The 70,583-nt window shown below is 52.3% G+C and overlaps 1 protein-coding gene across 1 annotated transcript; it reads right to left on the bottom strand.

Annotated features, from left to right (window-relative positions):
* Positions 1-13,829: 13,829 nt before the first annotated feature.
* PTPRE (protein tyrosine phosphatase receptor type E) lies at positions 13,830-45,350 on the bottom strand. The gene is made up of 19 exons (XM_031949392.1): positions 45,270-45,350; positions 45,077-45,150; positions 42,144-42,397; positions 41,609-41,826; positions 40,615-40,703; positions 39,587-39,660; positions 39,301-39,337; positions 38,823-38,920; positions 34,061-34,180; positions 32,988-33,151; positions 27,499-27,634; positions 26,820-26,969; positions 25,997-26,090; positions 25,213-25,289; positions 22,522-22,656; positions 21,807-21,932; positions 21,156-21,307; positions 18,121-18,256; positions 13,830-16,824 (listed from the first exon to the last, which is right to left on the bottom strand). The coding sequence occupies exons 1-19, from the start codon at positions 45,299-45,301 to the stop codon at positions 16,750-16,752; spliced, it is 2,241 nt and encodes a 746-aa protein (XP_031805252.1). The 5' UTR covers positions 45,302-45,350; the 3' UTR covers positions 13,830-16,749.
* Positions 45,351-70,583: the final 25,233 nt, after the last annotated feature.

The raw sequence follows: 70,583 nt of genomic DNA, 5'->3' as shown, positions 1-70,583 counted from the left end.
TTCAAGCCTAGAAAATAAGTGAGATGTAAATCAGAAATGAAGCTGAAGAATTGTATAGTTTTTTTTTGCTTGGTACAACTGACATAGTTTAGACATAGTTTACACTGAAAAAAGGGAGGAAGAAACAGAGACAATCATAAAAGCACCCTTAAGGTACAGATGTAGAAAGAAAAATGATGTGGAAAGAATAGGATCTGATTTTCTGTCCTGAGACCAGGGATTTTCAAAGAAGTACTCAAATAGCAGAAGAGGTTAATTCCATTCTTAACAAAAAGGGGGAAAAAAATCAGGGACCACTAACATCAAATCAGGAGCAACTGCACTGGAAACTTTCGTATCCCACATAAGTCATCTTCTGAAATCTGCCCAAATGTAAGATGATATGTTCAAAGAAGTTTTTTAATCAGCAAAAAAATAAATAAATAAAAAATAAAAAGTTTAAAATAACACAAACCAGACTTGAGAAAATAATGTTTTATCAGATAGTGAAATTTAGTCCAAAATATTAATTAGTAACCAACTTGCTGGAAAGAGGAACTCTTGATCCTAGAAGAAATCATAACCTGCAGGAAATCAAACCAACCACCAAAAGTTCAAAGCAGGTATAATGTATGCATTTTTAATGGGCACAGTTTTGCTAAATTTCTCAAAGGAAAAAAAGGATTCAGCACTCTCAGTGTTGTATCTGATAATCTAAAAATCATTTATATTTATGACTTTGAGGAGGTACATGTGTTTGCTAAGGAAATTTATTAAGTAAAGTATGATGCTACATCGTTCTTCTATAGCAGTCTTTACCTTATTAGGTACTGTGATGATAAATCTTTCTTGGGGCAGAAGGCTGCTTAAGTGTTTGAAAACATAAGCCAAAATTTTAAATATCACTTTAGGGCAGCATAGGTAACCAAATTTGCTTTTAGTTTAGTTATTTTGAAATAAAGGTGAAAAGGAAGCATTTGTTGTGAATGATCAAACATTGACTCTTTTAGGTATGGCATAATGTCTTATTTATCCAAGTATTATCAGACTTGGATAAACATCAGCTAATTTTCTGGCTAACTGAACCCTCACTCTGCTCTATAAAGCACACAAGCTTTTTAAAAAGACTGATTTAACCACTTTAGATGGAAGCCATTTTAAAATCTTAGAACACGACTGCTTTCTAAAGCTGAGCATTCAAACCGTAATTTGAACTTTTCTTGACGAGTGAATAGTCATCATTATGAACATCATGTACTATGCTGGTATATAATGATGTTTGCAGATCTGCCATCACCCCAGACTCTTATTGTCAGCTTATAGATTTTTCTTATGGTCATTTGTTTTCCTTTTCCTCTTTCCCTCCTCTCCCAACCTCCTTGGCAGTTATCGAAACCTATATAAGTAACCAATTAAAATTGTGTTTAAAATAAGAGCCGATCATCTGATCTTTCTCTTTTTTAGTATTCTCACTTGTCTAAATAGTACTATATAAATGAGATTTTTTTTGCCATAATATTCATCAAAACAGACTTAAAATTTTAAAGCAGCAGCCCTGAGAGCATTAAGCATCCAGTAACTTTAATTTATATTTACAATTCCCAAGCTACTTAGAAGGAGCTTCCTTACTTTATTAAATATCCCAAGAATTTGTTGTTGCTATAAAAATGGTTAGGAATTTTCATACTATTCCATAATTTTTCTGTGTGGGGATTTCTTCTTTTGATTTGATAGCTTTGGGCGTTAATTTTCCCATAGAGGGAAGGAGAAATCCTTATTGTGCAGCTAATCTCGTGGTATGATCCTGCAACTTTGGCTTTATGCAGCACAAGGTCGTCCTTCACAGGGACATAGTAGGAAATTAGGGTTCAGTTCAGGGTCTGTGGTTAGATAATTAAAAAGTGCTCTAAGCTTTTTAGATAACATTGTAATTGGAAATAACATTAAATTTATCAACTGCAAATACACATATAAAGGATAAAATATTTACATTTTGCTTTGTGGTTTATGTTTTATTATCTTTTAATTTAATTAATTAATTAGTTTTGGCTGAGGCAACTGCAGTTAAGTGACTTGCCCAGAATCACACAGCTAGGAAGTGTTAAGTGTCTGAGGTCACATTTGAACTCAGGTCCTTTTGACTTCAGGATTGGTGCTCTATATGCTGTGGCACCTAACTGCCCTCCTCAGAGTCATTTTAATGTTAATTTCTCTGTTAGTGATTTAAAGCACTTTTTCATACTATTGATAGCTTAGATTTCTTCTGGATACTGCCTATCCTTTGATGATTTATCTGTAGTTATTTTTGTTGAATGTTTTTGTTCTTATATGATGATAGTTATTCCAAATATCCATCTTCTTTCCCCAGAGAGTCAATCTTTATAATAAAGGGTAATTTTTAGATGGGGCGTGTGTGGGGGAAAGTTAGCCCAACTGATAAAAAACATTGAAAAGTTCTAAAACCATGTGCAGCATGCAGGACCTGGGGACCTCACTCCTACCTTCATAAAGAGGTAGATTGGGGATGTCTTCTCATCTGTCTTCCGTCAAGTTTTTATGATTTTGTTATATATTTTTTTGATATTTCATTGTTCTTTCCACTTACATTGTTGTAGTTACCTTGTAGATTGTTTTCTTGGATCAACTCACTTCACCCTGTATCAGTTCATAGAAAATTTCCCATGTTTCTCTGTATCCATCATACAAATCATTTTTATAATACATCCACATCCCATTCCATTCATAAACTGTAATGTTTAGCATATCCAGGTGAGGAGCATCTACTTGCTTTTAATACTTAACTAATACAAAAAAGTGCTGCTGTAAATATTTTGGACTAGGTGGGGACTTTTTTCTTATTGGTGGCTTCCTTAGGATATATAGGATCTGGAGCTCAAAAAGTTTGGGCATTTATGGACATTTTTGTCACTTTATTTGCACAACTCTAAATTACCCAAATAGATACACTACTACTTTACAATTCCATCCATAATGTCTCAGTGGGCCTACCTTCCCTTTTAGCATTTTTGTCATTTTGTAGGGTGTGAGGGGAAACCTCCGACTAGTTGTGATTTGTATTTCTCTTATCACTGTTTTGGAGTATTTTATCTTTTGTAATTGTCTCTTATTTGTTGAGCGTTATATGATCTTTCTTTCTCCTATTATATCATTAGTATGATATTTAATATTATCTTTTTGTATCTATTCACAAAAATTTCCAAATGTATTGTGGAATCTGATATAAGGAGTTATTTACAACCCAATTCCTGCCAGACTGCTTTCAAGTTTTCTTAAGTTTTTATCAAATAGAGAATTTTTTTCTAGATAATTTATGTTCTCCACTTTATCAAACATTGAGTTTTTTGGTTCTATTATTTTCTGAAACTCCTTGTCTAATGTGTTTCATTGAGCTATTCTTTTATTCTTTAACTAATGCTTTACAATATAGTTTGAGATTCCCTTATCTCCCTACTTTTTTCATCATTTCATTTAATATTCTACATCTTGTTTTTCCAAATCAAATTTGTAACCAAATGAATTAAGTACTATAAAGCACTCCCTTATAAAGTACCCCCTTAGAAGCAGAAAACTGGGGGAAATTTTTACAGCCTGGGTTTCTGATAAAGGCATCATTTCTAAAATATGTAGGAAATTGACTCAAGTTTATAAGAATAGAAGCCATTCCCAAGTGATAAGATGGTCCGAGGATATGAGCAGACAATTTTCAGACAAAATTAAAACCATTTCTAATCATATTTAAAAAAATGCTCTAAATGACTAATAATTAGAGAAATATAAAGTAGTACCTCAGAGTTGCCTTAATTTACATCTCTAAGATAGACTAAAATGACAGGAAAACAATGATAAATATTGGCGGGGCTATAGGAAAATGAGGACCCTAATGCATTGCTGATGGAATTGGGAAATAATCCAGCCAGTCTGGAGAGCAATTTAGAACTATGCCCAAAGGGCTACAAAACTGTGCATACCCTTTGATACAGGAATATCTCTGCTGGGTCTAAATCCCAAAGAGATCATAAAAAAGGGAAAAAGGACCTATCTGTTCAAAAATGTTTGTGGCAGCCCTTTTTTAGTGTCAATAAACTGGAAATTGAGTGGCTGCCCATAAGTTTGAGAATAGCTGAATAAGTGATGGTATATGAATGTTATGGAATATTATTGTTCTGTAAGAAAAGATCAGCAAGATGATTTCAGAGATGCCTACAAAGACTTATATGACCCGATGCTGAATGAAATGAGCAGAACTAGGAGATCATTGTACTCTCCAACAACAAGATTATACAATGATCAATTCTGATGAACGTGACTCTTTTCAACATTGAGGCCATTCAGGCCAGTTCTAATGGTCTTGTGATGGAGAGAACATCTGCACCCAGAGAGACACTATGGAGACTGCATGTAGATCACAACATAATATTTTCACCTTTTATTATTGTTGTTATTAGTGTTGTTTGATGTGTAGTATGACTTTTCTTGTGTAGTATGACAAATGTGGACATATTTTTAGAAGAATTGCACATATTTAACATATCAAATTACTTGCTGTTTAGAGGAGGGGAGGAGGGAGAAAAAATTTGGAACACAAGGTTTTGCAAGGGTGAATTTTGAATACTATCTTTGCACATATTTTGATAAATAAAAAACTATTATAAAAAGGAGAAAATAAAAATTTTACATTTAAAAAAAATAAAGTATCTCCTTACAAATACCATAAAATATTTAATTGTTATAGAATTAAGAGAATAAACTAATTTTGATAGTAAATTTTATTTATATTGGTAAGCCCTTGCCAGGAGCATTGAATATTCTTCCAATTCTGTAAATGAGTCTCTCTGTGTATATATATATATATATATATATATATATATATATATATATAATGTGTGTGTGTGCATATATATGTATACACATATATATGCCTCTATCTCTACGTGTATACAAAGAGAGATGGGGAAGAAAGAAAGAAAGAAGAAAGAAAGGGAGAGGAAGAGACAAAAAAAGACAGATACCTAAAGAAAGAGAGAGGCAGAGGGAAATAGAGTTTAGATCATCAGAAGTTTTTAATTTGTGGATATTTTAGGAGTCTGAATTTGGATGGAAAAATGCAACTTGATCTTCCCTATTTTGACCTGAAATTTAGTATTTAAACTATGGCTCTAAGAAGGAACCCATTGGCTTGGCCAGAATGCCAGAGTGCTCTATGTTTGTTTGTTCTCAAAGGAGACCATGACCTCATGGAGATGATGCCCTGACCTGCAATTGAGCCAGATTGAAGTGAGGGAGGGCTGTGCAAGGTCTACAGTCTCATCTTCTCCAGAACTATCCTGGTCCAGTTGCCAGACAAAGATCAGGATCATGGAGCTGCAGCAATGGGAGATCGTGGTCTTTTTAAACTAAGGTCTTTAGCCATCTGCATTCAGAATGAGGACTGTGAGTACTGAATGTGGCTCACAACACAGTTTTTCCCTTTTTTTGTTATTGCTTGCTTGCTTTAGTTTTTTTTCCCCCCTCATTTTTTCCCTAATCTGATTTTTTTGTGCAGCATGATAAATGTGGAAACATGTATAGAAAAAAAATTAAGGCCTTTAAAAGTCTTACTTTGACTGAGGTAACGCTCAGTCACAAAAACAAACAAACAAACAAATCAACCAACAAACAAAAAAACAAAAACCAAATGAATCCTGCTCTAGATGCAGGCTGGGAAGAGAATTTGGCACATACTCCAAATCTGTCACAGAAGATATCTGTAGTGAGAAGCGATTCAGGAGAGGAAAAAACTCTCAGATGGACCTGGTTTCATGGCTGCAAGGAGAATGCAGAAGAAAGAAGGGGGCCTGTGCTTCTGTTTGGGGTGAGATTTATCTCATGAAAAAAAAAGTTTCAGAATTTAAAGTTGATTTTATCTCGGGAATTAGGCCTTTGTGAAAATACAGCCAAAGAAGCCAAGTTATCCACTAATAATTAAAAGCAGATTTGATATAATCCACTCAGAAGGAGGAGGAGGAGAAAAACAGCCCATTGACAATTTCTCAAATAAGGGCTTGAAAGATTCTGCTGCGACTCCAGGGATACTGTGTTCAATAATATTTTAATCAGATTTTCTCCAACAAGTTCTTTAAAGGTCTAGCTGAGAATCAAAGGATTGCATCTTTGAGATCTAGCAGCAGAATAAAACCAACATCAAACCGTGTGCATATCATCAGCAAGCCATTGATCTGTGTGGTAACGAGGACAAATCTACTGCTTGCAACATTGCAGCATCAATCAATCGGCAAATAAGAGCCTGGCCGGCCCGGCGAGCCCAGGAGTGCTCTTGATCAGCAATGTACAAAGCAAAAAGGAAAGTTAATATTTTAATAAAGAAAGCAGAAAATCGCCAGATTATCCACACCAGACCTGGTTTACGCAGACAAGCGGCGCAGAAGAACACGGCCAACGTGTGAATTGGGGCAGTAAGAACCGTTGTGTTCTATTTGGGGGAAAACTGCTTTGTTCAGCTCATCTTTTCAATGAGGGAAAGGGCCTGGGACCTTTTAAAAGCAGCTTATTCCCACACTCCGGCCTCAAAAGCAGGCCAGAAACCTTGCCACTCAGCATAAATATGGGCTCTAGGCAGATACAAGGCAAAGGGCTTTGATCAACTAGTAAAGGCAGGCTCAAGGGTAGAAGACTCCCGTGACCTGACAGAGAAGATCAGGGTTGGGATTTATGTTCAGGACTCATGAAGGGCCTACTGTGTGCTGGGTTCTGTATAAAGCTCTAGAGAGAGAGAAAGCAGAGTTCTTTCTTCCCAGTGGGTGAAACAACATGCAAACAATTAAATGAGGAAGAGATGGATGAGTTGGGGGTTGTCTGAGGGAAGGCACCAAGATTAAGATTGAAGCTAGACTCCCCAAAAAAAAAAAAACATGGCAGAAGACCAGAGAAGATGCCCAGACACAGAGGTGAGCCTGTCAGATGCTTGAAACTGAGAATTTTGTGTTCCTCCTGGAACATCATGGTGCTGGTGGAGGGTGGGTGCCATGGGAACACCTGTGCTTAAGCACCAGCCATTTCACACCTGAACAGAGGAGGGACTGGAGAGGGCACAGCAGCTCCCGCTGTCATCCAGGGGAGGTGATGAGAATCTCTGCCAAGGCGGGGCCAGGGTCAGAGAGAGAGAGAGAGAGAGAGAGAGAGATCTCTTTATATTAGTTTCAGCTGTAGTCATAACGAAATGATTTTTGCATACTGAAATTCATTCCACATCGAGCATGAGCAAGGCTTTTCCCCCCTTCATTCTTAAAAATAAAAATAAAGCATAAAATTCTCCATATATCGGGGACACTAGCTTGCTTAAAGAAATCAAGGCCCAGATGAGGGTGGTCCTTGGCCCAAGCAGGTGAACAACTCGGAGGTTGGGGTTTCTTTCATTTATGAGACTTCTTAGCATTTCAGTCTCAGGATCCGTTGTTTAATGCACAAAGCCCAGCCCAGCTTGTTTCGTGGAATAATTCTATTTGGTAAAACCAAAACATGGCATTATGTTATCATGTCTCTATTGCTCTTAAAAGCAGCTAAGTTAGAGAAGCAGCAGCAACAGCAATGGGAGCAGCAGTAACAGTAGCAGCAGCCATAGCAGCAATAACAGTAATAGAAGCAGCAGCAGCAGCAGCAGAAGTAGCAGTAACAGTAGCAGCAGCAGTAGTAATAATAATGTCTCATTTGACTCCCATAATGCCCCTTGTGAGGAGCCAGTCTGAGCAGATATTATTGTTCCTCCGGTAATTAGGGCAAATTAAGATTATTCACGATATTGGTTGTTTCCCCTGCATACAGAGCAGGTGCTACATAAATGCAGGGCTGATGATTCCCCAGGGAGACCCTAGTGAGCACCACAAGAATGCCCCTGGCTTTCTCTTGCCCTTCATCTCAGTTGCTGTGCCCAGACTTGGGTTTGGCCCGTCCAGCTCAGGGCCACCAGACCAGCTGCTCTGACCCTTGGCTTGCCCAGCACGATGTTTCACCTCTACCCCCCCAGCCCCCAGCCTGCACCTTTGCCTTCGGCACGTTCTTCCTCCTCACTCAGAGCTCTCAGCTGGGCCCTCTCTTAGGGCAGGCCCTCCTGGGCCTCCCTGGGTATCTTCCCCATCACTGGTGGTTGTTTCTGAGTTCCTAAGTGGCTCAAGGGCAGGGACTGTCTTGCTTTTTGTCCCTGCGTCCTTACAAGCTTCAGCATCATTCCTGGCACATCACAGGTGCTCCATACATGCTTATTGAACGAATGAGCGAGTGAGTGAATGAACAAAGCATTGATTAAAGCTCCCTGTGTGCAGAGCCACCAGCTGGACCATCCTGTTCTCATTATAAGAGGTGCAAGTTTTCCTCTTCAGGTTCAAGGGACACGTCCCAGAGTGCTCTTCTCCTTTGATGACTGTTGGGCGAATGTTCCCCAACAATCAGGTCTCTTGGCTCCCATGCAGCCCCAGAGAAGCCCCGCTTGGGAATCGGCCAGATGCAGCTCCCTTATTTAAGTTCAGCTTTTGGTTACTTTCTAGAATTTTTTCTGGCAATGAGACCTGGGAGACCTTTGTTGTCCACCTTGTTGTGTGCTTCTAAGGCACAACCCTGAGCCTGGAAGTTGGAAGGAGTTGCCCCAACTGGGCCAAACCGGCTGTCCCAAAACCCCGCCCTTCCCTGATAAAGTGGTTCCCGGATCTGAGCATTTGGGATCCCAAGACCTTGATAATAATACACATGGCCTTGCACTGGCTTCCCAGGGTTGGGTCCCATCTGGAAGTCACAAGGTAAAGCCCTCCTGGCTCCAAATCCTATGATCCCATTTAATTCTAAGCATGGGGGTTATCTGATTTTCCAGCTCAAAGCAGATTAGAGGTTGCAAATTATGGGAGAGGGCCCGGCTAAGCCCACTATCAATATGGAAAAGCAAAGGCTGACAGGCAAACTTGAAGGGAGATTAGGGGGAAAGAATCTGAAATTCATACACAGAATTAGAATGGGGCCATCGCAGCCTTCCCTGCCTCCACCGACTGTGAGAGTATCTCTGTGTCCTGGTGGAACAGGATAACTCTCTCCCTAATGACGATCCTTGGTCCAGAGCAGACCCCCAGCTGCTCCTGCCATCTCCCTCCTTGTGCCCCTCCTAATCAGAGTGTCTCTTCCTCTTCATTTCCCTATTTCAGAATCTCCCTCTTCCCTCAAGGCTCAGGGCTGGGACTCCCCTTCATGCCTGATCCCTGACACACAGCCCTTCTCAATGCTGCCGTGGCACTTAACTTTGGCCCCCAGAACGCCCCGACATAAGCTCCCTAAGCGGAGGCAATGTGCCATATATATATATATGCTTCAGTAGATATATCTGCTTCAGTAGACATTTACCAAATGGTTACTAAGTTGGTTTTATTAGGATAACACTACATTCAGTGCTTCATACAGTGATAAAAGACAGCCTAGCAGAGTGTCTTCCTATGAAGACCTGAGTTCAAATCTTACCTGGATTCTGCCTGTGTGACCCTGAATATGTCACTTAATCTCAGTTTCCTTTTCTGTAAAATGGAAATGATGATCTAGCCCCGATCTGCCTCACAGGATTATTGTTAAGTTAATGAAATGATCCTCACAAAGTGCTTTGCATGCCTTAAAAACTGAAAATCTTAAAAACCTACCACAATGTGAGCTGTTCCCTTCTCAGGGCAAAGAATCGGAAACTGTGTCCCCTCAACTGGGGAATGGCCGAATAAACTAGGCTATGGGATGATGACGGGATACTGTTGTTCGATGGGAAATGATGAGCAGGATGCTCTCGAAAAAACCTGGAAAGTCCTCCATGAGCTTAAAGAGAAATGTACTGTGGACACAAGGACAGCAAAGCCGTGGGATGGTCAGCTGGGAATGACTCTGCTATTCCCAGCAGGACTTAGGATGAAAAATGCTGTCATACACAGAACTGCTTGTGTCTGAATGCAGATTGAAGCATTCTCTCTGTCTGCTTCTCTCTCTCTCTCTCTCTCTCTCTCTCTCTCCCTGGTCTGTCTCTCTCCTCTCTCTTTCCCTCTTCCTCTTTCTCTCTGTCTGTCTCTCTCCCTCTTTCTCTCTCTCCCCTTCCCTCTCTCCTTCCCTCCTCTCTTTCCCTTCCTCTCTCCCTTTTCCATCTTTCTCTCTCTTCCCCCTCCCTCCCTCTCTCTCCTCCCCTCTTTTAAACTTGATTTTTTCTTGAGTTTTTTTCAGGATGAGAGACCTGTTCTCTTTCACAACATGACTTTTATGGAAATTTTTGCAGAACTTCACATGGGCTTTCTTAATGAGAATGGGGATAGGGGATAAGGGAGAGAATCTGGAACTTAAAGTTTTAAAAAATGTAAAAAACGTTGTTTTAAATGTAACTAGGGGAAAATAAAAACACAAATATAACCTAAAAAACAAAAAGAAAATGGGAGCTGTTATTCAGACAGGGAAGGGGATGCATTTCGGAAGGACATCCGTCCACATGGGATTTTTAAAGGGTTGATGCTTAAAGGAATAATCTTGAGCTATCTAGAAAAAAAGATTATGTGAAAAAAAAATTTAAAAAGAAAAAAGATTATGTGGATTCCTCATCATTTTTAACCGCTGAACTAAATGAGATCAAGCCCCTTTAGAAGTTGAGAAGAGGCAGTGTGAAGAAGGCTGTGAAATAAGGAACCATCCTTAACGTGCTTCCTGTATTCCCATTAAAAGCCAGTGATCCATCCATCTCCCTAAGACCCAGAACAAAGGTGTTAGAGCAGGCTTTCCCTAAGAATGGAACCCTAACAAACTGGGAGTGAGACTTAAAAGGCAGGAAGGAAAAAACGGAGGTAAGTGGGGAAGGGTTTCCCAGAATCCTCGGAAGCAATACAAAGACCCAGAGGGTCTCTCTCTGTTCTTGGGGAATGCTCATCCCAGCGGGGAAGGAGATCATAAAGATCAGCTGCAGTGTGACTGGGCAGGCCCAAATGTCTTCAGCTGCATTAATTAGTTAAGATGAACTTTGGGGGGGGGGTGGAGATTGCAGAACATAGGGGAAGCACAAATAATAAGCACTGAAGCCCCCCCTTTTGTCAGAATAAATGTGCTTGTTGACTCCCATCCCATTCAGACCCTGAAAGCAGTCAAGCAACAAGGGGGTTAAAAGCTCCCTCCCCCCCAGCATCCCGGTTGATTCTGAGAAGGGGGCCCAGTGTTCTGAGAAGACCCACAAAACTTGACCTCAGTGGGGGCAGAGGGTTGGCAGAGGTTGGGACATGAGAAATGAAGGAGCAAAACTGTGGGGCTGGGGGAGAGGATCCCACCCACTGGCTGACCCTTCTGAATGACCCCTTTGTGCAGACAGGGGATCAAGGGAATGGGTCCTGTGAGAGAGCTTACAGGGACACAGGGACACAGGATCTGATTCCCTCCATCTGTGGTCTGAGAGGACACAGGATCTGATTCCTTCCATCTCTGGTCTGACAGCTCACAGGATCTGATTCCCTCCACCTTTAGTCTGACAGAGACATGGGATCTGATTCCCTCCACCTTTAGTCTGACAGGGACATGGGATCTGATTCCCTCCACCTTTAGTCTGACAGAGACATGGGATCTGATTCCCTCCACCTTTAGTCTGACAGGGACATGGGATCTGATTCCCTCCATTTATCTGACAGGACATGGGATCTGATTCCCTCCACTTTAGTCTGACAGGACAGGGATCTATTCCCCTCCATCTTTAATTGACAGGACATGGGATCTGATTCCCTCATTTTAATCTGACAGGACATGGGATCTGATTCCTCCAACTTTGTCTGAAGGACATTGGGATCTGATTCCCTCCATCTTAGATCTGACGCCATGGATCTATTCCCTCCCTTTAGTCTGACAGGGACATGGGATCTGATTCCTCACCTTTGTTACAGGACATGGGATCTGATTCCCTCCACTTTTAATCTGACAGGACATGGGATCTGATTCCCTCCATCTTTTCTGAAGGACAGGATTGATTCCTCCATCTTTAATCTGAAGGGGGGATCATTCCCTCATTTTATCTGACAGGACATGGGATCATTCCTCAGCTTTTAATCTGAAAGGGAAGGGTCTGATTCCCTCCACCTTTGTCTGACAGGAACAGGGATCTGATTCCCTCCACCTTTAGTCAAGGGACAGGGATCATTCCCTCCACCTTTAGTCTGACGGACATGGGATCGATTCCTCCACTTTAGTCCCGCGGGACATGGGATCGATTCCCTCCATCTTTAATCGACAGGACATGGGATCCTTTCCTTCATTTTATCACAGGACATGGGATCTATTCCCTCCACTTTAATCTACAGGGACGGGATCTTTTCCCCTTCATTTTAATTGACAGGGGACAGGGATCTGATTCCTCACCTTTAGTCTCGGGCAGGATCATCCCCTCCATCTTTAATCTGACAGGACATGGGATCGTTCCTCCATCTTTAATCTGACAGGACGGGTCTTTTCCCTTCATAAATCACAGGGACATGGGATCATTCCCTCCATCTTTAGTCTCACAGGACTGGGATCTATCCTCCATCTTTAAATGACAGGACATGGGATCTGTTCCTCCATCTTTAGTCTGACAGGACATGGGATCTGATTCCCTCCATCTTTAGTCTGACAGGACATGGGATCTGATTCCCTCCATCTTTAATCTGACAGGACATGGGATCTGATTCCCTCCATCTTTAATCTGACAGGACATGGGATCTGATTCCCTCCATCTTTAGTCTGACAGGACATGGGATCTGATTCCCTCCATCTTTAGTCTGACAGGACATGGGATCTGATTCCCTCCAGCTTTAATCTGACAGGACATGGGATCTGATTCCCTCCACCTTTAGTCTGACAGAGACATGGGATCTGATTCCCTCCACCTTTAGTCTGACAGGGACATGGGATCTGATTCCCTCCACCTTTAGTCTGACAGGACATGGGATCTGATTCCCTCCATCTTTAGTCTGACAGGACATGGGATCTGATTCCCTCCATCTTTAATCTGACAGGACATGGGATCTGATTCCCTTCATCTTTAGTCTGACAGGACATGGGATCTGATTCCCTCCATCTTTAATCTGACAGGGACATGGGATCTTATTCCCTTCATATTTAATCTGACAGGGACATGGGATCTGATTCCCTCCACCTTTAGTCTCACAGGACATGGGATCTGATCCCCTCCATCTTTAATCTGACAGGACATGGGATCTGATTCCCTCCATCTTTAATCTGACAGGACATGGGATCTTATTCCCTTCATATTTAATCTGACAGGGACATGGGATCTGATTCCCTCCATCTTTAGTCTCACAGGACATGGGATCTGATCCCCTCCATCTTTAGTATGACAGGACATGGGATCTGATTCCCTCCAGCTTTAATCTGATAGGGACATGGGATCTGATTCCCTCCACCTTTACTCTCACAGGACATGGGATCTGATTCCCTCCATCTTTAATCTGACAGGACATGGGATCTGATTCCCTCCATCTTTAATCTGACAGGACATGGGATCTGATTCCCTCCATCTTTAGTCTGACAGGACATGGGATCTGATTCCCTCCATCTTTAGTCTGACAGGACATGGGATCTGATTCCCTCCAGCTTTAATCTGATAGGGATATGGGATCTGATTCTCTCCAACTTTGGTCTGACAGGTCCATCGTGAAGTCTGGCTGGGCCCTCACTCTGCTCTCTTGGTGAATGAGCCCCAGACTTTTTACAAACTACCAATAACTTATCTCCATAATGAATTTTCAGTTACCGCCGACATAGGCATAGCCCGGAGAGGAAATGAAGAGATCGGAAGACCAAAATGCAGGCTGAAAAGGCGAGGGAAGATTGCTCTTTCCCTCCAAATGTATTAGATCTTGCAATTTGCATATACAAAGAATTCAGCAACATTCCCTGGCATGAGAAACAGAGCCAGATGAAATTATAAGTGAAATCAAAAAAGGCGTGATGGCTGAGACGGTATCGTACATACATACATTACAACGACTGCGCATAAATTAAATACAATTTAGTTAAACAAAAAAAGTATCCATAATCTTGCATTTTTAAAAAAAAGTAACGTGGAAATGCCTCAAAATGCTGAAACACAAGTGTCAAGCTCATTTGGAAAAGTCCTTAAAAACACATAAAAATACCTTTTGAAAGCACGATCTGCATTCGTCATTAATGTAACACAGGAAGGAAAGAGCTCAGGCGGTCACACAGTGACCAAGAAAGCATACAGATCAGAAGGGGTCTTCTCATCATTATTTGGCATTTTAATAGTTACATGCAACAGAGGAACCTCGTCAGCAGGAGGCTGCGGGGCCACCAGGGCCGGCTTTCTCTGGCCAGGAGGATGCGTCTCTCCAGATCGGTCTCTTCCATCGGACCTGGCGGCGATCGGGGGGACACAATGGATGAGGGTCTTCTGCTGGGGGATGGAAGCGTGGCCACCATCAACGTGGGACCCATAGGGCAAAGCCCAGAGCTCTGGGTTTGTCAAGCTCTACTCCTGAAAGGAGCAGGGGATCCCGGACCTTCTCTGCTGTGGAAAGTTTAATGAATTTATTTATTGGGTTGATAGTGAGGAGAGCAAGTCTCCCATCCCTTGGAGATCACACAGTGGCAGACTGGCCCTAGAGAGGGGCGGGCAGGGGGCTTCCCGTATCCCTTTGGCCAAGTCACTTTCCCTCCATGGGTCTCAGTTTCCTCGTCTGTAATTTGGGGCTAGCAGAGTATTTCCTGATTGGAGCTGTCAGCTCTGAGCAGGTAAGGGTGCTCAAGAACCAGAATCCAGGCAAGTAACCAGGATCAATTTAAGATTAAAAAACAAAACCCAGAATACGGCACTTGGATTTGCCTCGAAGGTGCTCCAGTGCATCAATGTTATTACCAGATTTGTAGGCAGAGAACCTGAATTGGAATCCAGACTCTGCTACTTACTCCCTACAGGGCGTGGGCAGTTCCCTGACTTCTCAGACCCTCAGTCGCCTCCCCTAAAAAGCGAGAGGGCCAGAGGCTTGGCTTTCACTCCCATGATTCCTGCACGGCTGCAGCAGATTTCTAGCCTCTTGTTTTCTTCTTGTGTAGTCCAACATCCCCATTGTCCCCCGGGACGCGTCCTCCCATCACTGGAGACATTCAGGGCGTGCTGATGAGGTCCAGCACTGCCCAGATGCCCAGGGGCCGTACAAGGCAGGGTCTCAGGCTGGGTTCTGCATCCCTCCAGCTGGGGACCCATATCCTCTCAAGGAGAGGTGAAACGTGTACTTGTGCCTTTTCTTACCGACTAGAGCGATTCTGAGTCCAAAAAGTCTTCCTGCACAGGTCAGAGTAGTTGTGGGGCCAGAACAGTTCTGTCGAGCCAGAGCAGTTCTGTTGGACCAGAACGGTCCAGCTCTGGAACTACCTGACTTCTCAGTGAGACTTTTCATCCAATGGATCCAGCGGGTGCAATAAATTAGATCAAATGGGATTGAGATTTGTTTTTTGTGCTCATATACCTCTGTCTTAAGATCCTTAAGTTAAATCAGGCATTTGGCCTTCCTCCTCCTCCACCTTCTGTCCTCCGTGGCGGTCCTGTTCTGTGGAAGGATTGATCTTCCTCTTGTACATAAGGTCATCACCCTCCCCAAACAAACTACTTTTGGGGGAGGATTTCCTCATCTCTGTTTTAACCTTAAGAGATACTTTTAAAAAGATCATACAAATCTAGACAGACTTTAAAAGTGTTAAAATAAAGAATTAAGTTCTTCACACAGGACAAGTTTTCACACTAAAGTGTTTTCCAGAGAATCTGAAGGAGAATTATTTCCATTTCTCTGAAGACTTCCGCTTAAGCACTCTGCTTCGAAGACTTTCTGGCTCATGGGAAAATCTGGAATGACACTTGGGGAGCTCATGGGGTGTTTTCGGAGGGGGGAGGTTGCTTTTGGCGTCTTCAGGGACAGTCTGTGGCAGAGTTTGGGCCGAGGCATCTCCGGGGTCCCTGACTTGGAGGCAGGCCTGAATAATGGGGAGGTTTTTGAGGTGCTCCTTAGAGGCAAGGTGGGCACTCCGGAGGCCCACCCGACAGGTACGGAGTTGGGGCCTACAGAGACAGCCCTGGCCAAAGCACATACACACATACACGCCTACTTACGTATGTGTGTGTATGTATACAAACTGATTATCCTATGCTCCAGACCTGCAGCCAGGTTTTGAAATGGTACATAATTTTTAAAAATGAAAATGAAATATGTAGATTAAAACAGAAGACTTAAAAAACCCTCTGAATGAACCAGACTTGGAGGTGACGGCCTAGAAGGCGTTCAGAAAACCTGCCTGAACTGTTTGATCGACGATGGAAATGACTATTTCAGCATCAGAAATAAGCGTGTGAAGGGATATTCATCTTTTGAGCTCCAATGGCGGCCGTACAAAATTCTGAGCTGCTCGACCTTTGAAATGAAATGCACTATTAAGCTGCTGACAAGGGAAAATACTACAGCCTTCGGCTGAGCGATATATACATGTGTGTAGAACGTTATTTTACTTAACATGTTATGCCAATTTAAAACAAAGATGATGCTATTAAGTTTAATTTCTACCTTTTAGAGCAGGGTGATATTTAAAGTGTAACAAAATATATACACAGGAATTAGAAACAATATTAATGTCAACTATGAAATAAATTAACAAGATTTACAAACATTGGTACTGACCATTAAATTAAAAAAAAACATTTTAAGGCAGGAATCTTCATTTGAAGTTAGCATAATCAGAAAATATATCGATGAAATCTTGTACCACTTTATAGCAGAATTCATACTGTTCCTAAAAAAAAAAAAAAGACAGAAGAACAGCTAGTTGATTCTCCATGATTAGTATGGAACAACATGTAAAATCCTGCCAATTTGCCTAAAAATACTGGGCTATTTTTGTCTACAGAGTTCTATCCTTTCAGTCCTGGCCTGGTTTGTTTTTTGGTTTTTTTTTTTTGTGACAGCTGAGTAAAATATATAAATATTGCTCAAGAAGCCTTTTATGTCGGACAGGCCATGGAGAAGGGGCTCAATAATATATGCTGAAAGAACAAAAAATGAACAACAAAACAAAGAAAGGAGACTAGTCTTTTCAGGTTGAAAAATCGAATTTTAGACTCGATTAGCATATTGTGGAGATGCCCCCCCCCCCCATAAAGGCCTTTTAAGCTTGTATAATTAATTTTTTAAAATAAATTAAAATTAATATTATATTAAATTTTTATAATCCCAAAATGACAAACAACAGCCTTGGTAGATACAAGTCAACTGCTTCGAAACCATAATGTGTAAAGAGGCGAATCTGAGCTGTTTTTAAGGTTGGCTGCCCGTCCACAAGCAATCCCGAGGCTTCTTGTGGCCAGATTCAGAGACAGGCTTCCGTGTCCTCAGCCCAGTGAGCAGGAGGAGCCAGGGCTCGGGAGGCCCTGAAAGAGGATCCCCAAGCTAAGGGAGCGGAGAGGGAGGGTGGAGAGTGGGGCAAGCAGCTGCGTGAGTCTGGGAAACCATGAAAAGTGGGTCAGAATAAAGAGATCTGGAGAAAACAGCTCCTTTGTCCTGGCAAACTGTTAAAGGTTCAGCGGCGGCTTGAAACCAGGCTGCTGGCGAGTCCGGGAGGAGGAAGGTGCGGGACCTTCTCAGTAGCCAGCGCAGGAGCTAGTTCCTCGTGGACGTCATTTCTCAAGTCCAAGAAGAGCCTCTTTTCCCGATTCTCCCTGATCTGAAGGGGCCCGGGAGGAACTCTAGCATCTCCCAGGGGCCCTGGCTGCCGGGGAGGATCTCCTCATCCCCTTACTCTTGGATCCCAGGCTCCCTGGCTCCCGGGGCCTTTCTTGACTCCTCCAGCGCTAGTGACCCACCCCTAAGTAGACCCTAGTCCTTGCGGTGCTTTCACCATCCTCCCCGCCCCCGGGAGAAGGAAAGCTCCTCCAGGGCAGGGGTTTTTCTCCCCCCCCCCTGCAGAGCCCCCTCAGTGCCCCGCCCCCCACCGCAGGCTCCCGGTGCTTCTTGGCCGAGCTCAGCCGGGCACCCAACCGGCAGGGGCGGGAGCGGCCCTTCCGGTGCAGACTTCCCCGGACCCGGGGCCTACCAAGGTTTGCACCATGTGTGGCCGCTGCAGCCGCAAGCTCTTCACGGCCTGAAAGACGTCCAAGAGTCCCTCGGCTTTCACCCGCTCCAGGATGTTGCTGAGCGCGATGAACGTGCCCGTCCGCCCGGCTCCGGCGCTGGGGGGGAGAGGGACACGCTGGGGGGCGCCCGCCACGGGGGGCTCACGGCCCGGGCTCCCGACGGAGCCGCCGTCTCAGCCCCCCCCCCAGCTGGGGGAGGCAGGAGGATGCTCCCAACGCCCGACGCCGCAGCCGGGAGCCCCCGCGGCGGGTCCTGCCCATCCCCAGCCCTGGCAGGGCTCGTGGGCCAGGGTGCTCCCTGACTGGGTCACACGGACGTCAGGGGGGCCCCGGGAGGAAGGGAGCCGCCCGCTCCCGCAAAGAGCCCCCGCCCGCCCGCCTCCTCAACCAGCAGCCCCCGGCGCTTCTCCGCGGGGAATCGGGACTGTGGGTAGTTGTCAGAAGGTTTTCTTTTTCCTTTTTTAACTTGGAAGGGACCGAGGTGAGAGAAGATCAATTTTTGGCAACTGAGAAAATTTTAAGGAAAAGGAGAAAACAAGCACTTGTCGCCACCTTCCAGGCAGCAGAGACGCCCGTTCTTTGTCCCTTCCCTGGCCTGTGTTCCCCCGAGATCCCCCCCCCCGGTTCTCTCGGGTCCCCCCTTCCCGGCTTCCCTCCCCCCGGAGGGCAGGGCCCGCGGCTTTCCGGGCCAGGTCTCCTCACACCCCCCGCGCCCGCCACAGAGCCAGGGCCCGGAGCCCTCGGCCACGGGACTTAACCCGCGGGCATCAATTATCCAGGGACGAGGAAGCTCCCGGGGAAGCGAGAGAACCAAGGGCAGCTAAAGGCCGTCCCGGCCCCTCGCCCAGAGGCGGCACCGAGTCTGTGGGCCCGAGACCCAGCCCGGCCCCCAAACGGGGGCCCCGCGCCCGGGACCGAGCCAAACAAAATGGGGGAGGGGTGCCCCTGCCCCGGGCTCCCCTGGGGGGGCGGGGAGGAGGGGTCCTGCCTGCCCCGGGGGGGGGCACTGAGCCTCTGCCCCCCGATCTTCCTTCAAAAGTCACTGGAAATGGGCCCCGAGCCCGAAAGGAAACTCGAGTTTTCTGCGCTCCCTCCTGGGCTGCCGGGGAACAGCAGCCAGAAATGGACCAAAATAACCGGGTTAGTTTCACCCGGAGATACAAACATCCGGGAAGTGGGGGAGGGGAAGGGGGGAGGGGAGGGGAAGGGGGGAGGGGGCGGCAGCGGCTCCTAAATGGGAAGCAACAACCGCGGGAGGAAATGAAGTCATGGAGATTTCTGAGCCTGATCTGAGACAAAAACCCGAGAAGATGAGTTAGGGCTGGGGAGGGGCCGGGCCCTTTGAGCCGCCCTCCGGCTTCCTTCCCGCTGTGTCCCGGGCCTGGGCCTCGGGGACACACACCCTGGGGGAGGGGGGGGGGGGGGGAGGAGGCGTCCGAGCGTCCGTGGGGCCCAGTGCGGGACGCGGAGCCCGAGCTCTTGTGCCTCTGGTGGGCCTTGGGCTTTTCTAGTTCCATCAAATGATATAAATCTCTGGTACAACAAAAGGCCGAGAATATAAAAGGAATTAATGGGGGACCCGTCATCCAGTCCTCAGTGACCTGTGATCTAATGTTTGAAAGCCCCAAACTCCAGCTTCGGGGATGAGAACTCGCTACTTCACAAAAAATTGTCGGGAAAACTGGAGAACAAAGTCAGAAGCTTAGCCCAGACTCGCATCTTCCCCCCAGACCAAACCCAGGTCAGGATGCGCACAAGATTTAGGCCCAAAGGGTGACACGGAAGCAAATGAGGACATCGAGGGACGGTTTACTATCAGGGAAAGGGAGGAATCTGTGGCCAAAGAGGAAATTAAGAACATTATGAAGTGAAAAATGGGCAACTTTGATCACATTGAATCAAAGTTTTTGCCCAAACAAAATCAATGCAGCCGAGAGTAGAAGGGAAGCAGAAAGCTGGGGAAAAACTTTTCCAGCCGGTGTTTCTGGTAAAGGCCTCATTTCTAAAACATATAAAGAACTGAGCCAAAGTTATAAAAATACAAGCCATTCCCCAATTGATAAGTGGTCAAAGAATACGAATGGACAATTTTCAGATGAAATTAAAGCTATCTATAGTTGTTTGAAAAAGATGCTCTAGATCATCACTTATTAGAGAAATGCAAAGTAAGACAACTCTGAGGTGCAGCTTCACACCCCTCAGATTGGCCAAGGACAGGAAAAGATAATGATAAATGTTGGAGGGATGTGGGAAAAGTGAAACACCAATGCAGTATCGGTGGAGAAAGGATCCGGCCATTCTGGAGAGCAATTTAACTGCATCCCCTTTGATCCGACAGGGCCTGTAGTGGGATCCCAAAGAGATCATAAAAGACATAAAAAGACAGACATATGCAGGAACGTTTGTAACAGCTCTGCTTGAAGTGGCAAAGAATTGGAAAATGAGCAGAGACCCATCAATTGGGGAATGGCTGAATAACTTATAATATATGAAGCTAGTGGAATATTATCGTTCTATTAGAAAACGATGAACAAGCTGATTTCAGGAAGGCCTGGAAAGATTTACATGAACTGATGCTGAGGGAAACAAGCAGAACCAGGAGATCATTATCCACAGTAACAGCAAGACTGTGCAGTGATCAGCTGTGATTGATTTGGTTTTTCTCAGCATTTCAGTGATCCAAGGCAGTCCCCGTAAACTCTGGATGGAAAATGCCATCTGCTCCACAGTGAGAAATATGGAGACTGAATGTAAATCAACACCTGCTTTGTTCACCTTTTTTTATTTTTTTCTTTTCCTTCAATCATTAATCTCATTGTTTGCACCTAATAATAACTCACATTTCTGTTGTGCTTCAAGGGTTTGTAAAATGCTTTCCCCACGGCAAGCCCCATGACACAGAGAGCGAGCACTGCCCTCACCGGGATCTCCTAGCTCTGCTCTCCATCCCCCTTCCAGCCTGGCCCCCTCAGGAAGGCCCACAGAGGAACCTCACCTGCAATGCACAGTGATGGGATGGTTGCCCGTCTGCTGCTGCTGCTTCTGGACAGCGGCGATGAGGTCGATCATCCCTTTCCCTTCGGCGGGGATCCCGATCTCAGGCCAGCCATGGAAGTGGAACTGTCTGACCAGTCTGCTTTTCTTCTCCTGCGGGGAAAGGCGCGGCACAGTCAGTCAGGAGGAGCGCTCTGAGTGTTTTATTTTCAGGCTCTGATTTCCATCCAATCTCCAAGCCTTTATTAAGCATCTGCCCTAAGGTTCACTCTCCCGATGGCTCACTCTCCAGCTCAGATCTTTTTTGTGGAAACCAAAGGGCATGGGAACCAATGCTAACCCTGGGCAATTCCCTTGATTTTAGAAATTCCTCTTTGGATAACTTCTCCCGGATGCCCCCGGAGAACCCCCTGGTCGTTGATGGTTCTCTACTCCAGGGATCTCCACTAAGAAGCGGACCAAGAAGCTACACTGTGCTGCCCATCAGGCTTCCCTCCCCTTACCCAGAGGAATGAATTACTGTGGGGGCCCAGTCCTGCTTAATAAAAAGCCAGCCCCTATTCATTGCTCCGGCAACTCTCCGGGTCAGCAGGTTTCAATCAGCAATTTTCAGCCTCCACCCCAGAGGGGAAAAAATGACAGCATCTAATACCTGATTAAAAGTCACCATGAAATCCCGCACACTGATGGCCTCCGACACGGTGTCGCTCTTCAGTTCAATATTGATCTCCCCGTAAGTCACAGAGCCATCTGCTGGCCAATACTGGAAGCATTTTTCCTAGAAGAGCAAAAGAAGAAACAAAGACTTCCAGTCACTCTTTTCCTGCAAATTCTGAGAACATTTTAGGAACAGTTCCAGAGACTTTGAATTTGTTTAGTTTCTGTAGTGACATGGCAACTGGCCACACACACACACACACACACACACACACAAACACACACACACATTCATCTCCATGTTTGTATGATCTTACGTAATGGGAAGGAATAACATTTTCCCTGCAGCTGCTGACATTGGCAAACAAAAATGGGCAGCACTGAGAGACGGCCCCAACAGAAGGTCTTGGAGGCTCTTAAAAGAGGGCTTTGTTATCCCGAACAGCTCCGTGGAACCAAAGTTTTCACAATCAGGTTCGCAGGACCCGAGTCCCCATTTACCCAAGCTCTCAGCCCCCTGCCCGTGCCAAGCTTCCTTTCTTTTAAAGTAGAAGACGTGTGCAGTGTGTACATTTATAGAATAATTACATGGTAACTTAAGGGGAGCGGGGAGTAACGAAAACTGTCAAATAACATCTATGAGAAACGATCCTTGGTGCCTAAGGAGATGGGGTTATGGGGGGGAGGGAGAAGGGGGCACGGCTCCCCACCTGCTCCCTCTCTTGGACCTCGGTCAGCATCACGATTGTGTGACATTTCCACTCCCACACCATCCTCCAGAAGTCTTCCACGGTGTGCGGAAGCGGTCCTTGCGTGGCGATGAAATAGTCCTTCTGCCGATAGCCCTGGAAAGAGAAGGGACAGTTTGATTCTGAGCCACTCTTTTGGGCTCCAGTGAGCATTGTGGGGGAGGGAGGAGCATGTTGTCCCAAACCCAAGCAGGGCCAGGAGGTGACTCCTTCAGACAAAATTGTAGAGGGTGGAACTCTGGAGAAGTGTACTTGAAACAAACTTGAAATATTACGTCCATGTGATTGATAAGATGATGGTTTTCTAGTTTCCATATATACTTAGTACTCAGCATGGTGATGTCGTGGTTCTCTAGTTCATACATGCTCAGTGTGCTGTAATGATGTCATTGTACTAAGGTATAGAAGGGCTGAGAAGGACTGGAAATGAGACACTCCATCTTTGACCATCCTGGTGGCTCTCCTGCCTCCTTCTCTCCTCCACTAAGATCAAGATTGGAGGTAGACTCGAGTGAGTGTGTGCTCGAGCTTGCTCTCAGACCAGAAAGCTAGCCCAGACATTACACAAAATGATTTGTCTGCTTCTAACCTTTTAGTGTCAGGGCATTCTCCCAGCTCATTTATTTTTTCTTTTTCCCAATTTTTAAACATTTTACATTTTTGAGTTTTAAATTTTATCCCTCCCTCTCCCTGAAACACTAAGCAATCAGATAGAGATACATGAGCAATCATGTAAAACATTTCTATATTATCATTTCGCACAAAAAGACTAATAAAAGAATAACAATTTTAAAAAATGAAAACCAGAATGCTTTAATCTGTATTCAATCAATATCAATTCTTTCTCTGGAAGCAGAGTGTATACCTTATCATGAGTCCTTTGGGATTGTCTTGGGATACTGCTGAGAACGACTAAATCATTCCTTCATAGTTCTTCATTAAACAATATACCATTACAATGTACAACACTCTTCTGTTCTCTTCACTTCACTATGCATCAGTCCATGTCAGTCTTTCCAGGTCTTTCTGAAATCATCCCGCTTATCCTTTTTTATAGCACAATAATATTCCATCACAATCACACTTGTTCAGCCACTCCTCAATCGATGGGCATCCCTTTAATTTCCAATTCTTAATCATTGCAAGAAGAGCTGCTATAATTTTTTTTTGTACACATAGATCCTTTCCCCTTTTTTTTGGATGTCTTTGGGATAAAGACCTAGCAAGAGAATTGCTGGATCAAAGAGCATGCACCATTTTATAGCCCTTTGGGCATAATTCTAAATTGCTCTCCAAAAAGGTTGGGGTCAGTTTACAATTTCACCAACAATACACTGGTGTCCCAGTTTCCCCCCATCCTCTCCAACATCCAACATTTTCTTTTTTTGTCACATTAACCATTTTGGTAGGTGTGAGGAGATACTTAAGAGTTTTTCTAATTTGCAATTCTCTGATCCATAGTAACCAGGATCATTTTTTCCCACATGACTATAGCTGGTTTTCATTTCTTTGTCTGAAAACTGCCTGTTTATATTTTTTGGCCATTTATCAATTTGGGGAATGATTTGTATGTTTATAAATTTGACTTTGCTATCAGAGATAGGTGTTGAAAATTTCCTCCTACTCTGATGCTTTCTTTATAATTTTGGTTGCATTGGTTTTGTTTATGCAAAATCTTTTGAATTTCATAAAATAAAATTATCTGTTTTCTATTTCCTAATGATCTCCAGATCTTCTTTGGTCTTAAATGATTTCCTTTTTGATAAATCTGACTCCCAGTCCCTTTCTGATGGGGGTTTGTAAACTTCTGACTCTTCTGGAGATGGTCTCTAAACAATGCACGATGGCACTTCTACCCAGCTCAGCTCCTCGGGCATCCCTCATGCTTGCAAAAGGCTCTTTTGAGGTCAGCAGTTGGTAGGGACGATAATAAATGGAAAAGTATTGCAGCTGTTCATCGGGTTGCTGAAAGTCTCAGGGACAGTCTTCATGAGCAGGGGCCTTCCTCAATAATGTGTTGGGACCCACAATCCAAGGAGAAATGCTCAAGCCTTCCCCTTCTTCCTGCCGGCACCCGCCCAGGAAGGGCTCCCAGGACCAGCCGGTTTCCTCTTGGTCCTGCATCAAAGCAGGCTCAGGTCACGATCTGGACCAGTCAAAGCCTTCGGTGGATCTGTGCTGCCCACTGAGTGACAGCTGAACTCCTTTCCTGGCATTCAAAGCCCAGTATGATTTGGTACCAACTCTCCTTTCTAAACTTACCTCAGTTTTTTTCAGCCAAGATGAGTACTTTTGGGGTTTGTTTTTTGCTGAGGCAACTGGGCTTAAGTGATCTGCCCAGGGTCACACCAAGATGAATATTGTTTGTGCCTGAAGATACCAATGCTTTACTGACCTCCCACAAATGTTACTAGACATATGTTTATCTGCAAACATTTATGTTTCTCCCCAACAGAAATAAGTGCTCTGAGGGCAGGCTCTGTTCCTCTTGTGCCTGGCCCAGAAGCTCAGTCTGTGTATTCCCGGGGCCAAGCCTTTGTCTCCACAGCGACTGAGAGCATACAGTAAGTGCTTAATAAGTGCTTGTGGCACACCAGCATTTCCTCTGAAGCCCAGGGGGGACTCTCAGACCACGTATCAGGGCACACTTACATCTATGAAGGAGGCGTTGATGTAGTCGGTGTATTCTTGGCCCCTTTTCATCGACAGAATCACTCGGTTGAAGTCATCTACAAAAAAGGGGAAAAGGAGAGTCTTTCTGGATTTCATTGCCCTTGGGTCTGTTATGACCAGCTTCTAATACATGATCAGCTTCCCCTGTGGCCTCTCAGATTGGCCTCAGACTCATCACTCTCCCCCCTCCCTTCCCTGAGGGTCTTTCTCCCTGTGGCCTTTCCCCACCTCAGTCCTCCCTGAGAACCAGAAGAATCTCTGCCCGACAGCCAGCAGCGGCTCCCTCCTGCCAAGCCCAATTCCGTGATATGGCCCCATACAAAGTGAAGCCGGATTCTGACTCCAAGGCCGTGTCCACCCCAACGCCCCTCCCCCAAATCCCCCCAGCTCTATGTCTCCTCTCCTTGATTAGACACTGAGCCCCCTGGGGGCTGGGAGGAAGAACGACATTCAGATGGAGGGCCGGGATGCCAGGGGCCCAGGAGCAGATCTGCAAGGGACGTTTCCCCAACAACTGCTGGTGAGGGTGAGCTCGTAGGGACTGGGGAGGACCCGCGGGGCTCCTCCCACCTCCAGATCCCTGACTGTGTCATAACTGGGGCCTGGGGCCGCAGACCAGGCTAGAAGCTCACAGAGCTAGTCTCGAGAAACCCCAGCTTCTGGCAGAACCTGTCAGGCTCTGATTGGAGGGCTCCGAGTCTTCTCATTGGGCTACGTCTAAGGGAACCCCAGGGGAGCCTTTCGTGATGAGGGGCCGCCTTACATGGAATGATCTGGATGACGCGTGCTTTCTTCATGTTTGCCGGCAAGTTGCCCGTTCTCATGTTTTCTTTCATTATTCGGACGTTTGTCAATTTCTGCAGTTGGGAATATAGAGAAGCGCAGTTAGGTTGGGAGGGCCCTGGATTCCTCCATGCGCCACATCACGGTGGCCCTTAGAAGAGCAGACCCAGGAGGGGCCACTTCAACTCCCAGGCTTCGGAAAACAGCAAGGAACATGTCCTGGGCACTTTCCTCCACACCTTCCATCCATCCATCCATCCACTTACCCACTCATCCACCCACCCACCCACCCATCCATCCATTCAAGTATCCATCCATCTAAACACCCACCCATCCATCCATCTGACCATCCGCCCCCCCCCCCCTCCATCCATTCTTCTCTCCATCACTGTCTGGAAACACTTCCTAATACTGAGGGCGGCCCTGTACTGATAGTGCCTTGAGGTGTACGGAACGACCGCGTTACACTGACCCTGGCGAGAAGGACATGGGGAGTTTTCTCCATCTTGCAGACGAGGAAGCAGAGCCCGGCCCCCAAAGCTGAGCCCAGCCCAAGTGGCCGCGCCGCTCCTTGTGCTGCCCAGCCCTCTCCCCACTCAGTCACGGCCGGCTCAGCTCTTGCTACCACAGCTCAGGGGGAGGGGGGTGTTGGTGACCTCTGCATTCCGTGCAGCGTCTGCCCCCGGGACTGGCCTCCTCCCACTGCGCCAGATCTGCCCCTTTTTGGAAAGGTTCCCTGGTTTCCCAGCTGCTTCTCCAGCTCAGAGATGTCCCCGGGAGGCCCCGGCCCCGTCAGCACTCACCCTGAACTCCTCCTCCAGGCCGATCTTGTCCAAGGGCGCCGTGGGGCTGTGCAGGGACTGGAGGTGCTTCTCCAGGGAGGCCACGTCCAGCTCGGTGTCCCCGTAGAGGTAGTATTCTAGTAAGGCTTGGTAGATGAACGTGTACTGCATCTGGGGGAGGGGGAAGATAAGGGAAAGTCAGAGAGAGCAGAGCAGGGGTCACAGGCCCCACCTGCCGTCCTTCCTGGATCTGAAAAGGAAGTGGGGGAGGGGGACGAGGAGGGGAAGCTGAGGAGCAAGCGGTGCTTCTCCACATAGTAAGATGCTCGTGTGATTCAGGGCCCATGCTTGGAAAGCAGCCCAGGTAAACCCCAACAGTTTTGTTTTTTTTTTTTTTTAGTTTCGTCTGTGTTTTATTTTCGTAGACCCCAGACTCTTCCTAATGTCCTACCCCTAACTCACAAAGAAAAACCGCTTTGAAATGAGCCGACCCGGGGGCCACATTCGCATCAGGGCCCCCCTCCCTGGGAGGGCCTGAAGGCCTGAGCCTTCTACAGTCCGGCCCCACATTCTCCAGATGGGGGGGGGTACTTTGGTTTGAATCCATTGGCCACACAGGCTTCATTCTGGGCCCAATGGTTCACGGGTAAATGCGAGGCGGGTCAGAAGGGAAAGTTCTGCAGTGAAGCCCGTCACTTACGTCGGTCTGAACCATCTGAGGCCGCTGGTTACGGATCCTGGAGACAAACTCGAAGACGTCGACCTTCTGCTCAGCGTGCATCATGTCTATGATGGCGTCGATGACAATGAAGGTGCCTGAGCGGCCCACACCGGCACTGAGGGAGGGAGAACAGGAGGAGGAGGAAGAGGAGGAGGGCCAAGAGGGGAGGGCAAAGGGAGGGAGAAGGGATGAAGGGAGGAGAGGGGAAGGGAGAAGGGATGGAAGAGGAAAGGAGGAACAATGGGAGGAGGGAAGGAAATGGGATGGGAGGGAGAGAAAGAGAAGGGAGAGGAAAGAGGAGAAAAGGAGGAGATAAAGGAAGAAAGGGAGAGGGAAGGGAGAGTGAGGAAGAGGGAGAGAAAGGGGCAAGATGAAGAGGCATGGGAGAGGGGGAACGACCAAGACAGGGAGGAAGAGGAGGAGATGGAGAGGAGGAGGAAGAGGGGGAGAAGGAAGAAGAAGAGAGAGAGGGAGAAACCGTTACTTATTACACTCATTGGCAGATAAGCAATCTCTGGGGATAAATAAGAAGCTTCAGCATTTTCTTCCAGGTCCAGATTGCACAGAAGAATTTCAATTGGGAATCATGGATTTTAAATTTGGGAGCTGTCCATGCCACGGAAGGAGGACCCGATGTGGTCTGCGCAGCAGCCACTAGAGGGCGGCCTCCCCTCAAAAATGATCCCCCACTTGGAGGGACCTGGCTCTGAGGCGTGGGAGAGATGGGCCACTGCTACCTACGCCCCCACCCATGACAGAAAAGCTAGATCCCATTTCTCTCCCTTTTAAGGTTGAGCTAGTGAGAATGGGCCTTTCTAGAGCATTTTAAAGTTTGTAAAGCACTTTACAAGTATTGTCACATTGGATCCTCACAATGACGCAGGGAGGCAGGTGCTATTATTATCTCCATTTTACAGATGAGGAAACTGAGGCAGGCAGAGGTTAAGTGACTAGCTCAGGATCACAGAGCTAGGGATATCTATTGAGCTACTCCCAATGCCAGCCTCCTTGTCCACCCTTTCTAAGTATGGCTAAGTATGAACTCATGAATTCACCAGCTGAGGCAGGAAATACCCTCAGCTCCTCCATTGCCCCTGGCAGGTTCTCCCGCATTAATTCAGTAACTACTTCTCTTTGGAGGTTCATATTCATATTTACCATCCCATCCAAATCCTTGTATCTGTATAGACCTCCTAGTCACTCCCTTTCCCTCATAATTTGTCTTTCTTTCAACATACATAGGGACTCTCCCTCAAGCACCCCAGCCACTCAATTCCTTAACCTACTCACCTCCCACGAGTTCCTCCTCCACATCTCCTCTGTCACACCCAAAGGTGATCACACCCTTGATCTTGCTATTACATGTACCACCTCCATGTTCAAGAATTCTCAAGTCCCTTTATGTACCCCTAAACCTACTGGTTTTCCATTTCTCCATCTGTTCTCCCTTACCAAAGCCTGCTCTTCACCCATCCCATGACCTCTAATCCCTTGACCCCTCAATTCTTGCTCTCATCTGCACTAGCTACTCTCTCCTCTTCTCCCCATCTTGACTTCTTGGTGAATCAGTTCCCCTCTATCCTGTCCTCTCCTCCCCCAACCCCTCCCTATGATTACACCCTGACAAGCCTCAGCCTGGATTCAGTCTTTGTTCTTACACATACACTTTTGAATGAGGGTGGAGAAAATCATGTCATCATTCTGACTGGGTTCACTACAACTGGGCCCTCACTGCTGCCAGGAAATCTTTCTATACTTCCTTTATCTGCTCACACTTCCATTCTCCACCGAGGCTCCTCCCTAATCTTCTTGTCCCTCTTCAAAATTTCCACAGTTCCTCTCCCCCAAACAGAACTCATTATTCTTCCCCTGTAGCTCCTCTCCCCATCTTCCCTATCACTGCTGAGTGCATCTCCCTCCTTCCAGTCCCGCAGGCTCACAATCTAGGAGTCAGGCCAGATTCCTCTGTCTGTCACAAATCAAAACTTGTCAGATTTCACTCCTAGCAGCATCCCTGGTAAATTTCACTTCTGCAGCATCCCTGGTAGATTTCACTTCTGCAGCATCCCTGGTAGATTTCACCTTTGCAGCATCACTAGTTGATTTCACCTCTAAAGAATCTCTTGTTGATTTCCCCTCTACAGCATCTCTTGCTGATTTCTTCCTCTGCAGCATCCCTGGTAGATTTCACCCCTGCAGCATCTCTTGCTGATTTCATCTCTGCAGCATCCCTGGTAGATTTCACCCCTGCAGCATCTCTTGCTGATTTCACCTCTGCAGCATCCCTGGTAGATTTCACCTCTGCAGCATCTCTTGCTGATTTCTTCCTCTGCAGTATTCCTGGTAGATTTCACCTCTGAGCATTACTAGTTGCCTAATCCCTGGTAAATTTCACCTCTGCAGCACCTCTGCTAGATTTCACCTCTGCAGCATCTCTGGTTGATTTCACCGCTGCAGTATTTTGACTACACCCCCTCTTCTACACTCATACTGGTCCTGATCATATCACATCTGGATTATAACAAGCTGCGGTCTCCAACTTCTCCCCACACCCATCCATCCAGACGGGTCCTGTGGAGACAGGACTGCTGCCAAATCCATCTTCCTAAAATTCAACTCTGATTGAGCTGGGAGTGACCTCCCATGGCCTCTGGACCAAACTCTCCACAATGGGGCTCTGGTCTCCTTTCCCGGATTATCACACACCCTACACTTGCTCTCCTGAACAAATAACCTTTCAGTTTCCCTCTTCGGCATAGCTACTTCATCATGCCAGAATCTCATTCCTTCATCTCCATCTCTTAGATCCTGAATTTCCTTTGAATCGCATGTATTTCAGGTCCTACACAAGGCCTTTCTTGACTCCCCCACTGTCTAGAGCCCCTGCTCCAAAATTCTTCTATTAGTACTTTGTACATTTATATCTCTGGGCACATGGAGGCTTTCCCCCCATGAAATATAAAGTCCTTGACAACAGGAACCCTTTCACTTTTATCCTTTTATCTCCAGTGCCCAGCAAAGTGCCTGGCTCACAGGAAGGGCTTAGGCTTTTTTTTTTTTTTAGTGAAAAGCTAGCAAGAGGAGGAAATTGAGGAGAGAAAGAAAAGGCCCAGCCAGGGGTGGGCAGACAGGCTCTCTGAGTGCTGATGGAAGAATAGTTTTATAACAGTTGTGGGGGAGGAAGAGGAGGGTGAAACCTGAGGCCATGAGAGTAGGAGAAGGCACCCGAGGCCATAGCATCAGGAAGGGCCCTTGTGTAGGACCCTGAACTAGGCTTTGAGAGAAAGTAGGGATCTAAGAAGCTTACAGGAGCAAGACCCACCTTCCAGGCATGCAGGATGGCTTACGGAAAGGCAGAGAGATGGCCATTATTCAATATATTATATTTATGACAATGATCATAGTAATAGCTTAGACTTATGTGGGACATTAACATTTACCAAATACTTTATATCCTTCGCCTAAGAGTCCAGCTGAAAGCCAATTTAGAAATAATAAGTAGAGTCTCTCGGCAAGGATCTGAGTCCTCTTATTAACACGGTCTGTCTTTTGACTTAATTGCTCAGGGTATGTAGCAATGAGAAACCTGAGCCGAAGCCCCCAAAGCGACTTCGAGCAGTGATGGTGGCCTTGCTGTCCAATCCTCAGGAGAAAGAATCCTAGAACATGGAACATTCGCCTTGTCTTTCCCATTTCCACAGACACAGTCACCTCCTGAACTTCCTTGCTAACAAGGGCACGGCATTTTATAGGAAGCTTCCATTAAGACACTGGTATTGGAAGCGGGATGAAGAGAAAGAGCAGGGAAGGAAGTAACAATAGCTGATGTCTTTGTGGAATCTCCCTATGTTATGTCATTGGAGCCTCACAACAGTCCTATGAGCTAAGTGCTAACACTATCTCTTTTTAGAAGAGGAACCCGAGGTTCAGAGAGAGCTTGACATGGCCAAGATCACCCAGCTATTAAATGTCAGAGGTTAGACCGGCTTCTCCGCATCTCCCTGATTTATTTATTAAGGAAAATCATAGGTATTTCAGGAGGTCATGAGTAATACTGATTGGTACTGCGGTAGCAGGAAAATCAAGGAACTCTGAACTGAGAATTAGGAGGGCTGGATTTGGATTTCACCTCTAATGTTTTCCACTTATGTGAATAGGATAAAGTTATTTCATTCCTGCTAGGCCTCAGTTTACCCAGATGTCAATGAGGGAATAGGACTGGAGTCCCTCTAACATCCCTTCCAGGTCTAAAAAAATTTGATAGTGGCGTAAACAATAGTTAAGCAACTATTATATGCTAGGCTTTGTGCTAAGTACTTTATAAATCTAATCTCATTTGATTTTCATGACCACCCTGTGAGATAGATGCCATTATCATCCCTATTTTTACAGTTGAGGAAACTGAGGCACACAGAGTAAGTGACTTGTCCATGGTCACAGGGTCTGAAACCAGATTTGAATTCAGGTCTTCGTGACTCTACAGTTTGTACTCTATCTACTGCCACCCCTCACTTCCTCTATGTCTTTAAATATATTTAAATCAATAAAAGAAAGAACCCTATCAATCATTAGGTCAAATTCAGAAAATCAACATGTTTTAAAATTACAATCACACACGGAAAGAGAAGTAAGGCATTAATAAATAAAACCCAGAACTCTGTGTTTTAGAAGAAAAGTTGATAAATCATTATCTAACTTAACCTAAGAAAAAAGACAACTGAATGATCAGAAACAAAACTAAAAAAGCTGAATTCACAACCAAGGAAGAAGAAATGAATAAAACTATTAGAAATTATTTCAACCAATTTTATGCCAAGAAAACCGACAATTTAAATGAAATGGATAAATAAATAAATAAATGGAAAACCCCCAAATAATAGAACAGGCAGTAGAGGATTCAACCCAATCTTAGTAAAAAATGAAATGCTATAGATTTGCTCTCAAAGGAAAAAGACATGAATTAAAATTTAAAGAATAACTAATATATCAATTATGGAATTATAATTTAAAGAACAATTAATATATGTTATTGGCGAAAATATGCCACTATGATAGAAACATGAACTTGATACTGAATCCTGGGAGAGTTGAAACAGAGAAAGAAAATGTAACCAATATCCATAATAAAGGCGGTCCCACAATTCCCATTTCCACGGGCCCTAGCATTTACGAAGGGCTTTCCTTTGAGTCCTGGCTCTGCCGTGTTTGAGCCATGTGATTTCGGGCAAGCCATGCTGAGCCTCAGTGCTTCCTAAATGACTGGAAGGTTCCTTCTGGCTCCTAGGAGCCTCTGCATCAGCTTCCCAACAAATACAACTTTCATTTTTGGAAGGTAAAGGGGCTGGGAATGACCCTGGTGGATCGGCGCGTCTGCCCCAGAATTATTTCTGCATCAGAGACAATGGGGCAGGAACGTCACCGTGCTTGATGCCCAAACCAGTGGCTGACGACCGAGTCTTGGGACTCACCTGCAGTGAACGGTGATGGGCCCTGCGTGGGAAGGATTCAATGTCTTCACTTTTTTCAGAAACTTCAGCATCCCAATGGGGGTGAAGGGCACCCCGAAGTCAGGCCAGCTGGTGAAGTGGAGCTGGGTCACCAGCCGGGGGGCTTTGCAGCCATCGTGAAGCTGCTGGGATACAAGGAAACCATTGGTGAGCCCGGTGGGGGCAGTGGGCAGCCCCGGCCCTCACAGGCGGCTGGAAATCCCGCCAGCCTCCCCTCGGGCCTGTTGGACATCACAGGCCCAACCAGAGACCTAATTGCTTGGGGTGAAGTCCGGCCATCGGGGGATCCCTGTCTTACGTGAAACTCCAGGCAGGAAGCCACAGTTTCACCTCCCACAAACACTTACTAGGTGTGTGTCCGGGGTTCAAAGACCCTTGACTTTTTTGAGACTCAAGTTTCCCACCTGTAAAATGGGGATAATAACACCTTTGGTGCCCACCCTGCCGGACTGTTGCCATACTCAGCTGAAGTGATATAATTAAGGCACCTGAGGACCTATAAGGCACCATCATCATTATCCCGGGCGCCTGGCGCATACGAGGCCTTAAATAAACGCTTGTTAAATGACTGATTATGACACTCGACCAGATTTCCCACTGGACACAGGAAACAAGAGAGTGGCTGCCACGTGTTACCCGCAGCGTCGTCCTAAACTCGGACCCAAAAGGACCCTCAGCAGCGCCCCCATTTTCTAGAGGGGAAATCCGGGGCCTCTTGTTCTTAGACAAGCCCTCAGGTGCCCTCAGGGTCTGCTTCCTCCTGTCCTGGGCAATGCCAACCAGCCCATGATCTGGATTTCCCACCAAGGACGGGCCAGAAAAAGCAAGCGGGGAAGTGGCTGGGGGCGGGGGGATGGACGGCTGGGCGTGGAGGGAAGGAGACCGAGAGAGGAGGAACAGAACGGGCTTCAGGTGGATTATTTCTCCAGAGGCTGAGGGTTGGCCCTAAGAAGCTCCCGGGCCTCCGTTTTGGGGAGAAAAAACCCGGCAGGGCGCAGAACCCCCGACCACAGGGAGCTGCAAGCCGTGCTCACCGACTGGATGCAAAACTTGCGGATGGTGTAGTCCACCAGGACGATGCAGTCTTCCACCGAGACCCGGATGTTTCCATACATCCAGCATCCCTGGTCCGGCCAGTACTGATGGCACTTCTCCTGGAAGAACAAGCAGGAGGGGTGAGCAGGCTGGTGACTCCTGTCTGCACATGCGCAGTCACACACTCACACACACACTCATACTCACACACATCACACAGTCAAACCCACACCCATCACACACTCATACACACTCACACACACTCACACTCGCATCACACACTCACACACACACACACACACAGTCATACCCACACACATCACACACTCATACACACTCACACACTTATACTCACAGTCACACACACACACACACACACACACTCACACACATCACACACAGTCATACCCACACACATCACACACTCATACACAATCACACACACTCACACTCACATCACACAGTCACACACACACACAAAATATATTCATAAAAACATACATGTGGAGGAACAATCAGAGAAATCTCAGTGAAGTCCTGAGAGGGGAGAGCTGGGACATGAGAACATTCAGGCTTTTTCCCTGTGAATCCCCACAATCAATAATTATTTTTTCTGCCCAAAGAAGGATGGTACCGGCGTCCTTGCCTGATGACTAGAACTTAAACGAGAAAGGGGCCTTGGAAAGGACCTGCTCCAGCCTTCCCCTTTCTGAGGAGGCCGGGGGCGAAGAAGGGGAACTCATTTGGCCAAGTCCCCACCGACCCCCGGGGTCGCTGGGACTTTCCTCTCCTTGATCCCTCACACCTGAGCAAGTACCAAATATGGCTGCTTGTGTCCGACTGTCTCTGGCCCTCAGCCCGGGGCTGCTTCCTCCCAGAAGCCCACCCTGCTTCCATTCGTTCTCGGCCCTTCCTGCTTCCTCAGGCCAGCCGTGTTTAAGGCTTTGTGTAGGTTGGGGCTCCCCCCCTAGCAGACTTTGGCCACCTAGGCCCCGTCCCAGCTCTGGGCCTTGCACGTAATTGCTGCTTTAAAAATAACTGCTGGCTTTATTTTTCTTGCTTTTTCGTATTTCCTTTTACTGTGCAGAGATATGTTCTGCGTGACTCTTTATGCGTCGAATCGCTAACATGTTGCTGCCTTCTTAAAGGGAGAGAAGGGAATCTGGAAGTCAAATTTTTAAAAATGAATGTTCAGGTGAAAAAATGCAATGGGGGAATCCTTAAGGAGGTAAAATATTTTTTCAAAATAACTGTTGGATTGAAGATGTTACGAATTGGTGAAGGAGCCGGCGGGAGGCTCAGTCCCAAGAGGGGGGACTGATCAGCCAAGCAGAAGGGGCGTCTCATCTGAAGGTCCTCAACAGGGGCTCTTTCTAGCACGCGCCATGTAGTAAATGGCTCCTTTTTCCAGGCACTGACAGGACCCGGGTTTCGAATGAGATAGAAGACCAAGAAGCAGCAGAAGGGGAGGGGGAGGGGGAGCGAAACTGTGTTCCCTTTAATCTGTAAAATGATCACTCTGAAATTGTGTCCCCTTCTGCTCTGTAAAAGAAGGGAGATCCCTGCTCTCCCAGCTCCTCGCAGCCTATTTCCAGGCGGGGCTTTTCTGAGGCAACCCCCCCCTGCCCTGATCTTTTGGGGACCCCGACCCTTTTCAGGAAATTCTGAATTCTTTCAAGGCTTCAAAGCGACGGGGAGATCTGGGCCTGCTATTGCTAAGGCCCCAGGCCTGGGCACTCGGGCTGGCTTTTCTATTTGAGCCTCAGACTCCGATAAAGGGCAATTCTAAATTCTAGATTTTTGCAGAATGTCCGGAGTAGGGCTTAGCTGCCTACCAGGACTCTCTTCTTGGTGCCAGCCTCCATTTCCCCTTCTTGGTGCCAGCCTCCATTTCCCCTTCTCAGTGCCAGCCTCCATTTCCCCCTCTCGGTGCCAGCCTCCATTTCCCCCTCTCGGTGCCAGCCTCCATTTCCCCCTCTCGGTGCCAGCCTCCATGTCCCTAATAGGACTTTGCCCCTCGGAAGTCAGTCTGCCCAGCAAAGCCGACCCCTCAGGGCCAGTAAAACTTCCCTTTTTGCTACGAACATTTCGGGGCCGGGAACCCTTTCCGGAGGGCGCTGCACCTCGGGGCCCCCCCCTCTCTGCCAGCCGCGGGACCGCAGCAAAGGGTGTTTCTGTCCTCCCGGCCCGGCTCCCTCCTGCCCCTCCCTCCAGCCACCCCCTTCCAGCCGTCCGGCCATGGCTGCCATCCGGCCGGGCGGGGAGCCTGGAACGGCGGCCAGACGCTGAGCGCCCCCAGACCCAGCCGGGACCCCTGAACCGCAAGCCGGCAGCCGCTGCCTCTTCCCCTGCGGGCCTCCCCCAAAGGATGCCCAAAGGCTGGGGCGGAAAGGGGGGGCAAGGGGAGAATGTTCCCAGGAGAACCGGCTCCAGGCCTGGGAAGTCCCAGATGCAGTGTTAGGTCAAAGCAGAAACCATTTATAGGGAGGAGTGCGGAGAGAAGGAGCTGATGGGGCCCCGGGGAGCCGGTCTCTGCACCCCGAGCCCAGCCCCCCCCTCAGACCCCGCTTTGCTGGTGGCGCCTCCTCGCAGGGAGCCCCAGACCCTGCCCCACCCCCTTCTTGGGCCCTGGGCTCCCGGGTCTGCCTCCGGCGGCCTTTCCTGATGACCCCCACCTTCTCCTCCCCGTGGGGCTGGAACCATTCAGGAGCCCCGTCCTCGCATTCAGAGCCAGAAGCAGAACCTCCCAGGAGGCCCCTCCCAGAGAGCTTCCTCATAGTGCAGATGGGGAAACAGGCCCAGGGTGCTCAGAGGGTCTGCGCCCTTCAAGTGCTAACGGGGTGGAGGATGAGGGAGGATGAGACGCTCCCCCCCCACAGGCATTCATGAAACAGTCCCAGACCTGACACTTGTGCTTTTTCAGGAAGTGGGGGGAGCGGGGGAGGGGGGCGGGGGCTAACCCAAGGGGCTCCTTTTCTGACCCATAGGGCGGGATGTTACAACCTGGGGGGGAGAAGGGAGGGGGCGGCTTCCAATCAGAAACAGGAACTTGGAGGAGGGATTTGGGTAGAAATGATTAATCTCCGTTAAGAGAGAAAGGGCAGGGGAGGGTGGGGCTGGGGGGGTGAGTCAGGGCGGGGGCTGGGAGGAAGAGCGCCTGAGCGATGGGGGAGGGGCAGGTCCAGCGCCCCGAGGCTCCCTCAGGCCTCCCACTGCGAGGGCTGACACCGCCCTTGGCCTGGCCCTGTGTGCCAGAAGCCGTGGGTCTCCTCTTGGCGGGGAGGCCCGGGGCGGGGGGCAGTGGGGGCAGCCCGGGGGGCCACTCAGTCAGGGTTCCTGATGCTCTAAGAGGTCTCAGAAAGTTGGGGGTCCACAGCCCGGCCCTGCTTCTGGAAGAGGGCTCCGAGCGCTGGCTTTGGGGTCCCCTCAGCCCCGAGCCGCGCTTAGAGCAGCCTCGGGTCCCTTGGGCCGCTGGCTCTGGGGATGCCCCCCTGCCTCCTGCCCTCTGCCGATGAGTCCTCCCCAGTCCCGTGGGGATGAGTCCTCCCCAGTCCCGTGGGGATGAGTCCTCCCCAGTCCCGTGGGGATGAGTCCTCCCCAGTCCCATCGGGATTCCCCTCACCCTGCCCCAGTCCTGTCTGTCGGAATGAGTCCCCCCCAGTCCTGGCCCTCGGCCCTCCCCTTCCCTGGTGCTCCTGCGTCCAGGGCCAGGGGAGCGACCTTTTCAGGGGCTTCTGGAAATGCGCTTCCCGAGGGCCCCAAAGGGCCGAGAAACCCTTACGCCCCCCTTGGGACTGCGGCCAGGAAGCCCCCTCGGGCCTCAGGAAGCTGAGCGCCCCTCCTCCCCAGCCGATGGCCCCCAGCAGCTTCTGGCGTCCCTATCGCTCTGTGAGGGTCAGAGGCTGAGCAGCCCCTTCTACAGATCGGTAAGTGGAGGCCATGGGGAGGCGGAGCCATCCCCTAATTCCAAGTTCCTCCTGACAGGGAAGAAGGCTCCTGGGCAGGAACTTTCATGGTGGATGGGAACCTTTGGAAACCCAGGAGCCCCAGACGCCTCCCAGAGGGCCCTTCCTGCTGAGCCACAGGGCAGAGCCGCCTCCCGGGCCAGGGGCGGCTGAAGGGACAACTGGGGAGGACAGGCCGCCCGTGGGGAGGACGGGCCGCCCGTGGGGGCGCAGGACGGACCCCTCAAAGCCCCTTGAGAAAGGTTATAATGTTTAGCTCGGGGCCTGGCACACAGCAGGTGCTTAATAAAGGCTAGCTCTGGGCCAGGCAGAGTTCAGCAGACCCCACAGGATGGGGCGCTGGGGATCTGGCTCCTCCTCCCCAGGACCAGAGTCCCTTTCCCTCCATCTCCTTCTCCATAAAATGAGGGCCTTGGCCCTCCTCCCGCCCCGGGCCCTTCAGGCCCAGACTCAGGGGATGCTGGGGCCCCTTCCTCTGCCCCTCCCCCACAGGGGCCGCATCTCCCCACCTCACCCCTTCTTGTCTCTGCCGCTGCCCCCCCCAAGCCTCTGTATCCAAGGCCTGGAGCCCCACCCTGGTGAGGAGGAGCCTCATCACTCACTTCCCCCTCCCCTTGCCTCCCCATGGCTCCCTCCTACCCAGAAAAGCCCCCTCAGGCAGCTGAGCCCTGACCAGGCCTTTCCCTGCTCAGCACTGGGGGGAACCTCGGCATTAGTCACCGGGGCGGGAGGGGGAGAGGAAAGGGAAGTGGTTAGAGCGGGCGTCCCCAGCAGCGGAGGTGCCCCGAGCCCTCACCTCTTTCCTTTCTTTCAAGTTGGTCAGCATGACGATGGTGGCCGACTTCTGCTCCCAGATCATCCTCCAGAAGTCATTGACTGTCTCTTGTTTGGGGCCTGCAGAGGGGAGGGGGGCCCCGGTCAGCCCAAGGACCCCAAATGAGTGCTCCCCCAGCTCAGCCCCCAAATGAGTGCTCCCCTAGCCCAGCCCCCAAATAAGTGCTCCCTTAGCCCAGTCCCCAAATGAGTGATCCCCCCAGCCTGGACCCCAAATGAGTGCTCCCCCCAGCCCAGAGCCCACTGTGCCAGCCTGTGCCCACCCATGCTGAGGACCTGCCATCTCATGCCATGGTCCTGCCCACCTGTGCCCCCTGTCCCAGGCCTGAGTGCCCACAGGGAACACTCCCCCCACAGGCTAATGGGGAACCCCATGCTGTTGCTCCCTCCCCAGGGAGAAGGGAACAAAGGGGCCGAAGGGAGGGAGGTGAGCGCTTTACCCTGAGCAGCGATGAACTTGTTCTTCTCTTTGTAGCCCTGAGGAAAGAAACCGGGGCTGGTGACTAGGGGGCCAGTGCCCATCAGGGGGGTGGGCGAGCCCGGCCAGGGGCTTCACACATCCCAGGGCCCCCCACCCCGCGCCTTCTGGGCCTGGGGACGCCGGCCGAGGGGGCCGACCCCGGAGGCTCTCTCTGAACCCGGGAGGCGTCCTGGCCCAAGGCTGACCCTGCGCCCGCTGGGCCCCTGCCAGTCATAGGTGGCCTAAAGGGAGAAAGCCCGGCTTACGTCGATGTAGGAAGCGTTGATGTAGTCCGAGCCCGGGATCCCGTCCGTCTGGCTGAGAATCACCCTGGGTGGTGCTGCAGGGGGGGCCAGCAGGGCGACCCCACCAATCCAGCTGAGTCTGCGTCCGCCCGGGATGGGGCCTGCAGCCCCATGACCCAACAAAGGAGTCCCGGGGGCCTTTCTGGGGCCCGAGTCACTGGGACTTCGGATTCTGAAGTCCAGAATGGGATCCCTTCTCCAGGGGCCGGGGATCCCTTCTCTGGGGGCCGAGGATCCCTTCTCTGGGGGCCGGGGATCCCTTCTCCAGGGGCTGAGAGTCCCTTCTCCAAGGGCTGGGGATCCCTTCTCTGGGGCCGGGGATCCCTTCTCTGGGGGCCGAGGATCCCTTCTCTGGGGGCTGAGAGTCCCTTCTTGAGGCCGGGGCCCCAGAGCCTCTCCCAGGGGGACGCTGCTTGGGGTGACAGAGCCCCCTCTGCCCCATGGCGTTCCATGTCTCATTATGCCAACTGGTGCCCGCCTTGGACTCTAAATCCAGCCCTGCACCCAGGGCCTTTCTGGCCGACTCGGGCAGGTTGGCTACCTAGCCGACCCCGAGGTGAGGCCCGATGTGTCAGATTTCTTCCCCCCCGGACGGGCGGGTCCCTGGGCCAGAACGGGCCACGGGGCCCAGGCCCGGGGGACCCGGGGCCCCTTGGCCTGAACTGTCCGGCCTTTGGCCCAGGGGCGAAGCCCTGGGCCCCAAGAGAGGCTCCTCCCAGAAGCCTTCCCCCTTCCCTCCCTCTGCCCCCATGCTCTGATGGGACCCGCAGACCCCGGGAAATGGGACAGGGCCGGGGCCGGGAGGCAGGTCCCTGCAGGGCTGAGGCTGGGGAGCCTCCAGGCCCAGACGGGGTCTCCGGGGAAGCCCCGAGCACCGGGCTGTCACCCCCAGTCGGGGCCCCCAGCCCGGGGCTTCAGGAAAAGGAGCTCTTTCCCGGGGGCCGCATTCCGGGGCAGCCCTGCTTGGGGGGGGGAGGCGGGGAACTCACTGGGCAGGATGTTGGGGTATCGGTTCTTTTCCCTGTTCTCTTCCTTGTTGGCCATTTCAAACGTTCCTTGGGGTTTGCAAAGGCAAGGACTGAGAGAGAGGGGCGGGTTGCCTGGCTGTGGGGGGTGGAGGTGCCGGCCCCCCGAGCGCTAAGGTCCCCTCTGGCTGCCCCCCCCTTGGATTAAACGGCTCTTTGCCCCATCTTGGCCCAGCGCAGAGGGATGGTTTAACAAAGGTTCACTGACTGACTCCCAAAAAGCCCCCTGGAGCCCGCTCTGGCCCCGGGCCCGGCAGCCAGAGCCCCAGCAGGACCCAGGAAGAAGGATGATGCCCGTCCTCGGCCGCTCGCCGGCTCTGGGGCCCTCATCCCTGCCTCGGTTTCCTCATCTGCAAAATGGGGATGACACAGCACCTCCCCCCCAGGGATGCTGTGAGGATCAAATGAGAGCATTTCTTCTAAAGCCCTTAGCACGGGAAGGCACAAGGGGCCTAAATGGTAATTTTTTATTAAAAAGATAAAATGTAAAAAAATCAATCTGCCACTCTAGAGATTACATTTAATTATGGAGCTATAGATGAAAGCATCACTGTGGCTGCCATGGATGGGTGCCCACGGGGCAGAGTGGGGGGCAGGGATGCCCACAGGTCGGGATGGGGGGCAGGGATGCCCTCAGGATAGGGGTGATGCCCAAAGGGGTGGGGGGCCCAGGGAAGACAGGCTGGAAAGGGTCAGGGGAGGGAGTCACTTTGCCACAGTGTGAGCCTGGCTGAGGGCGTTGGGTCTCAGTTTCCTCCCAGACAGGGCACGTGGGCCGGGGGCTCCTTCCTGCTCCGCCTGTCACTCCCCCGGGAGCCCTAGAAGTGCCCAGAGGCCGGTTCTGAGGTCCCAGAAATGAGTTCTGCTCCTGCCTAGAGAGAAGAGCCTGGCAGAACAGGCGCCCCCTGGGGAGACGGGCACTGAGTCTGGCTGCCTGCCCCTCGGCTTCTGGGCTGACCTTGCCGAGACCCCCACTCCCCCGGGACCCGACCTTGCCAGCCCCGCAGAGCTGTCTTTCACAGTGCCTGCATACAGTAAGCGCTTCATAAGTGCTTGCTGGCTTGCCCCAAGGGCCCCCTTTGGGAACCAGTCGTGGCTCCATCTGGCCAACGTGGGGCCCAAGGGCGAGCTCTGCCCTCGGCGGGATTCTGGCTGCCCCGAGGGGGCACAGGGATTCTGGGAGGCGTTTGGATCACGGGCCCTGAGCGGTAACCCCGCAAGAGGCGGTGGAGAGTGGGAAGGGGCCTGGGCGTCAGGGGGCCTGGGCCCCAGTCTGGGCTCTGTGCCCGAGCTGTGTGAAGCTGGGGGCATTTCTCACCCTCTCTGAGCTCCCTTCCTTTCCCAAGGGCGTCGGGCTGGGTGTGTCGCCCCCCCTTACTCCATGGACCCCGGGTAACTGAGTCCCTACTGTGTGCAGCTGGGCGGGGCCCCGGTGTATGAGTCTGAAGAATGGAGGGCCCCTCTCCCCAGGAGCTCGGGGGTCAGCGCGGCACCGATGCCGGGGCAGGAGCCGAGCTCAGATCTCGGCTCTGCTTGGGGGGCAGCCCCCGATTCCCCTCCTCACGAGCCCCCTTTGCAGGCCCGGCCCCCGGGCGCCCCCCGGCACTCACGTTGAACTCTTCGCGGAACCTCTTGCAGTCGTCGGCGGAGCGCAGGCGGATCTCGTCCTCCAGGTGCTCCACGGGGATGGGGAAGTACTTCTTGGGCCCCGACGGCGAGCGGCTCAGGAGCATCACTCTTTGCTGCTCTGGGGGGAGAGTCCGCGGGCTTCAGTCCCCCCCGGGGAAGCCGGGGCCGCCCAGCCGGTCCCCCAGCACCCGGGGCGCCCTCAGGCTCCTCATCTGCCAAATGGGCGTGTGGGGAGCTCTAGGGGGCAGACCCCGCCTCCCCCCGCTTACAGAAGCGCCACGGCTGGTCTCTGCAGGCCCCGGGCCCACCGACCGGAGGCCACAGCACCCACCCCCCTCACTCAGCAGGAGGAGACTGAGTGCCGGGAGGAAGGGCCCGCCTGGAGTCGCAGGGCAGGAGCGCGGGGGGACGGCCCAGTTTCCCTTCTCTCTGCCATTCCCCAAATGAGAATGCCCCCCCTCACAGGAAGGCCGCCCCCCCCACCAGAGTGGCAGGCAATGAACTCAGGGGCCAGCGTCCCGAGGCCCAGGGGCCGGGGTCACAGCGGCGAGCCAGGCCCTCGGAGCCCGATCCAGCGCTCCGGACGCCCTTTGGTCAGACGGCTCCAGTTCTGTAAACTGAGTCTGCCGGGCGCGTCTCCCTGCCGGACAACAGTCCTCCCAGGCCCCCGGATGGGGACTCTGCAGAGATGCTGAGTCCCGGCCCCCAGGGCTCAAGCCCTCAGAGCTAAGAAAGCTGGCAGGGCAGGTGGAGGAAAACCGGGGAAAGCCCTCGCGGCCCCTGGGAGAAAGAGCCGGCTCAGGCCAAAGGCCTGCAGAGGGGAGCCGGGGAGAGCTGGGGCAGCCCCTTCCCCTCCTCGTCCTGCCTCTGCTCCCCTTCCTTTCTATCCTCTCCCTGCCTCTCTCCCCTCCCTTCCCTCTCCCCCCTCCCCTCCTCCTCCCGAGGGCTCCCATGGAGACAAGCACAGGCAGGCCACCATCCCCCGGCCTGGCATTGGGATCTTGGGGGAGGCTGCTCCAGACCCCCCCACCCCCACCAGGAGAGGGCAGCCAGTTTCAGTTCAGTGACACGGCCCACTTAGTCACGGCCCCCAGCAAGAGAGGAGGCCCTATGGGGAAGGCCTGGGTCTCTGGGTCTCTGGGCCCCTGGGTCTCTGGGTCCCTGGGTCTCTGGATCTCTGGGTCTCTGGGTCCCTGGGTCTCTGGGTCTCTGGGCCCCTGGATCTCTGGTTCTCTGGGTCTCTGGGTCTCTGGGCCCCTGGATCTCTGGATCTCTGGGTCTCTGGGTCCCTGGATCTCTGGGTCTCTGGGTCTCTGGGTATCTGGGCCCCTGGATCTCTGGATCTCTGGGTCTCTGGGTCCCTGGATCTCTGGATCTCTGGGTCTCTGGGTCCCTGGATCTCTGGATCTCTGGGTCTCTGGGCCCCTGGATCTCTGGATCTCTGGGTCCCTGGGTATCTGGGCCCCTGGATCTCTGGATCTCTGGGTCTCTGGGTCTCTGGGTCTCTGGGTCTCTGGGCCCCTGGATCTCTGGATCTCTGGGTCTCTGGGTCCCTGGATCTCTGGGTCTCTGGGTCTCTGGGTATCTGGGCCCCTGGATCTCTGGATCTCTGGGTCTCTGGGTCCCTGGATCTCTGGGTCTCTGGGTCTCTGGGTCCCTGGATCTCTGGATCTCTGGGTCTCTGGGCCCCTGGATCTCTGGATCTCTGGGTCCCTGGGTATCTGGGCCCCTGGATCTCTGGATCTCTGGGTCTCTGGGTCTCTGGATCTCTGGGTCTCTGGGTCTCTGGGTCTCTGGATCTCTGGATCTCTGGGTCTCTGGGTCTCTGGGTCCCTGGATCTCTGGGTCTCTGGGTCCCTGGGTATCTGGGCCCCTGGATCTCTGGGTCTCTGGGTCTCTGGGTCTCTGGGTCCCTGGATCTCTGGGTCCCTGGATCTCTGGGTCTCTGGATCTCTGGATCTCTGGGTCTCTGGGTCTCTGGATCTCTGGGTCCCTGGATCTCTGGGTCTCTGGATCTCTGGATCTCTGGGTCTCTGGGTCTCTGGGCCCCTGGATCTCTGGGTCCCTGGATCTCTGGGTCTCTGGATCTCTGGATCTCTGGATCTCTGGATCTCTGGGTCTCTGGGTCTCTGGGTCTCTGGGTCTCTGGGTCCCTGGACCCCCGAGTCCCTGGTGTGGGGCCCCGAGCCCTGGCTCTCTACCTGGCCCGGGGGCCTGTGCTTGTAGTTTGGGGCGAGATCCCTGTCACAGGAAGTCGCAGGCCCCGGCACAAACCACTGCTTTTGCAGGTCTCACAGCCCGTTCTTCACATTTTCAATGTGTTAAAAAACAAACCCCAACAAACCTAAGCCCGGGGCCCGGGGCTGCCTGGGCCCCCCTCGGGCCGGCTCTGGGGTCCCCAAAGAGGAGCCAGGCCTCCCCCCCCAGCTTGGTGCCTTTAATGCCTGATGTAGAAGAGGGAGGAAGCGGGCACCTGCCCCACCCCCTCGCTGGAGACGGGCACCGGCCCCGGGCACCGGCCCCGGGCACTGGGTGGCCCGGCTGCCCCTTGAACCCCGGCCCCCTGCGGCACCCAGGGGAAGGGGCCGCCTGCCCAAGGGCTGAGAGCTCTTGGCAAAGCGGGAAACTGAGCCGGGGGAAAGGGGCTCTTGAACCCGGGCACTTGGCACCCGAGCTGCGGACTCGCTGTAAATCGGGGCAAATGGGACCGGGAGCCCGAGCTCCCAGAGGGGAGCAGCGAGGGAGAGCAGGGGAAACCGAGGCAGAAAGTCCCCCGCCCCCCGCCCCGGCTTCCTACCTTGCTCCTCCAAGATGCCATTGGGGATCTTCTTGTCGTTGGAGCTGACGGCCGCCTTCCTCTGCCTTCTGAACCTGGGGAGAAGACCCGGGGCTTAGCGGGCCGCCGGAGCGGCGCCCCGACTTCCCCCCGCCCCGACCTCCCGGCACCCCCGCCCCCCCCAGCGCCCCGCGCCCCCCGAGCCCGGACCCACCAGGTGAGGCGGCTGAAGCTCTTCCTGTTCATGGCTGGGCGGCAGGCAGAGCGCTCCAGCCCCGGGGCCGCCGCCCAGCCTCCCCCCCGCCCCTCCCCCCCCGCCCCCCGCCGCCCCCGGGCGCCCTCATTTCCTCCCAGATCCTATCGGCACAAGCCCGGACGGCCCCGGGGCGCGTCACAGCCGCCGCCTACCTGAAGAAGTAGCTGCCCAGGAGCACGCCGAGGATGAGCAGCAAGACCAGCACCAGGGCGCCGATGAGCAGGGGCTGCGGGGCGCTGCCCCCCGGGGACTCTGGGGAGGGAGAGGAGAGCCTGGGGCCGGAGGGCGGGGGCTGGAGGGCAGTCATCGGGACACTCTGACCAGGGGATCTTCCTCGAACCCCCAAGGGGCCCTAGCCCTCACCTCCCAGAGGCCCTCGGATGGGGAAAAGTCCGGGCCATAAAGCGGCAGGAAACCGAGTATATGACACAGAGCCCTGCTGATCGCCAAGAGCGCTTTAACAATGAAACACACTGGCGGCCAGAGTTGTCCAGTCCGCTCATTGGGAGGCCCGAGAAGGCACTTAACGGGCGCAGCTGGGGAGCAGCCCCCGGGTCCTGGCCCTACAGGGAATGCCCGGTGTGGAGAAGCCCTCCCCGGGCATGGTCCTGGGGCACCGAGAGCCTAAATGGCCTCCCTGGGTCTGTGGCCAGTAGGGTTGGAGAAAAGGCTGGCACCGGGGCCTTGCGGGATAGCACCGCGCCCTCGCTGCCTGGCTGGATCCTTACACCGGGCTGGAGCAGCTCTTACTAACTGCATTTTACAGATGAGGAAACTGAGGCACGCAGCTCCTCTCTGAGGCTGGACTTGAACTCTGGGCTTCTGACTTGGGGACCACCGGCCTCTAAGAATGGAGCTGGGTCTCAGTCATTGACCTGTCCCTCCGCCCATCACGCCGACTCGCCAGTGACACCGGACGGGCTGCTCTGGCATTCTCAGTCCGGGCCCACGACTTGTTTGACCTCAGTGTCATGTGTGTAAAAACATTATGCAAAGAGGGTCCAGGGGCTCCACTGGACTGACTGCCCGGGACCCGCTCTCCTGTGCCCGCTCTCCTGTGCCCATTCTCCTGTGCCCGCTCTCCTGTGCCTGTTCTCCTGTGCCCACTTGCCTGTGCCCACTCACCTGTGCCCGTTCTCCTGTGCCCATCACCTGTGCCTGCTCTCCTATGCCCATTCGCCTGTGCCCACTCACCTGTGCCCCTTGCCTGAGGCCTGCCCACCCAGAGCTCTCCTCCCTCTGTTTTCCATGCTCACACACTGTCTGGCTTCAGGAGAAGAACCGAGCACCCCCCTTAATGCCCAGCGGGCAGGAGAGGCAGACAATCTGGCGGGCCATTCCTCCCCAAGAAACCTGCTCCCAGAGAACCATTATATTTTTTTTAAAAAAGAAGAACACTGCACCTGACTAAGCCACTGAATGTTTGCCTCAGTTTTCAAATAAGCATAATAATAGCACCTCCCTCTCTGGGCCCATGGAAGATCAAACAAGATAATATGGATAAAAACCTTTGCAAACTGCGGTGCTGGGACCTGTGAGTCCTTTGCATTTCTTCTGTGTGAGAGCCACTGTCCTGTGCCTGATTTACCCACCTGTAGAATGGGCACCTTCCTATGCCCCTCTGGTAGCTCAGACTGGCTCACCTCCCACAGTCGGAGGCCAGGTTTCCAGGATTGAACCTGCTCCAGCCTCAGCTAAGAGCCCCCTAGGAAACCAGCCCTTTCTTTGTGTCCCCTAGCACATCAGGGCCTAAGGGAGGGATGGGGGCCCTCACAGGGCTGAAGGCGTGCCCAGAACGCCGAGTCACAGGACTTGGGGAGCTCCTCATGCTGCAGTCGTGACCCAGAGTCCGTGGGCAGAAATCAGGTCAGAACTGACCTTCCTTTTCTGCAGGAGGAAGTGGATATGTAGCCTTCCCTTCAGTTCTTTAAAAACATAATTCTGAGGGCCGGCCCACGGGCTCCTGCCATCCAAAGAGGTCCAGACTCTCAAGGGGCGCTGACTCCCCCATTCACGGAGCCCCACCGAGGAGAGAGCCAGCAGTCACCGCGGGCCTTGGGGAGCTGCCGTTGCCCCCCCCCCCCCCGGAGAGGTAGGGCAGGCATGTAGGCGGGGAGGGATCTGTTGGGAAATCTCCCACTTCTGCATTTGTTCTGAGAGCTGCCCATGGCCAAGGAAGCCAGGGTCCGCTATCTGGGGGTGGCAATGAGGAAGGGCAGGGAGGAGATGGGAGGGCAGTGTGACACTCTCTGGGCGAGCTTCCTCCCACACGCGGCCGGTGGCCGGCCCGTTACCTGCACACCGGGGTCCAGGCCCACTTGTTGGGGCTCCCAGGCTGAGTTTTGCTTTATTTTTGCCCTTCATCCTCTCCAGATCCATGGCTGAACCAGGAACCCCCTCCCCTCCCAGGACAAAGACAAGCTATTAAGGCAAACCAACCCAAACAGAGCTGAGACCGACGGTGCATGGGTTCGCCACCCCTACCCCCCCACCTCTCCAAGGGAAGGCAGGAGCCGCATCCCTCATCTCTCCTTCAGGGCCCAGAATGCTCGCTCTGACTGCCGGCTCTGCCTTCACTGTCATGGGGGTGATTTTTCAGAGGACGATTGACTCTCCAATGGCCAGTCAGACAGTTCCCAGGTGGAGGGAAGGACCTATGATCAGGGCACCTCCCTGTGAAAGCCTCATGTTCTTCTGGGCCCCCAAAGCCAACCAGATCAAACCTGAAAGCATGCCGCGCGTACATTAAAAAAGGAGAGAGCCTGTTGTTAAACAGTGACCAGCATTCCTTGTCCTGGCTCCACCAAGTAATAAAGGACAAAAGTCACCCCACAGCTGTGGGCTTGAGTTGGTTCATCAGTAAAATGGGCTGGATATGAGGCTAAGGTCTAATGTTCACTATAATGTTCTCTCTAAAATGTAATGTTCTTTTTTAAGTTTCCTTGGGGTTTCTGGGAGCAGCCTTCTTTCAGTTCAGTAACCACCACACGTGCAGCCAGGGGTTAAAGTCCAGATCCTTTATTGTTTCTGTCCAAGTCTTGTCTCCTTTCTGGGCCCTGGTCTGCTTTCTCAGAGACCTATCTCTCGCCTTGGTTCCGAGAGCTTGAGCTCCCGCCCCCAGTCCTTCGTCTTCTCTGCCTCTGCCGGCTTCTCAAGGTCCTCCTGAATATGTTTCTGTGGGGGAGGCAGGAGGACCGCCACGGTCTTGGTCTTCCCCAGTTCTGATTCTGGCTGAGTTTGTCTGAGCTTATATGGTCTCTTATCATAGGTATGAATCTTGTGGAACCATAGTAAGTACCAAGTACATGTACCGAACTAGAGAATTGTTAAACTCCAGACTAAACAACCATTGTCTCTATCAATTCCACTGACTTAGCGCCTTGTTTCAAGTTCTGACCCGTAACATCTCCCGCTTTCTTTTGTTTTAGAACATAGGTGGTCCTGACCTCCCTGACTTCTCAAGGAGGTGAGAACCCCCCCCAAAAAAAGAGGTGATCATGCCCTCCCTGACTGCTCAAAAAAGGGGTGAAAACATCATAAAAGGAGGTGATCACACCCTCCCTGACATCTCAGGAAGGGAGATGAAAACACCAAAGGAAATGGGAAATCAAATCAGATTAGCGGGTTTCTGAAGGGGCTCACTCTTAAAACAGGTATACATAAATCCATCAATATGGGAGGTATTACACATAATTACATAAATTACATAAGCACATAGTAACACAGGCTAGTAGTGATGTGACAAATAACAGGAATCAACATGAGGAATTACATGTCCATAAGTCCTATAAATAATCCAAAAGGAATCTATTGTACAGTGATTCCTGCTGGTTTTCAAGTCCTGCAATAGTCTCATCAATAATTTTTCATCTGAAGAAATCCAATGATTCCTGATGGTTTTGAAGTTCTGTAACAGTGTCATTGTCAGCCATGCTCTTTCAGTGTCAAGCGTTTCTTAGATCTCCTTTGTTTTGAGGTTTTTCTCCTTTTTTGTCTCTTTCCAGGTGCTCATTGCCATCCCATCTGTTTCCTTCTCCATCTGTTTGCTTCTCTATCTGTAGGAACACAAGCCACCCTCTCTCCCAGGCAGTTAACTAATCTAATTCCCTTCTGTTTACCACTTTGGGGATTTCTCATCATCATCTGGCAATTACATTGGAGCTGTTTGCACTGGACACTGCCCTGTTGGTTAAAAAGCCTGTATTCTCCCCAATTGTAATCCCTTTCTCCCATCTGATTGCTTTTCGGCTGACTAATCACATCAGAGTACTGACCTTCTAAAGACTCTCTGGGTGTAACCTCAGCTGCCATCATGCCCCACCTGTCTTTTGATTGATACTTTGAGGCTGGGCCCTGCTTCTCATTTCCCTGTGTCAATCTACATTCCGAGGCCCAGTGAAAGCCTCGGTTGCATTTTGGACATGGGGTTTGGGGTTTTATTCTCTCACCCAGTCTTCTCATTCTATCTCCATATCTACATTGAGCTCTCAAATGTCCAACTTTTCCACACTGAAAACATCGATGAATTTCTCTAGAAGTCCCTTGCCAAGAGGGACCCTATCTTCCCATGTTCATCATAGTTTGGGAATGATAAGCATTTGTGCCCACTGTGGCACAGCACCTTATGATCTCCTCTAAAGGAGCATCTTTGTCTAGTCCCCATATAATACTTCTGCAAACCTCATTGTCATTTTCCTTAGCCAGATGTCTGGTCATTATTTCTGCAGCTGCATTATCTCCAATGGTTCTTATTACAGCTGTTTGCAAACGTCCCCCCAAATCAGCAAAAGGTTCATTGGGACCTTGCTCTATTTTTGTGAAGGCTTTACCTCCATCTTTCTCTGGAGGGTACCCCAAGCCTTTATAGCAGCGGCACCAATTTGTTCATACACTCCTATGAGGTAATTAATTTGTGCCGAATTCTCTGCATACTGACCTTCACCTGCTAGTTGGTCAAAAGCTATTTGTACATTAACTCCTGTTTGCTTATTTAGTTGGGCTTGTATTCTACAAAGTTCACTATACTCCGAAAGCCACAACAAGTTTTATCCAGGTTCTAAACACGTCCTTGATATGAATTTCCAATCACCAGGGGTTAGGATTTCATAAGACAAACTATCTAGTAACATCTTAACATAAGATGATGTAGTCTCATAAAGAGTGCTACCTTTTTTCATATCCTTAATTTTTTCCAGATCAAAAGGAGTATCTTCTCCTCTTTTGACCTGAAGGGTCAATCTCTTCGATCACAGGGTATGCATTTATTAAATCAGATACATCCTGTCCTTCACTTTTTGACTTAACTAATGCCTTTTCTAATCTTGTCATAGGCTGCTTCATAGGTGGTGCTGATTGTGTCACTGCCCCTCCCCCTCCTCCTTCTCCCTCCACCCATGGAGGGTTAATTGAGGGAAGGAGGTCAGATTTCTCCTTTCTCCTGCTGTGAATTCTTATCTGATTCTTCCTCCTTTTCACCTAGTTTAGTTGGCACCTCTCCCTCCTGCTCTTTCTTCTTTTTCCTTATTCTAACATTTCTATAATTTCCTAAAGCCAGTTGTATTAAACTGTATGTATAAAGTGTTTCTTTGGAAATTGAGTCAGGCCCATTATCACTGTAGAATTGACATAGTTGCTCTCCTACTGATTTCCACTCCTCTGGATTTAATTCTTTTTTCCTTAGAGAACCAAGGAGATGTGGACTGTACAGTTCCTAAGAGTTCAATGATCTGCTCCCAAGTTACAATCAAACCTTGTTTTTTTTTTTTTTTGTTTTGTTGTTTTTTTTTATCAGTCTGACCAAAGCTTTCCAGACATTTTCCTTTCGGTGGAGGAATTTCTTTTGTCCTATTTTAGCTGGGATACTACTTTAGCCCTTTACAAAGTTTCCTTCTTGTACTTTCCCTAATTTCTGGGTCAGGGAGACTTTTTCACTGAACTCAGGATCGTGTCAGCCCCACGTTTGGACACAAAATGTAACGTTCTCTGTGAAGATTTTTCTGGGGGTCTCTCTGGGAGCAGCCTTCGTTTCAGTTCAGTGTGATCACCCCAAATGCAGCCAGGGGGTAAAGTCCCAATCCTTTATTGTCTCTTTCTAAGTCTTGTTTCCTTTCCTGGGCCCCGGTTTGCTTTCTTGGCGACCTCTCTCTCTCTCCTTGGTTCTGAGCGCTTGAGCTCCTGGCCCTAGTCCTTTGTGTTCTCTGCCTCTGCCGGCTTCTTGAGGTCCTCCTGAACGTGTCTCGGTTTCTGTGGGGGAGGCAGGAGGGCCGCCATGGTCTCATCTGATTCTGATTCTGACTGAGTCAGTCCCAGCTTACATGGTCTCTTATCACAGGCGTGACTCTTGTGGAACTGTAGCAAGTACTAAGTACATGTGCTGAGCTAGAGAACTGTTAAGCTCCAGGCTGAACAACCACTGTCTCCTCAATTCCACTGACTTAGCACCTTTGTTTCAAGTTCAGAGTTCTGGCCCTGACAGTTCCCTCTGACAGTCCCCAGGATTCTGGGAGGAATCTCCACGCCGGCTTTTCTTCTTCCCTTTTAAGCGCAAGTGTCCTCATCACTGGTGGTTATGATAACATATATAATATAATGTAATGCAAGACAATATAGTATAATATAATATAATACAATATAACATAACAGATGAAGGGTCTGCAGCGCCTGCTCCCCCCCTCCCAGGCTGCAGATGAGAAAACGGGGCTCAGACCCGGGTGCCCTGACGCTGAACCCAGAGCTCCTGGGGAGCCGAAACAGAGAAGGCTACAAGAGGCTGATGGGAAAGAGATACCTTCTCTTGGAGGTGCCGGGGGCCAGGACAGACAGTCAGGGACATCTGGGGATGATCCACTCCAGACACCCAACCTCCCTCTGCCTTAATGTCCTCATCTGTCACATGTCCCAGGGAGGAACACAAGTACTTAGTTCAGTGTCTAACATATAGTAGGTGCTTAATAAATTCTTGTTTCTTTCTTTCCCTCCCTCCTTCCTTCCTTCTTTCCTTCCTCCCTCCCTTCCTTCCCATCTACCTGTGGGACACTAGGCAAGTCCCTTAACCTCCGTCTCAATTTCTTCATGTTTTTTTCTTTTTTAATGACAATTGGGGTTAAGTGACTTGCCAGGGTCACACAGAAAGGAAATGTTAAGTGTCTGAGACCAGATTTGAACTCAGGTCCTTCTGAGTCCAGGGCCAGTGCTCCGACCACTGCACCATCTAGCTGCCCCTCAGTTTCTTCATTTGTCAAATGGTGGGGACAGCCCTAACTCTCGGTGCCATGAGGATCAAACGAGCTATTTGTGAGTCTGATCCCTGGCACACAGTCGGTGCTCTATAAATGCCAGACTTCTCACACTTCCCCCCACTCCTTGACCCCAGCCTTCTGGGGGCCCCGTGCTAACCCTTTGGGGATTTCTGGCCTTCCCCTTCCCCTCTCTTCCTCCCTCTTTTCCCCGGGCCCCTTAGGCCACCTCCGCCTCTTTTTTCCTTCCCTTGGGTTTGGAATCGGGTCTGGTTTGGCGGGACCGTTTAGCTTTTTTGGCCCGGGCCCCGGGGCCTGGGACACAGGCGCTTAATTTGTCTGTTGGGCGTATCCGTTGAAGGAAATCAAAAAGGCCTAATGGCCCTTCCCCACCAGCTTAAGGCTTCTACTCTTTGGCCCCATCCCGGGGAGGGCTAAAATCTCCCCTTTGGCTAAGGGCAAACCAAGGTCCTTTTTCTCCCCTGTGGCCTGTGGGCGGCCCCAGCCCAGCTCTGCCTGGCTTCCCCTCCCGTTTCTTTTTCTCCCGAAGGCTGGGGGCCCTTTGAGCAGCTGGGGCCTCGGGAGGGTGGGGGTCAGGGCCTTAAAATTTCTGGGCTTCCCCCGGGCTGGGGGGGTTCAATCCCCCCTGGCCTTTAGGCGGGACAAGCCCTGTCCTAGAGATGGGTCTGAAGGAGTGACCGCTCTGGCCCTGGCACGCCCCGGACAGCCCAGGGCTCCGGCACCGGCCCCCCATCTCCCGCCCTGCAGCTGCCCGACACCTCCGGGCCCCCCAGGCGCCCAAGGCCCGAGCACTGCCTGGGTCTGTTGGGGGGGCTGGTCTGTTGCCCAGCCCTCGGCGGGGCGCCGAGGGCCAGGCTGAGGCCGAGCAGCAGGGGCCGGCCCGCGGCTTCCATGGGGGTCTGGGAGGGCCGGGGGTGATGAAAGGCGCGCCCCGGGCGGGGGGAGGGGAAGAAAGACAGGGGGGTGGAGGCTGCGCGTGGAAGGGCTGGATGAGGGAGGGAGGGATGGTTGGGGAGGTGGCGTCTCAAACCTGGGGGCCCCTGCCATGCCTTTGGGGCCTCTGGCCCCGCCTCCTGGCCCAAAGTCTCCGACCTCCTGGCCTCTAGCATTGGGCCCCCCCTACCCCTTGCCGGGATCCCGGCACGGGCCCCTAATCCGGGCGCCCCCTCAGGGGCGTCCCTTCGCCCTCCTCATGGACCCCGCTCCCTCGGGCTCCCGGGCCCTTCCTAAACCGTGGGCCTAGAGCTGGGCCTCCAGAGCCAGAGCAGGCCAGAAGCCAGAGGCCACGCCCCCGCCCTCCTCGGGAGCCCCAGGCTTCCCCTCCGCTGCCGAGGCTCCGTTAGGGCCCCTTCCCATGGTCACCAGACAGCTGGGGAGCTTGTGGGCCACTAGTACCCCCAGATCGACTTCCCTGTGCCGGGGCCTGAGCCAGGGTGGTGCCGCGTGTGTGGAAAGAAGGCCGTGGTCTGGCCTTCTGTGGTCCGGGCTGTGGAGCAGAAGTGGCAGGTCTGGCTGCGGGGCTGAGCCAGCCGAGGGTCACAGATGCACTGAGGGGGGGCCTGGGGGGCGGGGAAGGGGTGGGAGGTGGGGGAAGGGAGAGCACGCTCCGGTTTGGGGGGGCCGTGTCGGACACAGCTGGGGTGGGAGGAGGGGTCTGAGATGCCTGATGGAGAATCAGTGACAAAAGACCGGGACTGAGGGGAGAGATAAGGGCGGGAGGTGGACCTGAGGGTCTTCTGTACAGGGGTGATAATGGGACCCTAGGGCGGCCATGGGGGAAAAGATAGGGAGACAAGGCACAGAGAGAGAGAGAGAGAGAGAGAGAGAGAGAGAGAGAAGGAGAAGAGAAGGGAGAGAGACAGGAAGAAGAGAGGACAGAGAGAGAGAGAGAGAGAGAGAGAGCAGGGAGAGAGAAGAGAGGAGAGACAGAGACAGAGACAGAGAGAGAGAGAAGAAGAAGAGAGAGACAGGGGCACAGAGAGAGAAGAGAGAAAAGAGAAGAAGGAAGAAGGAAAGGAGAGACAGATGTGGACGCCCTCTGGGGATGCTGCCAAGGGAAAACAAAGTATGAAAAGGAAGAAAAAACAATTCAGGAAAGCTAACTAACAGATGCCCTGAATCTTGGGGTGCCCGCAGCCCCCACCTCTTCAGACACAAGGAGGAGGCCCATCCCCCCTGGTCAGTGCGTTAGTCTGGCTCCCGACCTCCCCCCAATTTTGCTGCCAAAGTTCTCTCAGTTTGCTCGGCCTCTGAACTGCTCCCTCCCTGCGCCTCTTCTCCCCCCTTCCTTGGGATTTTCTCCCCTCCCTCCTTTCTCCCCCCCTGCTGCCCAGTCCCTCCCAGTCTGTGTCCCGGGCCTCCCGCCCTCCCCCGCCCTCCCTCTCTGCGCACTCCCGGGTGACCCAGGCTGCCCGGAGCCGGCTCCTGCCCCACCCCCCGCCCTGTGCCAGACTCACAGGGTACAAACCAGGACTGCCCATGGCCACTTCCCCACACCCGCCCCTCCCTCCGGACGGCCCGGTTCCGCCGGAGCCGCCCTCCCTGCCCCTGCCCCTCTGGCCCGCGCCCAGCGGCCGCTCCCTGGCGCCTGACTCCCACCAGGCCCGCGGCATCCCTCTGCCCTCTCTCACGGGACCTCCGCCCCAACGACAGCCTCCCCTCCCTGGCCGGGGGCCTGTCCCCTTCTGGGCTTTCGCAGAAACCCGGGCGCCATTCTCTCCGGCTCATTTTACAGATCAGGAAACTGAGGCAAACAGGGCAAAGTGACTTGCCCGGGGACACCTGGGTAGGGAGTGCCCGGGGTCGGATTCGAACTCGGGGACAGGAGAATTCCCACATCTGGGCGGCCTCGGGCCTAGCCCCCCGGCGCCCAGCCTGGTCCAGTCAGGGGGCCCAGCCCGGCCCCAGGGCCCCCGGGCCCCCGGCTGGGAACGCCCAGGTCGGCCCCCGCAGCCCTGCTCGGCCGGCCTCTCCCTGACAGCCTCACTGGGAGGGGGCGGTTCCCTCTCCAGCCGCCATGTCCCTGCACCGCCCGGACGCCTTCCCTCATCCCGGGGTCTCCCAAGGGCCGGAGGCCCCAGGGTGGGGCCCCTTCATTTGGGGAAGGAACCAGCCCGAGGGGTGGGGGGGGCCCAAGGAACCCCGGGGGGCTGGAGACATTGCAACACAAGCCGAGGGCCCGGGGCGAGGGCCCAGGCACCCACCCCGGGACTTTCCAACCCGCTGCCCTCGTTGGTGTCCTCCCTACTCCCAGAGAGCCTGACGAGGGTTACGTCCCGGGGGGAGCAGGGCCGTCTCGCACCTTCTGTGGCCCACGCCTTGTACACAGCGGGCGCTTAATAAATGTTTCATTCATCTTTATCCCCAGACTCTCCACCACCTGTTGGCTGTGGGTGACCCTGCAGTGCCACCTCGGCCACCGCCGGAAGGCGCGCCGGGCCCTGGCCAGAGGAAAGGCTGGGGGCCGGGAGGCTGCCCGGGCGCCCCAGCCCCCGGTCGGGCCGGGCGGGCAGGGCCCAATTTGGGGGCCCGGCACCCTGCAGGAAGGCCCGTGGTCGGTCCCGGGCCGCAGTGCGGTCCCAGAGGCCTTCAGGCCCAGAACCCGGGAACCTCGGGGCAGAACCCGGGAACCTCAGGGCCAGAACCTGGGCAGTTTGGGCCAGAACCCGGGAACCTCAAGGCCCAGAACCCGGGAACCTCGGGGCAGAACCTGGGAACCTCAGGCCCAGAACCTGGGCAGCTTGGGCCAGAACCCGGGAACCTCGGGGCAGAACCCGGGAACCTCAGGGCCAGAACCTGGGCAGTTTGGGCCAGAACCCGGGAACCTCAAGGCCCAGAACCCGGGAACCTCGGGGCAGAACCTGGGAACCTCAGGCCCAGAACCTGGGCAGCTTGGGCCAGAACCCGGGAACCTTGGGGCAGAACCCGGGAACCTCAGGGCAGAACCCAGGAACCTCGGGGCAGAACCTGGGAACCTCAGGGCCAGAACCTGGGAACCTCAGGCCCAGAACCTGGGCAGCTTGGGCCAGAACCTGGGAACCTCAGGCCAAGAACCCGGGCCAAGACCCTGTGCAAACATTATCTTAGGGTCCTCACAAGGCAGGTGCTGAGGAAACTGAGGTAGAGCGTGGCTATCACACAGCCGAGCCCGGGTGAGGCTGGATTCGAACCCAGGCCCCGGACTCTGTGGGCCCTGGCTGCCTCTGCACCCACCTTGTGATTTTCACAGTTCGGCCCAGGCTACGCACCCATTTCCTCACCGTCCGCGCGCGGGCCGGGAGGGGCTCCGGGGAGGGGCTCTCCAGGTCCTGCACTAATGGGGAAATGGCCACTGCTGGGAAAGGAGCCTCGTGATCCCCGGGTTCTCACACCGTCCGGACGCTCTGGGCTTGCCCCAGCCCTAATCAGCCCATTTGTTACAAAGAGCAGCGCGGTCCTGAGGGAGGCTGCGTAATCCTGGCAGAAGTGCCCCCCCGCCTCCCCCAGGCCTTCTCCTGCCCGGGCACTCAGACCTCAAGGTCGGGGCGGGGGAGGCTCCTCCCTCCCTGGGAGCCTACGCTCCTTTCCTGGGATTGTGCCGGGGACAGAGCCCAGAAAAATGTCTGCAGGTCCTGCCCCCCCCCGCCCTCCCCAAGATATCCGCCCCTGCCAAGCCCTCGCCAAGGGTGGGGGGCACAGAGAAAGGGAGGATGGGCAGGAGCTGGACCGCTGGCTCACATTCCTGCACCTGCAAAACAGCCAAGGAGCTGTCCTACAATAAGCACTTATTAAGCACCTACGATGTACCTGCGACTGCTGGGAGACAGGGATACAAAGAGAAAGAATGAGGCCACCTGGGAGTGCACAGCTCCCGGCTGACATCCTGCCCACAACCGGCTAAGGGGCCGGGAGCACCAGCCACAGCCGGCTAAGGGGCCGGGAGCACCAGCCACAACGGCTAAGGGGCCGGGAGCACCAGCCACAACGGCTAAGGGGCCGGGAGCACCAGCCACAACCGGCTAAGGGGCCGGGAGCACCAGCCACAACGGCCAAGGGGCCGGGAGCACCAGCCACAACGGCTAAGGGGCCGGGAGCACCAGTCATAACGGCAAGGGGCCGGAGCACCAGCCACAACGGCAAGGGCCGGAGCACCAGCCACAACGCAAGGGCCGGAGCACCAGCCACAACCGGCTAAGGGGCCGGGAGCACCAGCCACAACGCAAGGCCGGAGCACAGCCACAACGGCTAAGGGCCGGAGACCAGCCACAACCGGCTAAGGGGCCGGGAGCACCAGCCACAACCGGCTAAGGGGCCGGGAGCACCAGCCACAACGGCTAAGGGGCCGGGAGCACCAGCCACAACCGGCTAAGGGGCCGGGAGCACCAGCCACAACGGCTAGGGGCCGAGCCAGCCAACCGCCAAGGCCGGAGCACCAGTCACAACGGCCAAGGCCGGAGCACCAGCCACAACGGAAGGGCCAGGCCAAGCCGCAGGCCGGAACACCAGCCACAATGGCTAAGGGGCCGGGAGCACCAGCCACAGCCGCCAAGGGCCGGAGCACCAGCCAAGCCGGCCAAGGCCGGAGCACCAGCCAAACCGCCAAGGGCCGGAGCACCAGCCACAACCGCCTAAGGGGCCGGAGCACCAGCCAACGGTAAGGGGCCAAGACCAGCCCACGCCGCAAGGGCCGGAGCACCAGCCACAACCGGGGCCGAGCACCAGCCACAACGGCTAAGGGGCCGGAGCACCAGCCACAACGGCTAAGGGGCCGGGAGCACCAGCCACAACGGCTAAGGGGCCGGGAGCACCAGCCACAACGGCTAAGGGGCCGGGAGCACCAGCCACAACGGCTAAGGGGCCGGGAGCACCAGCCACAACGGCTAAGGGGCCGGGAGCACCAGCCACAACCGGCTAAGGGCCGGAGACCAGCCACAACGGCAAGGGCCGGAGCACCAGCCAAACCGCCAAGGGCCGGAGCACCAGCCACAACGGCTAAGGGGCCGGGAGCACCAGCCACAACGGCTAAGGGGCCAGGAGCACCAGCCACAGCCGGCTAAGGGGCCGGGAACACCAGCCACAACGGCTAAGGGGCCGGGAGCACCAGCCACAGCCGGCTAAGGGGCCGGGAGCACCAGCCACAGCCGCCAAGGGGCCGAGCACCAGGCCACAACCGCCAAGGGGCCGAGGCACCAGCCACAACCGCCAAGGGGCCGGGAGCACCAGCCACAACGGCTAAGGGGCCGGGAGCACCAGCCACAGCCGGCTAAGGGGCCGGGAGCACCAGCCACAACGGCTAAGGGGCCGGGAGCACGGGCTAATGAGAGAGCCCGAGGAGAGCAGGCCGGAGGCCAGCTAGCTAGGCCCAAATCCTCCCCAGCAGCCTGGGCCCTTCTGGGGCCGAGAGCTGCCTCCTCACTTATTTCTCCCCTCCGGCTCCTTCATCCAAGGAGCCGGGTCCTCCAGGACCTATAATCCAGACTCTGGGCCTGTAGGGTCTAAAAAGGGCTGGAGGGTCCTTTGGAAGAAAGGCCACAGGAAGGGGGAAGGGGGAGGGGCTCTAAAAGGGAAGGACTGTCTGAGTCAGAAGCAAAATCCTGGGGAGGAGGGGAGGAGGAAGGGAAAGAGAAAGGGAGAAAAGCCACAGGAAAGGGGAAAGGAAAGGGAGGCTCAGGGAAGGGAAAACAGAAGTAGTGGAGGAAAGGTGTAAGAAAGGGGAAAGGGCGCTAGAAGGGGAGGGCTCTGAGTCAGAAGCAAAATCCTGTGGGAGGAGGGGAAGAGGAAGGGAGAAAGGCCACAGGAAAGGGGCCCCCGGCTACCCCCCCAACCGCCACTGTCCCCTCCCTTGCCTGCACAATCCAAAGAGACGGTTCTCAGAAGACACCCAGGAGGCCTCTGAATTCTCCCAGAGTAATCACCTTGTGTAGCTTATTTGCCTATTTTATATCGTCTCCCCCAGTAACCGTGAGCGCCTCGAGATTTGACTTTCCTTTGGCTCTCCGTGCCTAGGACAGTGCCTGGCACATAGTAGGTGCCCAATAAATGTTTCCCGAGGGACCGGCTAACTCTGAAGTTCTCCCTCAATCCATCCGGTTGCCCAAAATGACAAAGTATCTTTGCTTGTCCCCCTGCAGCCGGGAGCTGACCGGGGTCCCGGTCCTACAGTGGAAAGAGGGCTAGATTTGGCAGGAGAGGGGTCCGAGTTCAAATGGCGACTCTTCTGCTCGGGTGGCCCCATAGAAGTCCTTTCCAGCCTTGTTGCCCCCAGGATTGCTCCTGGCTTCAAACCGAGAGGCCGGACCTTGTTCTGCTGAGTATTCTCAGATGTGGGTTTCTGTAGAATCGGCTCCTTCATAAATATATATATAGAGAGACAGATATAGATATAGATATATGTAATTCATTTAGAAACATCATTCTGAGAAGCGGCTTCCCAGACTGCCTGCCCCGGGTCAGGGCCCCGACAGAGTGAGGACCCTGACTCTCAGTCTCCGCTCTGCAATCTCCCCGAGCTGAGGGCCGGCTGCAGGCTCGGGTCCTGGGCGAGCTCCGTGTCTGTGGCCTAGGGCAAGGCTGGCCAGCCTGGGGGGCCTCTGCTAGGAGAGGGGCTGTCCGGTCCCAACCAGGGCCGTAGATGTTTCACAGCCTGCTCTCCAAAACAAAAATGAAGCACTTACTTCTCTGCTCACTCTATGTTATTAAGACTTTCTTTGGTCTATGATCGACAAGAATAAATCAGGGGCTTGACACTGGGGGCTGCACAATGGCTGGGTGGTGGGGGCTGGCTTTGGCCCCTGCGTCTCCTAAATCCCATGGATGGAGGGTGGGGGCAGGGCACGAGCCCCCCATCCCCTCCTCCAACGGGGTGGAAGCCCTGGGAGGAGGAAGCTTCTCGTGGGTCGGCTGTGAGGGGCCTGCAAAGGCTCCTCTGGATGAGGGAGACTGGCTGGAGACTTGTCACTGTGAATCCGAAGCTTCCAGCTCAGTGAGGGGATATGGCTTCTCAGCAGCGATAATTAAGCACCATTCATCTTCATTGGGACAAATCGACAGAATAAAGCAAAATCAGCTGATGAAACGGCGTCTGCCAATGTCACTTGCTGGATAAATAGCACCTGGGTTATTTGGGGAGCCAGAAGTACGGGTGCTCGGCAGCGGTGGGAGGGTCGCCCGCTCAGGAGGAGAGGGGGCCGTCCTCGCACTTTTCGTGAGGAAGCTGAGCCCGTGGGACAGAGCCCGGTGTGAGCAGAAGCCCGAGCTCCGCACCTGCCTTTTCCTGTGTGAGCCTGGGCACAACCTTTAATTTCTGTGAGTCTCAGTTTCTTCATGTATAAGAGAGTCAAGAATATTATATCATGGCCCGCGTCTTACTCGGTGTTTAAGGGGCTTTGGGAACTCGTAGGGCAGAGAAATGCCAGCTTATGTGCCCATTTGTTGTAGCCCTGTGCCCAGTAGGGGCACTTTAAAAGGCCCAGATGGTAATATACAAATAAAAATGACTGATTTTCCCATAGGCCTTTGAAGTGCGCACACGTGATCTGATCTGAGTTTTGCTAATTGTCCCCATTTCCTAGGGACACAGTGATTTGTCCACGGCCACATGAGTAGTACCGAGCCTCGAGCCTGGACTCCTTCTAATTCAAGCCCGGTGTTTGCTTGTTGCAGCCTTCAGCCTTGTCGTAGGAACGGGGAATAAAGAGGAAATGGGAAAGCTCATCAACAGAGAGCGTGGGGGGACGCCTCCAAACCCCAGGTATAGCTCCCCCACCCCGAAGATCTTTATTTCACCCTAGGCTGGCCCAAATCTGCCCCGGAGATTTTGCACATACAGTGTGGAATGGCTGCATAAATAAATATTTTCTGATGTGCTCTTTATTCTTAATACAGACTCAAAAGCATAAAGAGCCAGAGAATTAGGAAATTCCCGGGTGATGAAAACTCCATGGCTCCCATTGACAAGATGCTGCAGTACGGCAAACCCTGAGCTAGCAATCCCATTGGCTGAGAGCCTCGGGGGCCGCGATGGCTCCCGAGATGGAGACGCCTCAGGATCCAGCAGGGTGAGGGACGGACGCGGAGCCCAGCAGGACCTCGCTGAGATCAGCCTGGGTGGAGGAGGCTGGTGCAGAGGAGGAGAGCTAAGGGAACCTGCCTCCCTGCTGAGGGGCTCGCTCTCAGGTTCTCCATGGAGCCTCAGGCAACCCCAGCGTTTTCCAAGTGCAGGAGAAGGGAGACCCTTAGGATTGGGACATGGGGAGAGATCCCAGCTCCACTGGGGCCTCTCCCGGTGGCAAAGTGTAAAGGGAGGCCCCAGTTTGGCTCCCTAAGGGGTGTGATTCTGGGGAATCTTCCTGCACTCTGGGCTGTCTGGTGGTTCTGCCTTTAGATGAGAAGTCCGACCACCTCTGAGCGCCTCTCCCCAGTCACTCAGCCTCCGATTGTCAGCTCTTCCTGCAGACAGATTCTCCCTCTCTCCACAACTCGGCTTGGTCCAGTGTCTTCTCCCCAGACTTCCTGAGCATCTACTATGTGCAGTGCTCGCTGCCTCGGCAGGAAAGGGAAAAAGAGCCAGAGAGAGAGATTTTCCCCAGGGAAATGGAATTGTTTTCAAATTAAGGGACCTCTGCCTTTCATTCATCAGCCAAACATCTGCCAGATTTTCCTGGGTGCCATATGATATGTCACAAAAGAGCAAGTCCTTACCCACAGGGGCATCCTTCCAATTGAGCAAAAATCATCAAGATGATGATAATTACCATAATTATGATATGATTATAACATAATCACAGTCAACAAATACTGATTAAGCACCGTGCTAAAAGCAGTAGCTAAAAAAGAGGCAAGAGACAGTCCCTGCCCTCAAGGAGCTTACAATCGAGTCAGGGAGACAACATACAAACCAATATATACAAAACAAGCGACAAACAGGATAAATAGGAGATAATTAAAAGAGGGAAAGGACTGGAATTATGATGGGCTGGGGAATGATTATACTATACTGTCTAGCATGGTACAGTATATATCATATTCTCATCTATCATACCCATCATAATGCAATATGACCTATATGCTGCATTATATAATTATCCATCACATTGTGCCATTTTATATGTTCTGTTATCTAACATGAAAGAACATTATGTCATTTCCTATTATTTTATCATCACAGGAGCATGCATTTCTAGAGCCTGAAGGTTTCCAGAGCACTTTGCCCAGATTATTTCCAGGGGTGGATAATTACAAATTATGGCATTCAAAGTAAACACAAAGGAATTCCTCAGGGACTAGTAGTGAGGAGTGAGAAAACTGATGATTTCTCCCTCGTGTTAATAATCAATTATTGAATTAGGACCAGGACTTTTGTTTTTTCAGAAGTGTGCGTTGGGAAAATCACATATGGCAATTATAACTTTGAATGTGAATGGGATGAACTCTCCCATAAAACAAAAAATGACAGCGGAATGGATTACAGATAAGAATCAAACAATATTTTGTTTATAAGAAACACATTCAAGAACAAGATATATACAACGAGTTAAAATGGAGAGTTGGAGTAGAATTTATTATCGCCAAGGCTGGGCTATTTAAGAAGTAAATGACATGATCAAAGTTACGTTTCCCAGTCCCTACTTATAATATGTCCACTTCTCACTGTAATATTCATTCGCTTCTCTCTCATTAATTGTTAACCAAGCAGTTGGGCGCCATCCTCAGAAGCACCCAGTCTTCCAAAGACAAACTGAGTCCACTCTTGATTATTCTTTGACATTCAAGAGTGTCATTTTGTTGGTAAAATGCTAGCATTATTAATACAATGATTAATCACTCAGAAGTTGTCTTCTGAACTTCTTAAACACCCCAGGGGGGATGAAGCTCACTTGCTTGCCCTTCTCCAGGGTGCTGAACCACCCTTCCGACTGTACACCTGCCGTTTGCCCCAGACTCAGACTCTGCTGGCCAGCAGCAGTTCGTTTGAGATGTGACGGACGATTGCCTGCTCACTGGGGGTGGGGGCAGTCCGGGCACTTCATCAGTGTTATTTAGCCCCAGATCTGTTCCGACTCCTTTCACTCCAGCATGTTCTGCCCTGCTGCTCCCCTCTCCGCTCCCCCACAATGCCTCTGGAAAGGCCACGTGAACTGCCTGCTCCATGACATCTCCGGCTTCATCCCTGTGACTTCCCCCAGACCCAGACACCTTTCCCTGGCCACTGCCCCCTTGGACATGTTGTCTCCAGAAGGCAAATTCCCCGAGGGCAAGTGACTCCCTTTTGTTATTTGTATTTTTTGTGCTTAAAAAGTGCCTAGCACAGAGCAATCACTTAACAATTTTTTCAAATGAGATAATATTTGTAAATGACTTTACAAACCTTAAAGACATGGCAATTATTACTATTATTAATGATATTAATAATTGTTCATTCATCTCTCAGGTGGTTTTCTCCTGCCTTAAAGCACTAATTGTGAATCTGTGTCCCTGCAGGAAAAGCAGACTGGCTGGCTTCCTAAAGGAGACCTCTGCGTCCCCAGGTGTGCCTTTCTTGTAGCTGGGAGCCCAGTTTTTGAACATCAGCATTAAACCAAACACCAGCCTGTTACAGACAGACTCTGCAGCTCTAACTCGCAGGCCCCTTGATACTAGAAAGACTGAAACTGCCGTCGTGAAGGACTAAGGGGACCTGCAGGATGGACGGCGTGGATGCAGCTCCTCCCCGACAAGGACTTAAAAATCACATTCTAGCCCCAAACTGTCACCGAGGGCATTGTGTCCAGAAATGAGCAGACTGGTCGCACAGCAAGAGGGACAGAGGGGAGAGCAAATACTCGGACGGTCCAAAAGCCCTGCACTAATGTCTACAAAATACTGAGGAACTCAAGGAAGGCCCTTCACAAAAGCCTCCAGAAAGGACCTGCAGAACTACCTGATGAGACGGACCCTGCTTAGAAGGAGTGGAAGATGGTGCTCTCTGTGCTGGGGGGAAAACCCCGGGGCACTCAGGGACACAAGGGGCAGGACCAGGCTGTGAAACCAGGTGTCCCCATTTGAAATCACACCTAAGTTCTTAGTATCCACAGCAGCGAGATCATGGGATCCCAGACCTAAAACCTAAAATCCCAGACCTCATTAGGCTAATTAGGCTAATTAAAGCCACATCCCTTTGGAATGCCCACCTGAGATCCATCCCTCTGGGCCGGCCCCTTGAGTGGTCAGCTCTTGGGTCACAGACTCACTCTTGGATATCGGGATATGTCTGAGGTTCCTAAAATGCATTGTCCTTAAAATAACACGGCAAGGACAGAGGGGAGCTAGAGTGAGTGAGAAAACCCAGTAAGCACAAATAAAGTGTCCACAGGATGCAGCCCAAGGGCTGAGGGCACAGATGGAGCCCGTCATCTTCCCCTGGGGATGTTACAACATTTATGTGGCTCTCATTGCACGGAGGGGACGAACATTGGGGTGGGATTGGACAGGTTTCCAGTGGGACACAGCTGACCCCTGTGGAAGCCCGGGATTCTTAGAGGGGGGTGCGAGGAAGGAGAGGGTACCAGGCTGATTCTGTGCCAGGGCCCAGACGGGGCATGGATGCCCAGGGCGGTGATTGGCCACGGGCCAGCTTGCCTGCGATGGACAGTGAGGAAGGGGAAAATGACGTGCACTAAATCTGCCAAGGTGGACGTGGGCCAGACCATGATGGTCTTTCTTGCCAAGCTACATTATCCCAGAGACAAATGGCAGCCCCTGAATGCTCTCAGAGGGAGGGAATCGGAGCTGCTCAGGTTTAGAAATACCAACGAGCTGATCAGTGTGGAAATATGTTGGCCACGTTTGTGCGTATAAACCTACGTCAGACTGGTGTCTTGGGAGGTAGAAAAATCTGGAACTCAAAATCTTACAAAAAATGAATGTTGACAACTATTTTTATAAAATTGGCATTCATTAAAAAAAGAAAAAAGGAAAAAAATCTCACTGCGCACAGCTCAGTACTTGATGCTTAGTAGGCACTTATCAAATATTCATTGATCGGTTTCTAGATTGTGGGGAAGAAAGGAGGAGGGGAAGGCAGGATTTGGGGGTCCAATAAAGGCTTGCAACAGTCCAGATGCAACAGTGATGTTGCTATGTGAGTAAAAGGAAGGGGATGGATGAGAGAAGCATTTTGGAGGAGCTGTTATGGAACACCCTAAAAGCTGGTGAGCTGGAGAGGGAGAGAAGGGAAGGAGAGTGGGGGGGAAAGTCTGAGCGGTTTGCAGGGTAAGAAACACAGAAGCGACTCCAGCTGTTATCATTACGTTGTTGTTATTACCAGAGGTAATTCCTGGTGGCTCAATGGATAAAGCACTGGGCCTGGACTCGGGAAAACCCCAATTCAAATTCAGCTTCGGACACCTGCTAGTGGCATGAGCCCAAATGAGTCCCTCCATCTGTTTGCCTGAATCCACCGGGGAGGGAAAGGGCGAACATCCAGTGTCCTTGCCAAGAAAATGCCCCTATCTCTGTCCTGCCGTGATATAGTGCAGGGGGTCACGGAGAGCCAAAGGTGACCGAATCACAGCAAGAGTAGCATCACTGCTAATGCAAAGTGACCTTCTCCTCGGCCTCTGGCTCTCCCCACTCGGGGCCCACCGGGAAACCAGGACTTGCCTTAGGTCCCCGCCAGGGGGGCCGGTCACACGGTGCGGGAGGTAGGACTGGGCTCCGCTTCTCTGTCACCAAAGGCGGTGAGCAAGAACTGGTCTCCTTGTTCTTGTCATGGGCTCCGGGCTCTGCAGCAGGGAGGAGGGGGATGGGGTGGGCTCTGCCAGCAGTAGCTTAGCCCCAGAGCCCCCCCTCCTGAGTCCGAGCCTCCCCCCCACCTCCTCCCCCAGTCCATTTGGCTCAGCTTCCCCTAGCTGATCCTGCAAGGCTGGCCTTTTTAGAGAGGAAGGGGAGGGGTCCCCATGGCCCCTACCTACAAAAAGCCCTCCCTGACACCCTGGAGCTCTCCCCATCACCCAGGAGTCCTCCCCAACATCCTAGAGCCCTCCCTGACATCCTGGAGGCCTCCCTGGCACCTGGGAGCCCTCCCCTCCTCCATCCACACGACTGCATCTTCTGGGTCTAGTTTGTAATCTGTGACAGAAGGTGAGGAGCTGCTCTCACGGGGAGAGCAAGGGCTGACAGGTGGCGGGTAGGAAGCTCCCTCCAAGCCACCACCATGAGGACAGAAAGCAAGGAAAGTCTCTCTCTGGGAGGCAGCCCTTGGGTAGGACCTGGGTGAGAATCCCTGTATAGGCAGGCACAGAGGGGGTGCAATCTGCCCTGGGGGCGTTCCCAAATTGGAACCACGGGGATCCATCTGAATAAACCTCACATTGCTCTGGCTCTATGCTGTCTGTCCCTCCCTGTCCTCCCCAGTCCCTCCCTGTCCTCCCCAGTCCCTGCATGTCCTCCCCAGTCCTGCCCGGTCCTCCCAAGTGGAGGCACTAGGCAGCCTGGGGGCCCACCTGGGCAGGTGCCCAATAACGGATGGGGAGCAGACGGAGGGACTTCCGAAGTTGGGGAGGCCGTTCATGGCCCTGGATGCAGGCTCCCTTTACTAAAGCACCTGGGCACCAGCCCCGCCCAGGGTCAGAGCCCTCAATGTCCCGGGATCCGGCCAATGCTCCCCGTCACAGAGAGGTCATGGATGGGTATTGGTGGAGGGAGTTTCCACGCCAGAAACTCCTCACACCCATGAGGTCACAAGAGCAGAGAGAAAGCAGCAGCCACAGCAATAACAACAACAGCCTGAAGCTGCCTTTTCACTCTGACCCGTCCTCCCCTTTCCCTCCTTCATTTTTTCCCTGAGGCAGTTGGGGCCAAGGGCCCTGCCCAGGGTCACAGGGCGGGGGGCCGGGGACGTTAAGTGTCTGAGTCCAGTGCTCCCAACTGCAGGGCTGGTGCTCCACCCCCTGCGCACCGAGCTGCCCCTCCTCCCTTCACTTCTGCCCCAACCAGCTGTCCCCCTGAAGCACTTCCCACGCACTGGGGACCCACTGATCGATAATGTTCTGGGGGAGCCATCAATCAGTAACGTTTGGACCAAACCCAGAGTGCCGGCTGAGAAGCTAAAGGAGGGAAGCTGAGTGACGGGTGAAGGGGCCGGATCCCAGGACCTCCGCCCGGTCAGCGCCAGCTCCGGCCTCTCGGAGGAGCCCGGGGCAGTCGCCGGGCCTGCTCGGTTCTGCTCCCGCACCCGCCCCGTGTGGCCGATGTACCCCTGGCTGCCCGAAGGCCGGACCCGGCGACCCTGAGAAAGTCCGCGAACGGCACAGAAACGGGGGAGAAAGGACCGCCGAGACTCCCAGGCCGCGGGGCCTTAAGAAGTTCGTTCCGCTTAAGGCATCGGACACCGGAGGGACACGCGGAAGTTTGGGGGAAGGCGAGGGGAGGGTGGCGAGGGACAGATGCCGACTCCTGGGACGAAGCTCCCCCCCCAGCCTCCCTCAGCCCACCCTTCCTCCAAGTTCACGTTAAAGCGAAGCTACCCACAACCCCCCTCACCTAACAGTAAAAATGCAAATGGCCCCAATGATTTATCATTTCCTGCAGAAATACAGACGGCAGAGACCCAGAGAGCGTCTCCCAGAACGTCCACGTCTTGCAGGCTTCTCCATCCTTCCCTTGGGCATCCCAGGACCCAGGAAGGCGCCTCTCTCAGCCACTGCTCCCACCCCCTTTAACAGCCGGCATTGACCCTGTTCCTTAAGGCTGGCCGAGCCCTCTGCGGGTATCATGTGACCCTCACTTGGAAGACGTGGCCCACTGCACGGCTCAGGACGCGGCGCCCCCAAAACTCCAGGATCCTTTGTTTAGAAAGCACGAGATGAACCGAGGGAAGTTAAAACCAGCCACTCCTTCTCCTCGCCCTTCCTTTGTGTCTCGTCAGCAAGTGGTCCCTGCCATTACTCCCCCCGACTTGTCGCTCTGGCCACGGCCCTCACTGGCCCCCGAGGCAGCGGCTCCAGCCTCGGGTCGATGGGCCCCGGCGCTCTGCCATTAGCTCGGCCGCGTCCTCATCGATGATCAATAGTGACGGCTATATTTGCACAAGCTGCCTCCGATGCTCCTCCGAGATGAGACCGATGGAGGCGGAAGAAAGCTCAAAGTTAAATAAAAGGCACCAGAGAAATGGTGCGAGAGGATCCGCTCTGGCTGCAGCCGGAGGGCCCGCGGTCAAATTCTGCTGCTGACACGCTGTGACCTCAGAGGCCAGAGGCTGACCTCTGACCTCCCAGGTCCCGTCCAGCTCCAGATCCCAAGCAAACTTGTGGCACCGGCCATGATCCCAACTCCAGATCCCAAGCCTGGGGTCTGGGCCATGATCCCAAGTCTGATCCCAAGCTTGTGGTCTGGGTCACGATCCCAAGTCCAGATCCCTTCCACTGCAGGCCATGACTAAAATGTCAATATGAAATACCCCCTCTGCAGGCTTCTGGCGAGGTCTTTTCCTGCAAGGCCCCAGCCGGGCGCCCGGCACACAGGGGACTCCTAGTAAATGGAATTAAACTTTGGAGAAAACCAGAGTCCGTTCAGCTGTTTGGGCCAAGGGATCCCACACACAGACACGGCTTCTGCCCTTTCCAAGGCTCTGCCCGTGGGCGTGGAGGTCCGGAGGCTGCGGCCTTCCTGGGCTGGTGGCCTCCTGCACCTACCACCAAGGGGTCACTGCCCAGCAGCCTTTCTCCGGACTTAGGAAAGACCTCCCATGTTGCAGTGGGAGTATCCTTGGGGTAGGGGAAGGCCAGGGCCTGCTGAGCAGGGACCACACAGTCGGAGCCCCCTGGAATTTCCTCCCTTCCTGCCTCCCCTCCCCCTTTCCTGCAGGAGAGTGGGCAGCTTCCTGATTTGGGAAATCTGGTCACAGAATCCCGGCATCGACCAATTAGAGGGGCTGGGCAGGAGTCGGAGCATCCTGTGCCCAGCCGGTCCCTTCCAGCAGAGCTTTGGTCTCTGACCTCCAGTGACCGGGAGCTGCTCCTTTTGGAAGCTGTCCATCCCTCCCTCCCCCCCAGCAGGTCCTACCTAAGCCCAAATTTCTCCATTACTCCTTAGTCTTCCCCCTGGGCTCTACAGAAGCAGCCAGTCCCCCCCGGCTTGTGTCTGGTCTTGGATATTTCCCACCTGTGGGACCCTACACGAGTCACTTAGCGCTGAAAAAATGGGAATTATAATTACTACCTATTTTACAGGTGAGGATTAAGTGAGATGAGGGATGAAAAGCGCTTTAGAACCTTAGGGCGGTTTTATCACTCCATGTCCACCCCCCAGAGAGGGATGCCAAGAAGTCCTCATAAAAAGGAACAGAGATGTCGAGTCGGGGCTGGGGGGGCTCAGGCTGGATCACCTTGAGGGGGATAGGGGAAGCCCGCGCTTTCCTGACAGACCCCCTGGAGTAAGTTTGAGGACAGAGCCCTCTGAAGAGGAGGTACAAGGGACCAGGGTGATTCTCGCCTCCTCCGAGGTGCCCTGGCCGGGATGTTCCCTCTGGGCCTGCCCTTCTCCCAGCCGGGGCCTGGGGGAGAGTCACCCCAGGGCTGTGAGGAAATGCCCCGTCGTCGCCTTTCCTCCCAGACTCTTGCACGAACCGCCCGTTTTAAGCAGATCCTGTCTTTCGACTCCATGTAAGTGAAGCCCCATGTTGGGTCTTTTAAACCGCGGCTGAGTCCCGGGGGTCCCCACAACGCCTTCGCCTCGGGGTGGGCTTTCTGAGGAGCAGGTGCGCCCCCAGCTTTCAACAGACAAAACGCAATTATTTTGCAAAAGATGAAGCTTTAAATTTCTCCAATGCGCTTCCCGTGCTCTTCCCCTTCCTGGAGAAACACTGGCCAGCCAGAGCCTCCCAGCATCCCACGCGTTAGTCTCGGCTAAACTCTGAAAACAAAGCCCCTCTTGCCTTTCGTGGCCACGCAAATATGCATTTTGGATCGGTCAGCGTCGAATGTGATCCACGCTCTGGGAAGGTGCCGCGCAGTCGCTGACTCTTCTCTCCCTCCCTGTGTTTGAAAGCGATTCGGGAAGA

This window comes from Sarcophilus harrisii, chromosome 2 (genome assembly GCF_902635505.1).
Source record: "Sarcophilus harrisii chromosome 2, mSarHar1.11, whole genome shotgun sequence".
Classification (NCBI taxonomy): domain Eukaryota; kingdom Metazoa; phylum Chordata; class Mammalia; order Dasyuromorphia; family Dasyuridae; genus Sarcophilus; species Sarcophilus harrisii.
Note: the sequence above shows the minus strand (reverse complement) of the source record. Positions and strands in the feature narration are given on the sequence as shown.

What these genes read in the sequence shown, in the direction of transcription:
- PTPRE (XM_031949392.1), bottom strand. Translation starts at nt 45,301, where the DNA reads ATGAACAGGAAGAGCTTCAGCCGCCTCACCTG. An exon ending in TCAACGCTTCCTACATCGAC is followed by an intron (nt 39,338 to 39,586) that starts GTAAGCCGGGCT and finishes TTCTTTCCTCAG; the next exon opens with GGCTACAAAGAGAAGAACAA. An exon ending in CGTCATCCAGATCATTCCAT is followed by an intron (nt 25,290 to 25,996) that starts GTAAGGCGGCCC and finishes CCTTTTTTGTAG; the next exon opens with ATGACTTCAACCGAGTGATT.